We start from the raw sequence: 72,089 nt of genomic DNA on the forward strand, positions 1-72,089 counted from the left end.
GGACTTGTACATAACTCCCATCAGGGCCTTTTTACCTTTACAATTCCTCAAGTCTACCCACAGAGATTCTATGCCTTCTGATGCTATATCGCTTCTTGCTATCAGTTTAACTTCATTCCTTTCTAACAATGCAACACTGCCCCCCTTCCCCATCTGCCTGACCTTTCGATAGGACACGTATCCTTTGATATTTAGATCCCAGCCCTGATCCCCTTGCAGTCACGTCTCTGTCATGCCCACAACTGGCCAATTTCAGTGTGCGCAACAAGCTCATTTACCGTGTTCCACATACTGTGCGTTTTTAGGTACAACACCCTCAGTCTTACATTGACCACCTCCCTTCTCATACTTGTCACCTTTTTTGTCTGCCTGAGGTTAGATTCCTGCCACCTTTATACTTTCAATTCTAATACGTGACCTTGAAACTTTACTAATTTCTCCTGAGACTTTGGCTCCTTTAACTAGTTGAAAGTCCTCATCATTAATTGCACTTCTACCCTCTCCTTAAATTTTGATTTTATAATTCCATACAGCTGAACCGCACCCCCCCCCCCAACCCACCACTGTTTAGTTTAAAGCCCTATCAATACCCCTAATTATACGATTCACCAGGACTCTGGTCCCAGCATGGTTCAGATGAAGACAGTCCCATCGGAACAGGTCCCCTCTTCCCCAATACTGGTGCCAATGTCCCATGAATTCAAAGCTATTCCTCCCATACCAATCTTTGAGCCATGCATTTACCTCCTTAAACTTATTGACCCTGTGCCAATTAGCTTATGGCTCAAGTAGTAATCCAGAGATTATTCTCTTTTTGGTTCTGCTTTTTAATTTAGCCCCTAGCTGTTCAAATTCCTTTAGCAGAACCTTTGTTCCTGTTTTATCTATGTCTTTGGTACCTGCGTGGACCATGACAGCTAGATCTTTATCCTCCCGCTCTAAGTTCAGCTGCAGCCCAGATGAGATATCCTGAACCCGAGCACCAGGCAGGCAGCACAACCTTCGGGATTCTCAATCCTGGTCACAGGAAGCAATGTCAATGCCCCTATCTATATTATCCCCCAATTACAACTACATTTCTTTTTTCTCTCCCCACCTGAACGGCTCCCTGTACCACAGTGCCATGGTCAATTTGCTCATCTTCCTTGCAGTATCCGAAACCGCCCATACGGGGAGCAAGAATCCCAAACCTGTTGGACAAGTTCAGGGACTGAGGCTCATGCACCTCTATTTCCTGGATCCCTCCATCTGCCTCACTCATAGCCACACCCTCCTGTCCATGACCACTGGCTGAATTCAAGATACTTAATCTAAGGGATGTGACTGCCTCTTGGAACACAGTGTCCAAGTATCTCTATCCCTCCCTGATATGTTGCAAATTTGAAGCTCAGAATTCAGCTCATCCACTCTGAGCTTGAGTTCCTCAAGCAACCAACACTTATTACAGACGTGCTCACTGAGAACCACAATGGGGTCCACCAGCTCCCACATCACGCATGAACAACACATCACCTCATCCAGAATCACATTGACTATTATACGTGAATAATACATTTGACAGCAAAAAGGGCTCCCCACCTGCTTGATTTAAAGGATTCTCAACTACTTTCAAGTCCAATACTTCTTAATTTTACTGACTCTTATTGCAATTGTAAAAGAGTTTGATGATTTCCATAATGGTGTAAAGTTGCTGTCATCAATAGGGACTGGTGTGGCATATGCTGAAAGAATTTGTCCTCATCTCAAGGATTCTGAACAAACTATTTCCATCTAGATACGACTGCTTCTGTATGCAATATCTTAGCCAACAGCAGAAGAACATAAAAACCTAAGAAATAGGAAGGGAAGGAGATCACACAGCCATCGCGCCTGCTCTGCCACTCAGTATGATCATGGCTGATCCTGAGCTACAACTCCATTTTCCTATCGGCTCTCCAGATCCCTTAATTCCCAGAGAGGCCAAAATCCATCTATGCCAGCCTGAATGGAAACAATTTCACAGCATCCACCCTATCAAACCTCTTAAGAGGGAATTGCGTGGTGAAGGAGTAAGAAGGAAAATTAAATATGAACATACCTTCATCTTGCATGATTTCAACACCATTGTTCGTCTCCAATACTGACAAGCAGTGCCTCCTCCTTGGCTTAGGGACGTGCCTCAGAACTTTTCCCCGCTGGTTTATTCCTGCTGCCTTCAGTTATTCACTATTTTGGTCTGCATGAAATAGGGAAATTTGTCAGTATGGGTAATGTTATTGTCGTGATTGAATAAATAGCAAGCTGTGGGACGTGGGTGTAAGATTTGCGGCAATGTTAAGTGCGCAAGAGTTAGGTGAAGCTATGAATGTCAGGTATAAGTCATGGTTGATTGATAGGTGAGTGCTAGGGCTGTGTGCAGTCTGCAGTGTGTGAGTTTGGGGATGCAGTTAGTGCAATATGGCATTTGAAGACTCATATACAGGCAGGGATTGCCACAGAGAGCTGCGGGGCAGAGTCCTCGTGGACATTCAAGACTTTAAATATTTCAGTCCCAGCCTACAATCCTCATGCCAGTAAACCGATGTCAGTTCAATTTAGCACCAATACTTTTAATATATTTAAGGAGGTATGCAAAATAACATGTATAATAGAAAAAATATGATTAAAAATGTGTAAAAAACATTGTTTGCACAATGTGACCGTGGTTCTTCTCTTTACTGGCTGAAATATTTTATGGCTAAGATGAAGGTCAGCTGAACATACAGACAGATCCAGATAAAACACTTAGAAGTTTCAAAGTGCATGTAAAGGTCTTGAAGCTAACATAAATTCTTCACACTTGTAAACATCACATGTAAGATGTGTGTCAACCTTGCCAGTGAATAACTCGAGTTATTATCACAACTAAGTAGCTGGGGAACCTGTAAGAATAAATATCAAAGATCAGCTGACCACTCTGACCAGTTAATGTCATGGCCACCAGCAATATTAGGAAGCCATCAGCAATTTCAACAACTGGGCCTCGTTTAAATGCCACTATTCCACTTCCCAACAGAGCAAACAAAGTGACTCCTCAAAGATCAGGTCAGTGGCAGGAAAGGTTCTGGCAGGAGGGAAGGAGAGGGTGGAATCTGCTTCCAAGGAAGCTGCAATTTTCCTTCTGGAGCTTGAAGCAGCTCTCTGAACCCTCCAAGCCATGAAAGGGAAAGTTTCTGACTCACATTTTTAGCCCCTTCACAGATCCTGACAGCTGTTAACCTACTCCCATGTAGCACAGGTATGATTGATGGAATAGGACCCCAATTTTCAAAACTTCATGAAATCCGGAACTGATTATTTATTGCAAGCGACTGAGCTGATTGCAGAACCCTGCAGGCTAAGATCACAGATGTTGAAAGAAATTGGCAGCACCAAGCAAATAACTAACCTTCTCAGTTTTATCTGCAACCACTTCAGGCCAAACCTCCTATCCATAGAACTAGTATGGGTTCATATCAATCCCTATCAATATCCAGTCAGTCAAGAGCTGTGAATTGAAAGTGCAGTAAGGAGAAGGCAAACTCATCAAACTGTTAAACTAGCAAATTCTCTGCAGATCTTTTCTGCTGCCATCTTTGTTTGTGAACAACTTGAACAATAATATTAAAATAAGGCTTGGAACATAATGAACATGTACATTATAAAAAACCACAATTAAGTCATTAAACTTAGCCATACAGCTGCCCTTCAATATTGTTTTTTTCTCATGGCCTGTCTGGCTTTTCACCAAACTGGAACTTGAGTTCATGAAGCTTCCCACAGCTATTGTATCCAAGGATATTTTGGCCCTGGAGGGAGTGCAGAGGAGGTTTACTAGGCTGATACCGGAGTTGAGGGGATTGAGCTATGAGGAGAGGCTGAATAAACTAGGCTTGTACTCGTTAGAGTTTAGAAGAATGAGGGGAGATCTCATTGAGACGTATAAGATGATGAATGGGATGGATAGGATAGAGGTGGAGAGACTCTTCCCGCTCAAAAAAGACAGTAGGACTAGGGGGCACAGCCTCAAGATAAAGGGGGGGCGGTTTAGAACGGAGTTGAGGAGGAACTTCTTCACTCAAAGGGTGGTGAATCTCTGGAATTCTCTGCCCGTTGAAGTGGTGGAGGCTGCCTCGCTAAATATTTTTAAGAAGCAGGTTGATGGGTTCTTGATAAGAGAGGGGATTAAGGGTTATGGGGAGAGGGCGGGAAAGTGGAACTGAGCCACAACAGGTCAGCCATGATCTTATTGAATGGCGGGGCAGGCTCGAAGGGCTAGATGGCCTACTCCTGCTCCTATTTCTTATGTTCTTATGTTCTTATGTTCTATCCTAAATGAAGATTCTCATCTTGAGTAGCGGGTTAAAGCTCCCTGGTATACATGTGTCAGGCTGTGTAAGCATCCCAGATTTCCTTTCAGATTCATCTTGAGTATTGTTTTTAAATGATTGAAAGCAAGTCTATCTATTGCAGGAGCATGCATCGACTTACCTGCTGCAGACTCCTCCCCCAAGTCAAATAATGAAAAGCAGAACAAAGAAAGCATAGGCAAATCATTATTAACTGCAATAAGTAATTCACAAGCAGTTAATTTTTGTATTAAAAGGGGCTATTTTTGTGCCCTAAGTTTTCTCACAGTAAGATTCAATGTGAGATAAGCAATTTATCTCTAGAGCTCTTTTGTGGATCAGTTCATTTGAATGGTATTTGGAGGGATCATTGGCATCAATTTTGTGTAAAATGTCATTAATGCTTTGGGTTCCTTGGAAGTAGAGTGTAGCTTTTACAATTAGGGCTCTGGCTGAAGACGGCAGTGCCAGCAAGAAGAAAAACCACAGGAGTTGCCAAATGTTTGGCTTTATTATTTCATTCTCAAGGACCTTGATTTCATGCTTTCTAAGTGTTTTGCACTAATTTACAAGAACATTTACCACTGGAACATCTGACAGAGGTAGTAAAGGAAAGGACAAAGATATGACATGGTGGCAGAAAAAATGTGTCTGAAAGTTCAAATAACAAAGTTCCCTTGGTGAAATAAAGCAGAGGAGGTAAAGATAGCTGATCTCCACACAAGACCACCTGCAAAAATTGGCTTTTTGTATCATGCGGCGAGAGGTGACACTGACCCAGACAACCTTTCACCACCAGAACTGCAACCCAGTGCTATAAATAGTTCTATGATCTGACCAGGGCAGGAAAGCTAAACAAACCATCAACTCTAAGCATGCTCCATACTTGAAAATTAAGAGCTGTATAACTAATTTTTCACACACCACAGTAGTTAAGGGGTTACTTACCAGGATCGTACGGAATATTAATTGCTTCCATGCACATTATTAAAACATCAATCACTATTTTAACAGAGTTTTACATGGGATGGATTCACTTCAGTCTATAGGGCCCATACTCAATGTAGGTCACCAGAGGGGAAATACACAAGAGGCCCCTCCTATAAAGACTAGGGCATGAAGCTCATGCTGAGACAGTGTGCTCTTGCTGTAAGAACATAGTGAATTCTAAAACACAGTACCTAATGCCAAGCTAATGATGGCACATCTAAATAGTCATCACAACATCCCCGTGAAGCCAGCCACACGTATCAACTAGCTTTTCTATCTCCTAAATCTCAAGGGAGTAAAACTAAACTGTTCTTAGTCTCCGCCTCCTTCCTTATATATCCATACAGCACTGAGGGCAGGTTTTGGGGTGGGGGGGTGGGGGTTGGGGGCTGGGGGGTGGGGGTGGGCAGTTGCAGGGGGGTCTGGTGTTTGGGGAGGGTGAAATACTGGAAGAGGAAGAAATGATAATGGATCAAACTTGTGGATGAGAAAGGCAACGAAGATGATGAAAAAGAGAAGAGGAAGGGGATGTTAATCTCTTGCACACCCATGAATTCCTGGACCACAGTAGGGACGATTTTCCCAAAACAAATCTCAAAGTGACCAATGGGCGGGAAAAGAGGAGGTTTACCCACCCATTTTTTGGGTGAGCCGAGGCTCATGACTTTATGGCACTCTGTGCAATACAGAGGCTGTCAGATGATTCACACCGGTGGGGGGGGGGGGGAGGTGGGGAGAACCTAAACTCATTGGCGTGGATGGCAGCAAACTGCTCAGGGACCACTTGGCATGCGCCAGTCTCCCAGTATACTGCTGACATCCCCCCCAACTCTCCCCGATCGCCAGTCTCCCTATCGTCAACCCTAACCACCTCCACCCCCCACCAGACATCACCAACCCTGACCTTCCCAACCGCCTGTCAGGCTCTGACCCCCAATGGCCAGCTGCAACCCACAATGGCCAGCTGCAACCCCCAGTGACTGGCCCTGACCCCCAATGGCAGGCCCCAACCCATGATCCAGGCCCCACAACTGGCCCCCACCCACCTGATGCTGAGTCTCCTCTTCCCTCCTCTCCTACCTTCCTCCATCTGTCTCTGTGCCATATAACCCCATGAAGCACCACCTCTTAACACCACTCTCTTGGCACTGCTTTATGCCCAATGAGCACTACCAGTGTGCCAGTCTGGTAGTGCTAGATTGCCCAGAGGACAGTGCCAGGTGCCAGGCTGGCACTACCAGGGTCCGGAGCTTGCTGAAAGGATTTAAATGAATGTATGATTATTTAAATCAGCCTTGCACCATTCCCTGGCACAAGACTGATTACATGATAAAAGGCCCAGGAAAATTGAAACCTGCTGGCTGACGGCCAGGCAAGAATTAGATTTTTAGCCTCCCAATTACATTTCCCACCCTGCTACACTACCTGACCAGGGTAGCAGGGAAAGTTACAACCTACATTTTTGACCATACCTGCTGCACCACTTGGTTTTAACTCCCATACACTAAGTCAGATATTTTTAACCTGGGGGAATTAGCTAATGCTAATGAGAATGTGACGTCAGGTTATTCGCAGAGCATAAGGGAGCAGAAGAGTGAGGAATAGCTGAGACAAACAAGGGTTTCCAGAATTTTATGGCCTCTCCCATTGACAGGGCATTCCAGTGCTGCCTAAGTCAATGGATGCTTAAAAGGCTCGTTGTATCCGCCAATGCAGGATCTCCCATGGTGAGGCCGGAAAATTCCAGCCTGAGGATCAGGATGGAGCCAAAATAATTATTGGTGCTATGTTTGTGATTAACTGAATTTGTGAAGCATGCAATCCCAATCACTTCATTCCTGCTATACAAATCCAATAATGTCAACATTGAAGTGATAAGATGATGGATTCCATTTTTCTCATGAATGCAAAATTGTTTATTAATGTATTTATTGCTTAGCCTATTCTACAATTTTGCAATTATATCACTGACTCCTTTGATTATTTTGCTGAAATGTATTTTGATAAAACAAATAAAACATGCTTGAATTTAATATAAACATAATTTTACTCTGATGCAACTCCATTTCGGGAGCAATGAGGTGAGGTCAGGTGTCAAGTGTAGTGATGCTACAGTGCATCTTTGTTTTACAGATAACATTCAATTAGCTCATCCATAGTACTATATAAAAATGATCCATATGCAACTAGTGATTTTATTGTTTTGCCTTTTATACAGATCACATAACACTAACTTGAGAGTGTTGTTGATTTACAATTGATCACAAAGCATTATGAGCAGTACCATGCAAAATTATTGAAATCTGCTAGTTTCCACTAGAGGACAGTGTGCAATGAATAAGAATCAAAGAATTTTCAGGAGTCAAAGTGTCCTCCCTTTGTTTTATTCATTACAGTTGTCCAATGGTGCCTAGTGATTTTTTACAATGATTTCACAGAATCAAAGTATATACAAAGCTCATGAAACTCCACATCGCTGTCAAGATCAAGTAAATAAATGTAACAAAATGTCTAATTTTCGCAACAAAAATAATCAAAGGATTACTTTAAAGTGTTATAAAGTTGAATTTTCCACTTTATTGAGTATAGGAAAGATAAAATCTTTAAAATGGCTGCAGGATTGTTTGCTGCTGCTTTTGGGATTGTAACTCTATATAACTCAAACAATAAAATAAGATTTACTGCCCCAAGCACGAGCTTAAAAGGCAGCAAGACCTGATTTACTGTAGCTGGCTGCCCCCTAGTGTTGCAGCTAATGTAATTCTGGTGAAAACTTACACCTTGTGAACAAAAAAAATTTGCAAACGTGGACTGAAACAGGATAAAAATTCTGAGAAATTGAAAAGAGCCCAATTAGAATAATGGTTATTTTCTTGAAGAAAAAGTGAGAGAAGCTCCTTTTGATGAAGCTCCTCGCTATTGAAGCTGAGAGATAGTGGGAGTAAGATAAACCTGGCCAACATTAGGGATTAGCTGAAGAAAGCAATTCGTACTGAATGATGGCAGGGTGGGAGATGATGGGCCGCTGAGGGGGAGGGTAAGCAAGAAGCATGGTGTCCCTGGAATTCTGCACCTACTGCTATCTTATTGATTTGAGGGCAATCTTAACCTCATCTATTCAGAGGTAACCTAACTGAATGGCCATCTATTTCACCCCATTTCTAATTTTACTGCTCCTTCATATCACTGAAAAATAAACTTAAACAGAATATAAAATGAGCAGTCAGACAGTCTAGGTTAAAATTACTGATTCAGTCACCTAATTTACAAATGACACTAAATAGAGAAAGTAGTCAATGAACCTGACAGAAAAAAGAAAATATTACAAGTAAATAGTTAAAGGTGAAGTGGAAAGTGATTCAGGGTGATCTCAGATTTAATACTTAACAAGTTTGCTTTTTAACACTCTTTGTGTTTGCAGCACAGAGACTCATACACAGAGAACTGCATCTAATTTCCTGATACACATTCACAGCATGTAGAGCTCTGCACCAGGCACTGAAGAAAAGCAGTAAAGTTTGATCCCATCTAACCACTGTTAAGCTGCAATAAACAAGTAAATACTTAAATCAAATTTCTACCAAATTCATTCTGAAACGGTCCAGTTCCTGAGGCCGAACACACTTCAGGGATTCTGCTTTCAATCTGCAAGGAATAACAAAATATTTCATCTTTGAGGCGCATAATAGCGAAGAGACAAAGGCTGGTGCCCAGTGTTAAAGAATTAACTTACAAAGTCTGGAAAAACTAGGGCTCTTTTACCATCTTTAGAGTAATAAATTATATATGACATACAGGTACGATTCAAATCTAGCTATCCAAAAAACCGTGATGTCTGCAACCAGACATTTTTATAAGCTGCCATGGAAAAATTTTAGTCCCTATTAAATGAGTTAAACAATATACTGGCTTGTTTGCTGCATTGGCATGTTAGCATACTGGACTAAGTTACTAGCTTCACATGCAGATCTTTTTTCTGAATGGTCAAGCAACGCTTGGCCCTGTCCAACCTGACCTAGTCTGAACCACCTGACCCAACCCAGGCTACCTGAGCTGAAAACCGGCAAGCTATGAAATCTGGCATTGACTCCATCTCAACGTTGTCGGTTTTGAGACATTGTGCTGCACTAAATCTTATTTCAAGGTATGCCAGGATAGAAAAATAAGGGGACATAGGTTACAACAAATGGTAAGTCATTTTAGGACAGAAGCCAAAATAATTAGTCACCCACAAAATCATCAAAAATTGAAACAGTCTTTCACGTACAGTACTGTACTGTTGCCCATAAAATAATCCACTAGCCACATGTTCTAATGGAGAATCCAGACACAGTTGATTGTATTTTTGATTAGGAATTAATACTGAATGATAACCACTGTCATTGAGCATGTAATCACAACACTCACTTTCATTGTGTGTACTTTACTTCCTTCATTACTCCTTATTGATTAGCTGCTAAAATGATATGGAGCCTTGGTGAAAATGCTCCATTGACTTCAATGGAAATAAAAATCAGGATAGTAAAAAGTTAATTTTCGTGGACTCGAACATGGTTTTCATAAGGAACGGAAACAGGTATGATGTCTCTCTGCTCCTTTTCTCCTCGGAGTCTCTGTGAAAATCAAGCATAAAGATATTGGAAAATCTAAAATGATGGCTAGAGACTGATCATAAATCTCAATAAATATAAATGAAGCTATTTCTGGTGGAAAACTATTACTACTCAAGAATTATTGGGTCACCTCACCCATTATACAAATGGCACATCATGATTCCTCATGAAATACTTTCTATTTAATCAAGAATGACTTTTAAGAGAAGCACTATAAATGTTTGAAGTTTCCTCCTGCCTTTCACATAAGCACCCAATGGGACAGCTGGATTTATGTTCGTGGATTTGTCATAATTCCATTCACTTACAGCCATGCTGCACAAGAACTATTCTCCTGTTCCTCCTGTCTGAATCTATAGATTCACTCTTTAGTATTTCTTGCGCAAAACTAAATTTAAACAATTGCGTCATGTCAGATTCAAAAGTCTCAATTTTAAACTAACCTAACTGATGGAAATGGAGCAGGTTTGGAGACTCATTTTAAGCCCTCTCGTTAAACTGAACAGGCAAGTAAAGGTTGGCATTGAGGCTAAGTTGTTGCTCAGTTGCATCAGGAGTTTCTCATTATTTTCCAGTCAATAATTAGCAAATCTCATTCATGACATTAGTTAGGTCATTGATTGTTGGTGATGGTTTAGAGTGAGACAGTGAACATTAAAGCATACAATCTTGGAACAGACTAAATAGAACAATAAACAAGCTCATGAAGAAATTCAACATTATGATATTTGTATAACACATTGTTCATACAATGAACCTGAAAAACTATTATTATGCTGCTCCGTATTTGGTCTGGCCATATAAAAAAAATGAAGTCAGAAATGTTAAAATATCAACTAAAAACAAAACATTTATCTGAAACATCCCTTGCAACAAAAAAAATCAGGATGTCTATTTTCTGCAACAGTTACCAATCAACTAAGCCCCAGGCACTGACAACTTTGAAAAGGGTCCAGTTTATTTTTGGGGTGACGGGGAGGGTGTAGGACAGTGTGATGATGCAGAGGAAGCCCGACAACGCCTTGATGTAAAGGTGCTGCCCAAAGTTAACAGAGCCTGATGACAATTTTCTTTCATGGCCCAAATCTCACAGTTTCCCGATCATCGGACACTGGATGTACGACAAAAAATGTGGGTCAGGACCCTGCCGATGTCCTGACGGGCGGACATGCGTGGGAATTGCCCAGGAAGTTCAAGTTTCTAATCGGCAATTCCTCCATTTCCCGGCACCTAGCATGAACGTCTCCCACTTTGAGATAGATCCATGTGACTTAATCTTGTTAATTACCGGGAAATGTTGGATAGTTTAAACCTCAGTAATTCCAAAATAACCACCCCCAAACTGCCTGCTCCAACCTCCTGACTATCCACTAACCATCTAGACTGTACCACTGTCCAGACCCAACACTACCCCCAGATATGAATACCTGGCATAATGCAAATGGTATACCCTACCATTAGTTGGCAAGCTAGAATGGGCATTGGAGTGGGCAACCTTTGAAGTAGTAAAAGGTCAGAGGCAAGAGGGTTCAGTGACCCAGGTGCAGATAAAAAGCCAGCCTTCTGAAAGGCCTATTTGAGAGGTTGATGATTAATGGTGATGTCCCTGTGCCTTAGAGGGATATCATTGTCCAGTCAGGTGAGTGCCAAAGTTGTAGATGGTGCTTAACATGGAATGGATGGTCCATCATGAGCTTTCCTTAAGGGAATAATTGTCATTGTTGCTGCTTAATCAAAGTGTACTCTACTGAACCACTGAAAGCATGGAGCAGATTCTCAGGGCACAGCCATGGAAATGGCATTGTCTTATCACCAATACCTGCTGCAGAAATTATGCAGTCATGTATTTAGATGCCATGACTCAGGATATGGATGAATGATGAACTGTGGCATACTCATTATCCCACCCACTTAATGCAAAAGATGCTTTTTCTGCACTTATGCTATAACACATGATCCTACCAGCATGTATGGGGTTTGAATTCTGTTGTGTCACTATCAGCAGTGTGGACATGGTTTGATTAGGATGATTTGGCAGCATACAGTCACTGGTATTCAGGTAAGGGGACCAGGTTGTAAATGACACTACCATGTATATGTGCAATATGACGAGGTCTGTGGTTTTGACAGTATGGTTTCAGCCGTATGAATGTGAGTGAGTCAAACTCATTGATGTGTGTTCTTTCTCTTGTCAGATATGGGCAGATCCTTGAATAATTGTGGAATCAATGTTCACAGTTTCTTAGATGAAAGTATATCACCAGGGACTGATTAAAAACATAGTGTAACTGAAGAAGATAATGAGAATCGATTTTGTACAAGGGCCCAACTAGTGATGACCCCCTCCTGCACAGTCAGTCCGAGCTACATGATCATGCCTCCCAGCTCTGCTATTTGTGGCCTCTTCATCCCCATCCATTCCAGAATCTTCCAAAATGACAAGTACCTCCTCCGCCTCCTCAAGTTCCTCATTTTGCTCCTCCTCAGAGGTTGAAATCCTGGCCATGGCACCGTTGCCTTCTGCTGAACGATTTTGTACATCATGCAGAATACCACATTGCTGGGGCATCTTGCAGAGCACTACTTGAGCAATCAAGGCACCTGACGTGAATCTTTTAAATGCTAATTGCCTGTCTGATGGTACTCCTGGTAACAGCATGGCAGCTGTTGTGGTTGTGCTCTGCCTCTGTTAGTGGGTTCCTAAAGCGGATCATTGTCCAAGTTCTTAAGGTGTAGCTCTTTCCCATAGAAGCCAATCATGGATCTGCATTTATGGCGACGATAACTGAGGGAGTTGGAAACTGAAGGAGCCATGTCAGCTGTCAGGCATCCTTACACACAAATGAAGGGAGACTTTCAGCTGCTCACAATCCACTCGGACATTGGTAGAGTGGAAGGACTTGTGGAATTTGTGGAGTTGAAACTTTTATGGCAACATGGGTGTCATCAATAACATCCTGAGCATGAGGGAAGCTTGCTGATTGAGAAAAAGGTCATAGCTCTCAGTGTCTGAGATGCCAAATCAACAGGGACATTAATCTGATTCTCCCACATGAGGAAACAGGGCACCACTGCAGCTGTGTGTTTCTCACTGGGGCTAACCAGATAAGTCTCCTAATGAGCCCTGGAAGATTCATAGCATCACTACAGTACAGATGGACACCACTTAGCCCATCGTGTCTATACCGACCACTATCTCACCCAGGCCTTATTCCCATAACCCCACATATTTACCCTGCTAATCCCCATGACATTGGGGGAAATTTAGCATGGCCAATCAACCTAACCCGCACATCTTTGGACTGAGAGAGGAAACCAGAGCACCCAGAGAAGACCCACGCAGACACAGGGAGAAGGTGCAGACTCCACACAGACAGCCACCTGAAGCCGAATTGGCGCTGGGTCCCTGGCGCTCTGAGGCAGCAGTGCTAACCACAGTGCCTTTATCTGTAAAAGGGCCACACCCACTGTCTTTGTTCCCTCACACAAAGCACTAAACACCCTTCTCCTGCAAAATGTTCTTCTATGTCTTATGAGGAGAAATTGAGGAGGTTAGACCAACATTTATGAGAACGAGAGAAGATTTCATTGATGTATGCAAAATTCTTATAAGTTACGATAAGGAAGGTGTAGGAAGGATGTTTCCCCTGGTTGAGGGAGTCTCGAATCAGAGGACACAGACTCAGAATGAATGGTAGGTCATTTAGAACTGAGATAAGGGCTGGAATTCTGCGGTCTTGCACGCCCCACTGCCAGTGAGAATGGCAAATTTGGCACTCAGCCAAATCTTCATTCACTGCAGTGGGATTGGAGAAGCACAACTCTGGGCAAGGCTGGAGAATTGCACTTGAGTTGGAGTTTATTCACTCAGAGGGTGGTGAATTGTTGGATATTAAGGATACTAAGAGGTGTGGGAATCATGCAAGAAATGGTATTTATGATGGTATTTATCCCAGGCTGCTTAGGGAGGTGAAAGATGAAATTGCTGGGCCTCTGGCACAAATCTTTGTCTCTTCTTTGGACACAGGTGAGGTCCCAGAAGACTGGAGGGTAGCAAATGTGGTACTGCTGTTCAAAAAAGGTAGCAGGGATAACCCTGGAAATTATAGGCCGGTGAGTTTGACAACGGTGGTAGGGAAATTAATGGAAAAAGTACTTAGGGGTAGGATGTATGAGCATTTGGAGCGTTGCGGTCTGATTGGGGATACGCAACATGGCTTTGTTAGAGGGAGGTCTTGCCTTACGAATCTGGTGGAATTCTTTGAGGAGGTGACAAAACGGTTGACGATGGGAGAGCCATTGATGTCATCTATATGGATTTCAGTAAGGCGTTTGACAAAGTCCCTCAACGTAGGCTGGTAGAAAAGGTTAAGGCGCATTGGATACGAGGTCAGGTAGCTAGGTGGATTGAGAACTGGCTGGGTAATAGGAGACAGAGGGTAGTTGTGGAGGGGACTTTGTCCGGCTGGAGGCCAGTGACCAGTGGTGTGCCGCAGGGCTCAGTACTGGGACCTCTCCTCTTTGTAGTCTACATAAATGACTTGGAAGAGAGCGTAGGTGGTGTGATCAGCAAGTTTGCTGATGACACCAAGATGGCAGGGTTGGCGGGTACCGAAGTGGATTGTGAGGTGATACAACAGGATATAGATAGGTTGGTGCATTGGGCAGATAGGTGGCAGATGGAATTTAATCCTGACAAATGCAAGGTGATGCATTTTGGAAGGAATAATGTAGAGAGGAGCTATGTGATTAAAGGTAGACAAATTAGGAGTATAGAAACACAGAGGGACCTGGGAGTGCAGGTTCACAAATCCATGAAGGTTGCGACACAAGTGGAGAATGTTGTCAGGAAGGCTTATGGAATGCTAGCCTTTATAGGAAGGGGTATAGAGTTTAAAAGCTGCCGTCTAATGCTTCAGTTGTATAGAACGTTGGTTAGACCGCATTTGGAGTACTGCGTCCAGTTCTGGTCACCTTACTACCAGAAGGACGTGGAGGCTCTGGAAAGGGTGCAGAGGAGGTTTACCAGGATGTTGCCTGGCATGGAGGGGCTGGGTTACGAGGAAAGGTTGGAGAAACTGGGACTGTTCTCCTTGGAAAGACGGAGATTGAGGGGGGACATGATAGAGGTATATAAGATACTGAAGGGAATAGACAGAGTCAATAGTGAGAGACTGCTCCGTAGATTGGTTACAAATACAAGAGGACATGATTTAAGGGTGAGGGGGGAGAGGTATAATTTGGATATGAGAGGAAGGTTCTTTACGCAGAGAGTTGTGGGGGTATGGAACGCGCTACCGAGTAGGGTGGTGGAGGCGGGAACGTTGGACTCGTTTAAGGTTCAGTTAGATAGGCACATGAGTGAAACGAGGATGGAGGGTTATGGTAGGGGTTATTAAATAAGGGTTAGAACCTCGGGAGACACCGCAAAGGCAGGCTTGTGATTAACGTTTTTGTCTTTTATTCCGCAGGTGGAGGTCCACCTCGTTGTCAAACGAGGGGCATGCACACGGTGGGTCGTGCGTGGGCTACTCTTGGAGGTTCCGGGAGTGGCCTAGTACTTCGTGTCGGTGTGTGTGCTTGATCCTGGACCGGTAGACGGGCGCCGCAACAGCTCAGTGACTAGCACTGCTAGCTGTGCAGATACATGGATTTGGGCCTGTGTCTGTGGGAGTTTGTGCATTCTCCCTGTGGATGCGTGGGTTTCCTCCGGGCGCTCCGGTTTCCTCCCACACCTCAAAGATGTGCTCTTAGGCTGATTGGTTTTACCAAATTGACACTATTCTCCCCTGAATCTGGCTAAGTCAGGGGTTCTATTCGTAGACACGCAGGGTAGAATAGGTGTAGGGTGATGCGGCGGCGCGGGTTTGTTGGGCCGAAGGGCCTGTTTCCCGTGCTGGGTTGTTCTTTGTTCTTTGTTCTTTGTTTAAAATGGCTTTGGGGTAGAAGGTCAGTCATGATCTAAGTGGTTGGTGAAACATGCTCAAGAGGCTGAATGGCCTCCTCCTTAATCCTATTTCCTATGATCCTGGCACCTTGGTGAATGAGTCAGTAGGGGTAAAAGCAATTACCCAGGGGTTCACAAAGTAAGTTCACTGGAGTCCCAGCGAAAATGGCATGGATTTATGAGGAGAAAAAGTATTTGAGGACTTTGGAGAGGAAAGGTTGGAGATGAGGGGACAGTTTTCAGGGAATCCATATTATTATTTCTCTCATGTATCAGCCAAGCTGGAGTTAGGATCTCTACAGCATGCTCACAAGCTCACAATCTGCCCTCCATTCACCTTAATGAACAGGGAAATCATGGGTGCATGAACAGAAAGCTCAGATAATAACTCCTGAAAATTATCACCAATCTTTCTTAGATATGGTGCCTTCATTCGTGGTAACTGTAAAGCAATGATTGATTCTTCAATCTCACTATCACTGAAGCATTCAAGGCTGCGGACAGCAGGAAAAGGGGTCATGTGTCCAATTGTAATTGACCATGTCATTAATGGCAATTTAGTATATATGTAATGGACCATTTGCAGTGCACTGAAAAAGGAGAGAGGTCAGAGATTTATCTTTAGGGAACAGTTCAGCAAACAATGCTTCCAGGACTGATAACTTGGTGATGTGTAAAAAGGCAATCTTAGGCTTCATTTTGGAGAAAAAGATTTTACAACACCTTTCAGAATCTCTACCCTAGCGAGCAATTTTAGGCCACAAATTATTGTTGGTGCTTAACATGTCTGTACAACAGTTCACACTTCCATTACTTTAATGACTGCCTTAACCTACTTAAAATATAAGCAGCAATCATTTCTAAACATATGAACATTTAACAGACCTATATTAAAGCATTCATTCTGCTATTTTAATGGCACTGTTGTTTATTGTCTTCATTCTTCATAATTGACATCAAGGTTGATTATTTGTCAAGTCTAATAGATCTTCACTAAGCACATCTTCTTCTCCAATTCCCTGTCAGAATTCTGAATGGAGTATTCCCTCCTCAACACCCTAATCCAGTCTTCAATCAACAACCTCCCCCACACCACCCCCCCAACACCTCGTCCATTCCATGTAATCACAGGTTTAACCCTACGCTTTTACCTCCTCTCTCCTCACTGTTCAAAGCCCCAAATATTCCTTACAGGTGAAGCAGTGATTGAGTTATACATTTTTCAATTTATTATTCTGTGTTTGCTTCTCACAATGCAGTATCCAATACACTGAGGAGACCAAACGCAGATTGTGGAATACCTCTGTTCAGTCTGCAAGCATAACCCCAAGCTTCCGGTTACTTCCCATTTTAACTCACCAGCTTGCTCTCATGCTCATATTTCCAACCTCCGCCTGCTCCCATGTTCCAGTGAAGCTCAACCCAAACTTGAGGACAGAACGTTATTTTCCAACTAGGCAATTCACAGCCTTCCGGACTCGGCATTGGATTTAATGATTTTAGGCCATGAATTCTGTACCCCTGAGCTTTCCAAACTTTTCAGACCACAGAACCCCTGCTGTACCCAATTTTGATTCTTTTCTTGCCATGTGCTGGTATGAACCTTTCTTACAAAGCTGTTCATTATTCTGTAATTTACACTCAGTCTGGACAAAGTAATTGTTTCTTTGCTACAAACATTACTATTCCCTTGTGTTTTGTTCCATGATAGCTTTGTCATTTAACTTCACCCGCCCTCTAGCCCATCCCAGACCTTCCTCTTTAATTTTCCCTCCTCGTCCCCTCTTTCAACAGCATAAAGCTTATCACATCTCTACCTTCTATCAGTTCTGAAGAAGAGTCATTTTGACTCAAAATGTCAATTCTGTTTCTCTCTCCACAGATGTCGGCATACCTGTTGATTTTTCCCAAGACTTATTGTTTTTATTTGTCAGATCTTTCGGCATTTACATGGCATTTGTTATCCTCAAAAGATATGGTCCTTTTTTCATTGCCTTAATATTTCTACCTCTATGGTAATCGTATATGTTCAGCCTACAATGAAAGGTAATTCTCTCATACTTTTGTACTACTATCCTTTTGTTTTCTAAATTTTGAAAGAGCTGTTAATTCTTATCTTATCCATGCTCCTGATCCATCTTCAATTATCAATGTTACACATCTATGGAACTTGGCTCTTAAACATCATGTTAATCATCCTATGTGCCTTAAGTGTCTTCCTATCCTTTGACAGGAATTTCTAATCAAATCACAGTTTTGAGGCTTCCCTCTTAATTTCTGTAACTACTTGGGTTCCTCTTCATTTGTCCCATTTATGCTGCGGTTGGTGGATCCACTAACTCAAATGATCCATAGATGTCTGTCTGCCCTCCTGTTATGTTCTATCTTCATCAGTAGCCTCCTATTCAAAACTATCCATTTTGTGTTTTGCCAATTATTTCTCCTTATATTCATTTATTTTCTTCAGCTCACACACCCATGCTTACAAGTTCCATTCTGCATGAGTACAATAGTTTAATCTCTACATCTTGATGATTTTCATGACTTTAAATTAAGCAATGAACATCCTACTTCTTTCTAATTCTCATCAGTTATATCCAGATTTCCTGTCATAGCTTTAGCCATTTCTCCAGGGCTTTCCCAAATCTCATCCAAGCTGCAGTCAGAAAATGAGGAACCCTGCAGAAACTTTACCTGAATTTGTTGATGTTTCTTAGAAGTCTAACTATTGCCCTCAATTATCTTTGAGCTAAGCCAACACATTTTTACCAGCCAATTCTGGAAAAGGGCAGAGCCATTTTTGATTCCTCATCTTCAATGATGCACTAATGATTCCATTGCTTCCTGCTCACAGTACAATGAGGTTTAGCAAGGATCCTCAGTGAAGATGGTGAACTAAATGGCTCAACTTGAAACCACTTTGTCACTTAACCAAGACCTGCGATGTTTACATTAAATGTATTTTCATTATACAGCTCTGGATTATGTTTTCAGTTGCAGTTTAAGCTCAGGAGAAAAAAAATGACTCCAGGCCTGCCTCTGACTCCATCTCTCTCAAAGTCAGATCTCCAGAAGGAAATTTGTATTTCACTTTCAGAGCGAAATAATTCCCAGAATAAAATACATTGCTGCATCTTCAACCTGCAACTGAGTTTCTTGGATCAAGACCAGGAACTCTGCTGGACAAAGCCGCCTGAAAGAACTTTCAATGGACATTGACTTACTGCGCACTACTCATGTTAATTAATGCCAATAACTTCTAATTAATCTTTAAGTAACTCAATTTTTAACCTCTTTCCTTTTTTTTCTCTGCCTTTCTACCTTGTGCTAGTGAAAGGGAATGTATGTCGTGATTCATCCCTTGGGTTCTGAATGCGTTAATAAATCCTGGCTTTGTTTCACCTCAAAGAATTTGCTTTGGGGCTATTTTTAACACTGAACCTCATAAATTGCGGTTTGGGAAACACACATGGCCCATTTCAACGAGGGAAAAGATACGAAGGGAAACACATTAAGCTAGGAATTACAACTGCTGCCACCATGGGCAGAAGAACGGAATAATGGGCCCAATTCTCCCATCGTGACCAACAACTTTTCTGGCAGGTCCAGTTGGGAGAATCGCACTGTCGGACTTTTTCCGGGATTTGCGCATATGCCAGGAATGCATGCACATCTCTCAGAACCGGAGACCAGTCAGAGTCCTGACCCCAGGGGGCGTCGGAAAGACAGGTAAGTGATTTAAATCCTTTTTTAATATGTTTTGCATGTGATTATCGGGAACTTGCCAATTGAATCTCCCACCCCGCCAGAAATACTTCATTCTGGCAGGATTGAGAATAGCTCCCCACATTCGGGCAACTAGCGGGAGACCTCGCTAGAATGAAGGGGAGGGCAATCAGGGCCCCCCAGAGGGTCGGGCAGCAGGTGGGTGCGCCCTGGGCACAGGCACCTTGACAGTGCCAGCCTGAGCCCCTGGCAATGCCCAAGGGGCAAAGTTTCCATGCCCAGAGGGCACCTTGGCACTGCGGGCAGTGCCATGTGGTGGGGCCTATTGTGGGCAGGGCCTAGGGGCAACTGGTGGGATGGGGGTGTTCCCATATTGGGATCGGTCTGGGCTGAAGGGAAGCCAGCGATTGGGGAGCTGGGGGGCAGTGGTGGTGTGTTGGGGGGGCTGCCTCCTGTTGGGGGGATCTGATCCCAGGGGGCGGCAGTGGGGGGGAGAATCTGCCGGCGCTGGGGGTATTGCCACTACTTGGGGGAGGGGCTGGACATTGGGGTGCACCAGGGTGGGAGGTGTCGTGGCTATCCCAGAAATTGTCATGGGAGCCGTGATCGGGCCATGGCAGTGGGGGGGGGGGGGGGGGGGGGGGGGGTGGCAGCATTGCAGGGGGTTCCCAGGCTGACCAGTGATCAAGCTGGCCAGCAAACAGGGTGCCTGACAGATCAGGACCACTGCACATGTGCAGAATGCCAGAACTGTCAGACTCTGGTGCAAATAGGCCCCACCTTCCCGGGTTTTTAATGATATTCACAACTGGGGCCTTTGCAGTGCACAGAGTGGGGCGATTCGAGTGTGAAGTTGAACTGAGAAAACAGTCATGATCTAGAACAATCTTCCCACTAATTAGGCACTTTTGGGAGAATCGCCCCCAATAATTCCATTCACCTGACCCTGGTGAGCATGACATCTGCCTTACCTGTGCAACAGAGCAGCATGGATGTCCAAAGAAATTGGAACAGACTGACTCCCTCAGAATGTAAATAATGTTGCAGGTACAATCGCAGGGGTTGTGGCAGCAGCGAAGCAGATGCAGCTGGAAAATTTTTGAAGTGGTGCAGCAAGTCTGCTGCATGAGTTAAAGGGCCAAAAAGCCTCTTGAAAGAGGGAGTTAATCGCTAAGTGTTAATGAAGGAAAAACACAAGCTATTAACTTTTCATTGGCTGCTGTAGTCAGGCTCCTGGCTAAAATGGGAAACTGTATGAGGGAAGAACCAAAACATGCAACGATGGAGTTGGCTGTGATGATCTGTGGGACTTGCATAACCCCAAAGACACTATTATACTGGAGTTTAATGAGTTCACTTGGTCAATAAATGTAAGAGTGTTTTCAGATGAATACCTGGGAAGATAAGCTAATTATATGGAGGAAAATGGGCATTCTGGAGCACAATAAACAAGCAGTACATTTAGGGTGTCCCTTATCCTTGAAGTAAAGTCATTTGGCAGCACTTACGTTCAACATTTCACATAGTGTAGTTAATGCTGTCACACCAAAATCTCACAACCGAGGTGCTTACTCTCTTACACCTACTCTTACTGCCATCTGTTTGATAAATCTAGGTTGATGATCACTGCAGGATCTGGACACTGCATCAAGCAATTAACACCATGCATTTCTCCTGCAGGAGAACATAGGGCATAATTCCAGGGAAGATCAGGCCATTAGAGGATGATGTTTGACACAGGAATTTGATATAGGAAGCAAAGATTGTCATTACCATTACCATTTCCATTGTCATTACCATTAATTTTAGCCTGTGAGGGTAGATATAGGTATCTATGTGTCTTCAATGAACTCAGGAGAACACATACCCTTTGGTTCTATGTATTGCTCAATCTTTTCATCTATTACAACTTCCCATTATAAGAACTAACTGTCCAAGCATTAAAATATATACACCCAGTGTCTTCAAGACAGGATATGGTAGAGAAGGTTTCTGAAGAGCAAGGCCTTGCACCCCTTTCTACCTTTGCAAACACTGGTTACCATGCATTCATCATCATTAACGATCTCCTTTGCATTCATCAGTCGATAGACCGCCACTGCTGGAAGTACAGATTGCGTAAGTAAAGATTGAACATGGTTAAATACAAAACACAAGGAAGGGGCAGCCCAGTATGTCAGTGCAAAAGACAAAAGCTGTAATATTTACAACCATTTTCAGCCAGAAGTACCAAGTGGATGATCTGTCTTAGCCTCCTGAGGTCCATGTCATCACAGATGTCAGTCTTTAGTCACTTAAGTTCACTCCATGTAATATCAAGAAATGACTGAAGGAATGGGCCCTGAGACAACATACCAGTTGTTGCAATGAGCAGACATCTCTAGAACTAGACACATCCCTAATCAAAATGTTCTAGTACAACTACAACATCTATATTTACTCAGCCTGGTGAAAAATTGCTCAGAGTGTGCTGTCCACAAAAACCAAATGCAATCCAGCTAATTAGTTCTCCATCAATCTACTCCCAATCATCAGAAAAGTGTTGTAAGAATTGGACTAAGACTGTGATGAGGTCTAGACTCAAACTGAACATCAGTAAGCAAGTTATTGCTGAGCAAGTGCTGCTTGTTGGAACTGTCAATGACACCTTCCATCACTTTGTTGAAGCTACAACATGCTACAAAGTGAGCTGCAGCTAACACTATAAACCTCTTTCTTCACAGCATGCCAACATCTGAGAGGTGTTCAATCACTGAAGGGCAGCCTGGGGAAAAAGACATTTGCAGGATAACTTATAAGCCTTCTCCCACTTCATAAGATATCCAGGAAAGTCAATCAATGAGAGTCTTGGGAAACAATCTGGAATGAACATAGTACTGTTACGGATCAATTTTAGGTGTTTCCTTTTATTTGCCCGTGGTTAATATATCTGCGTGCAGATGTGTGTATTTTCTTATTTTCAAAGTGGTGGACTCAATTTTTAATAAACCAGCAGCAAGCTTTTGTGCGTTAAAAAATTGACAGATTGTTTCATTTCACACAAATCTGTATCAGAGGTTAATGAAAAGTTCACATCTCATTCACTTAATTCACCCACACTTTCACGTGCACACAAAATTAGATACAGATGAAGGTAAAACAGTAAATTATGAAAATGGAATTTGACTCAGGCTCAATTTTGGTGCAGGCCTGATGTTTCTTCATTGAGTTGATACTTTGGCTGGATTGATGATGTGGTAAAAGCAGAGGTCACACAGTAGGTGCAAATGTTCTTGCAGTTGATCTGCCAGGAGTTTGATTATCAGGTGAAATTGAAATTGGAACAGGAAACAGGAGAGTCATTCTTTCCCATTCATAATCACTAGGTTCCTGATATGGTATCCATTTAACATTATTGTTTTGGACTTTGATGGTGTTTTGCACTGCGGTCTTGTCTTCTCAACCTGAACCACTCAACTTTTCTTGCTTCTTTGAATAAAGAAGTTCTTCTTGGTAATTTGCTTTGAGTTAATCTTCATCTTTGTCATTGATTCTCCTTTGCTGTTTTACCTGTAGGAACAATTTGAGTTTACTATACTTGTACCAGTAGGTAATGGACTTCTGGTAGATCACCCTCAATCACCTTAACAATTAATAACCTCCGAAAAATTGCCTTCTCAGAAATTGGACATTTCAAAATATTGGATGCTCGCAATTTAGATAGTGGGTTGCTGTTCACAAAGGAGAAAACACTAACAGAATCATTACAGCATGGAAGAAGACCATTCGGCTCATTGTGTCCCTGCTTCTCTGAAAGAGCAATCAGCTAGTCCATGTACTCACCAGCCCTTTCACCATAGCCCTGCATTATGCTGGAGGTTTTTTTGTTGATAGTTAATTTTCAAAGCTTACCAAAAGGGCTTAATTTCACCCATTTCTTCAAAAGTCACACTGATAATCTGCACCATGTCCCCTTCAGAAATGTATATTAGAAAACTTGTATTTGTTGTTAATTCAGTTTTGACAGCTGAGATCCTGACAGTAAGCTTTCTTTCTGGACTGCAAAGTTTAAACTCAATCTTTCCTCATAACCCACTGCAATTATATTTCAAGTCAGCTTTATTGCCCTTCTCTGCACCCTTTCCAACTTCTGTATTTTTTGTGGCACGGTGACCAAAGCTGAACATAGTATTCTAGTGGGTGAAACAGTTAGGAATAAATACACGAATGCATTGTGTTTTATTACACCACTGTGATATTTGTGCCTTGAGGTTTTTTTATCATGTTAAAGGTGTTTTATAAATCCAAATTGTGTGGTGTAAAATTCCTGTCTGTCATTAAAATTGTGTCAGTAACCCAGTTGAAATAAAATATTACTGAGTATGGTGCTAACCCATTGGAGTTATTTGGCCAGTGTGTTGGGATAAATCTGGAACAAAGGAACTGGTCATTTTTATTCGTGAATGACCTGCCATGGGACAAAAATTCTCCAGCTAATTTCAACCTATCAGCTAGCAGTTTTCCTCAAGCAAAGACTTTGCCAGTGCAAAGTACATTGCTTCCAGATAGAAGAGATATGATTTGAGTTGCAGACATCTGGTACACATCCAGGATCATTGGCATTTTGTTTAGTTGATCGAATCATGTTTATCAGTTGTAATCATCTGGCAACCCAACAGTGAAAGTCTTAAGGTATAGCATTCTCATCCGGAACCATCTGTGAACTCCATTCCAAAAACAAAATCGCCCTTTCCTTGAACTTTATACTCCCAGTAAAAGTCATATTTAAATGCATTACTTTCTGTAAAATATTCTTATTTATATTCAAAGTGCAACCTAAGCTACAGCATTGTAATCTTAAAATCGCTATTTGCTTTCTGAAGGAGATTTCAAAGGAGTGAAACCAAAATAAAGAACACATACCCATTGTATTGAAAAAAACAGACCTTTGCTAGAGAATGACCTGAGACAAATAGTGTTAAAACCCAAGCAGTCACAAAATTGATCAAGCGGCTTTTTCTTAAACTGTTTGTTCAGGTGTCATATTCCCATACAACATATGGTTGCAAATGACTACTGTGAAGGTCATCTCAACAGCAAAAGACCAGGCACATTCCTGCAAAAGCAAGCAGCATGGAAATTATATTCAGGGCATTCATTCACAGTTTTTTAAATCACATGATTCACTAAAAGGGCTTAATTTCACCCATTTCTTCAAAAGTCACACTGGTAATCTGCACCATGTCCCCTTCTGAAATGTATATTAGAAAACTTGTATTTGTTGTTAATTCGGTTTTGACAGCTGAGATCCTGACAGTAAATGTGTGTTTGTACTGGCAAAGGATGTATTCCCAAATGACACATTTTTGTTTTCTCACATGAACTTTCAAGGTGACACACTTTGCAATAAAATCATTTTAAAATAGGTATTTACTTCCCCTGATAGTGACATTAGTTGTTCAAATATTTTCAATCCATCACCTATTTGGAAGGAGGTGTGTTTCTATTTGAATAGTTGCATTGTAACAGAGGCTACAACGTATAAGACAACAGATAAATATCTACATTCCCCAAGAATCATAATAAAAGAAAAAAAATGTTTAATAATTGAAGATGCCAACCAACACTTTGCGATGTTAACTCTGTATGGTATGTGCAAACCTAAATTTCTGATCTCCTGTCCCTCAGGCAAATCCCTAACAATCCCCAATTTACAAATTATCGAATTGCTTTACATCATTAACAATTTTCACTTACTTTGCAATTTATCAAAAATCATTGTTACCGTGTTATTTCCACCATTCCCGGAATAATCTGTTAGCCTGGTGTATCACATGCTCAGTAGAACAACCATATAGACCTTCAAGACACAGAACAGCTCAACATAAAATGGTACTGAGCAAATTGTTGGGTCTGTGGGTTGACAAGTCCCTTGGATTTCATGCTGAGGTTCTGAAACAAGTGGCCCAGGGGATAGTTGATGCAGAGTTATGCTTCGGATCTAAATGACCCATCTACAGAACAGAAGAAATGTAGAAATGTACAGAATTATATAGTTGGGAAGGGAGTGAGACAGAATAGAAGACTAGAGGTAGGTCAGAGCAAAAGAGATATTTACAAATTTGTCATGGAAATAAGATAAAAGGGAGCATTGATGGTGCCATTAAGTGATGAAGAGTGCAAATGGTGGCAAAAGGTGAGATAGCAGAATGCATTAATGGGAGCAACTGCACAGCCAGGGATAAGTGGCCAAGTGAGGGAGAAGTAAGGTTGTGTTGGTGTAGGCCAAGGAACTGAAAAACAACAGACAACAACTACAAAAGTGGGATGGGGGGGGCGGGATGGTGGTGAGGTTTAAAACGGAGGAGGAAGTCACTGTCTAAAGTTGTTGAACTCAATGTTGAGTCCAGAAGGCTATAATGTACCTCATCAGCAGATGACAGCTGGAATTTTGCACCCATTCACACCGGCAGGATCTTCCAGCCCTGCTGACAGCTCACTCCCACCTTGGGTTTGCTGGCAGTTAGGGGTACATTCAATGGGAAACCTTGTTGACCATGGCAGGACTAGAATATCCTGCCACCAGCCAATGGCGAGCCATCTCATTACATAGAAAATTCCAATGGAGCAGAAGGCGCAAGAAACAAGGAATAATTCAATGTCTGAGAGGGCAAGATGAATGTCAGGACATATGAAATATCCTGCCCAATCATCTCAACCTCAGGACATCGCAGCAGATGTATCACAAGGCAATGCTGACATCCAACCTTCTTCAGCTATTTCATCAGTGATCTTCCCTACTCCTCACCCTTATCAGAAGGTCAGAAGTGAAGCCCCCATCCAACTCACATACTTTTCCTTCAACCCACATACTGTTCCCTCATCGTGCCTGAGTCCAAACCTTGGAACAAACTCCCAAATATCACAGTAGGTGTACCTTCACCACATATATTACAATGGATTTAAGGTGACTCACCGCTGCCTTTCCACGGGCAATTAAGGATGGGTAATAAAAGCTGGTCTTGCCAATGATGCCCAAATCCCATGAATGCATACAAAAAAATGGGTGCAAGATTGTTCCAACAAAATAGGCTTTAAAGTAGGTGATGAAAAGATTTGAAAATAAATGAAATTCTTGCAGTTAATCATCCAATAACAGAGTTATGCATGGAGTTTCCCTGGGATTGAGATAGAGTCTTGACCCTCCACAAATTGTGTAACAGAATGAGGGATGACATTTGAGACATCTCCTCTTGATGTCTCTGTATTTGAAAAAGGGGTACAAATTTCAGAAACATAGGATGGTAAATTGACATTAAGATGTTGTTAACACAGGTTTCTGGATGATTTAATTGATAGGTAGCTTATACTTGTTTAATATAAGGACACCAAGAATTGTGTCCTATGTGGCTGTATAGAGACTGATGGAGACATAGTCTGTGACATCTCTAAGTTCAATCAGGGAAGAAGTGGACTGAAGGAGAAATGCTGTGGCAGACGAGATCCTCACTGGTATCAACGACTGCAAAGAGATCTCAGAGGGTAGACAATGATGTCAAGATCATTGTCCTAATTGCACAGTCTTTATGAATAACCACTGTATTCTCAGTACAGCTTGGGGAACTGAAACCGGATTTAGAGTCCAGAGGATAGCTGAGAGGAAGGCAATGGAAGCATATTTCAATTATGAACCACTCCAGAATTTATCAAAGAAGAGTACTAATTAAAAAAAATAAATTGAGAAAGTCACAAACATTGTCATATTGTGAAAACGTGGCTGCTTTTAATGGAAGGATGAAGTAGAAGCTGTTTTGTAGCATTCAAAAAAAAACGCCATCAGTTTGGGCTTGTGGGGTTTATAATAGTAAGAAGTCTCACAACACCAGGTTAAAGTCCAACAGGTTTATTTGGTAGCATGAGCTTTCGGAGCACTGTTCCTTCATCAGCTGAATAGGAGTTGGGTTTACAAACAGGGCATATATAGACACAAACTCAATTACAAGATAATGGTTGGAATGTAGTCTTAACAGGTAATCAAGTCTCAAAGGTACAGACAGCGTGGGTGGAGAAAGGTTAAAGAGGTGTGAATTGTCTCAAGCCAGGACAGTTAGTGAGATTTTGCAAGCCCAGGCAAGTTGTGGGCATTACAGATAGTGTGACATGAACCCAAGATCCCAGTTGAAGCCGTCCTCATGTGTGTGGGACCTGTGCTGAATGCCAACGTCGTCTACTGGCATGCTGCAGGATAGGATGTCTCGAGGCATGATACACTGGGGAGACCACACAGATGCTACGACAACAGATGAATGGACACCGCTCGACAATCATAAGAACATAAGAACATAAGAAATAGGAGCAGGAGTAGGCCATCCAGCCCTTCGAGCCTGCCCCGCCATTCAATAAGATCATGGCTGATCTGTCGCTGCTCAGTTCCACTTTCCCGCCCTCTCCCCATAACCATAATCATCAGGCAGGAGTGTTCCCTTCCTGTCGGGGAACAATTCAGCAGTCAAGGGCATTCAGCCTCTGATCTTCGGGTAAGCGTTCTCCAAGATACATGACAAAGCAGAATCGCTGAACAGAAACTAATAGCCAAGTTCTGCACATATGAGGACTTGACCAGAGCAGGAGCCATACCAAGCTGTGATACAACCAGAAAGAATACTTTCTATGGTGCATCTGTAAAAGTTGGTGAGAGTCGCAGCTGACCTACCAAATTTTCTTAGTCTTCTGAGAAAGTAGAGGCGTTGGTGGGCTTTCTTAACTATAGTGTCAGCATGGGGAGACCAGGACAGTTGTTGGTGATCTGGACACCTAATTACTTGAAGCTCTTGATCCTTTCTACTTCATCCTTATTGATGCAGACAGGGGCATGTTCTCCTTTACACTTCCTAAAGTCGATGACAATCTCCTTCATTTTGTTGACATTGAGGGAGAAATCATTGTCTGCCCCTTTTAGGATTTCAACACCTCTCTAGAACAGTTCCTCTGTGCAAAGCAGCCTTTAAGACATTCCTTTTCAACCCCGCACCCGTGGCAGAGTGTAATCAACTTGGGAGACGATAGCGGTCGGGAGCAGATTTCACATTCACTCCGATCGCTTCAACTGTGATCGCCCAGTGACCCTATAATTCAGGTCTTAACTATTGGTATCTTTAAATTCTGAAATCCTTTTCAGACTTGCACCTTCTGCTTAATAGTGACCTCCTATTTTTCCTACCAAAACATATTACCCTATGACTATGCCCTTTAAAAAGATCCATGGACAGTGAAATATGTTTTATCCTTATGAAAACATGCATTTAACCTTTTTTGTGTTTCTTTTCAGCTTTCACGATTACTTCAAATTTTCCTTCACTCCAACTAAAAGCAGCATTGTCCTTACTTGCCCCCTATACCCCCGGACTAGTTGCAGTGCAGTCAGGCATGACAGATTTGTAAAGAATACTGCCTTTAGACAGTAAGTCAAGTAGTCAATATTGACACTTTAGTCAATCCATCTAAGCACAGCGAGTTAGCTGTGGGCCTCAGGCCATTAAAGAGTGACATTGTTATTTTAGAGTAATCGCATTAGAAACTGGGGGAAAGAACAAAAAGAAGTGTGAAAAGTTGCACCAAATGCATCTGATTTATCCTAATCCTTGCCAATACTTCCTTTGCCTCAGACAGTTGGAGTTCTGATCCCTACAGATCACCACTGTTTAGTCCAGACTTTCTTATATAGAGAGAAATGCCTGGCATTGACCTGTGCTGAGCTAGCTGCCATTAATGGGGGCCATAAAATGAACATGCTTCGATGTTCTGTTAACCTATAAGATAATTGATTTTTCAGCAAACTGTGAACTGCCCATCAGTGACTCCAGTGATTCAACACCTCCACAGCGATTCAGAAAAGACTGTGGTTTCACAACGAGCCCTGATGGGCTAAAAATCCAGTGAAAGGGATAAAGCAATACTCAGCTGTCAGCAGCTTCACCCTATTCCCATCATTATTCCACTCGTCGCCTTGTGATTGAATCCAACATCGGACTCCATTTCCACTGAACAAATCACTTCAGCAGCACACAAAACCACTTCAAAGTGATGCAGAGTCTACTACTGGTTTGACAGCAGAAGACAGTCTGGAATAATGCTACCTCCAATTGCATTCCTGTAACTTGTTCCCTTTGAGAATGAAAGCAGGATGCAGGCAAATTGGACATCCCATGGGGACAAAAAAAAAGACAGCCTGTCAAGAAACCATTTTGAGGGAAAAGTCATAGTACTGTGTTTCATTGGGGAAAGCAGTATTCACTAAGTTCTTGCAGGTAAATTAGACAAGGAAATCCTGTCAACAGCATCTGAATCTCATCAAAATCTGCACCTAAAGCAAGAGCTCAACTATCTCCATTCAGCAATAACAGATGGAGACCAATATAAAGTGTTGGGGGAAGGACAATGTGGGGCGGCACAGTGGCACAATGGTTAGCACTACTGCCTCACAATGCCAGGGACCCAGGTTTGATTCCTGGCTTGGGTCACTGTCTGTGTGGAGTCTGTATGTTCTTCCTGTGTCTGCATAGGTTTCCTTCGGGTGCTCTGGTTTCCTCCCACAGTCCAAAAGACATGCTGGTTAGATGCATTAACCATTCTAACTTTTCCCTTACTCAAACAGGTGCCAGTGTGTGGCAACCAGGGGATTTTCACAGTAACTTCAAGCCTACTTGTGACACTGATAAAGAAATAAATAATCCACCACTTTTCCTTGACACTTGCACTGAAGGAAATGGCTGGACAGCTCAGGAAATCAGCTCAATAGTAGAAGGGGGCCCCGCAGCAGTCAGTTGAATGCTACCCTCTCAATGAGGCAGCTCATCAGTGCCACCAATAGAGGTGGTCACTGCTAAGATTAAAAGGAATAGGAAATGGCCTGTCCATGTTGAAGGTGCCCTCAAGGGGCCGATGGGGTTTTTTCCCCCTTGTGCCAGAGCCAAGTAGGCAGAACCCAGCTCAGAGGGGGTGAACCCCTCCAGCGGTGGTGATAGAGCAGCAAGGGAGGCTGCTGCCAACTATCCCCCACCACAGGACATGGAGCTCTCAAAAGGCCACCGCAATGTACTTGGTGGTCTCCCCATAAATCTAGCAAGAGGACATTCTGATGCCAACAATATGCTATCAGAGGCATAAAATGGCTATTCATAATTCAGCTAATTGGCTTCCTGCCGCCAGTTAATGGGAGGCCGACACATTGCTGTTACCACATTTTGAATATTCTGTTGCTGGCATCCATGCCTCCCAACACATCCTGCTGCCATTTTGCCAGTCCTCCCATGTTCCAGGCTATCTCCAGAGGTTAATTCCTGGCCATTAACTCTGTGTCCCTCTCCACGGATGTTGCCCCTGACCTGCCCAGTGTTTCCAGCAATTTCTATATTTACTAGATGTTTTCAATCCTAATTCAGTCCAGGAGCTTTTTTTAAAAAATGTATTTTTAATGGGACATAGGCATCACTGGCATTTATTGACCATCCCTAATTGCCCTTGAGGGGCAGTTATGAGTCAATCACATTGCTGTGGATCTGAAGTCACAGGTAGGTCAGACCAGGTAAGGATGACAATTTTCTTTACCTAAAGGACATTAATATATTGGCAGCTTCTCATGCTGACTTCCAGCTCTAATCAATCCTTCCAAAGCAGAAAAGGTGTGATTCATTTCATTTGTTGCCCTGATGAGAACAAAATAACAGGGAATTAAAACAAAATGTAAAGGAATAAAAGCACCCAGTCCTGCAAAAAGTAATGAGAGTGGAATCAAAGACGTAACAAGATAGAATTTGGGAGAGTCAATGACCCATGGCATCACCAAATGGTGTAGAACAACATTGTACACTATGGACTAGATTATCATCACTCTGTACGTTTTAGACTAGATTATCCTGGGTGGCCAACTATCCCCTATGCCAAGGAATTGTCCCTTTTTTGACTGTCCCATGTCCCTGAAGATATCTTGTTGTCCAATATTTCAGGGTAGCCTGTGAGAAACTGGAAGTCTCTAGTATGAGTCTGAATGGTTCAGGTGAGGCTGCAAGCCAGTAGCTGATAATGTTGTGTGACTCAACTAGATTAAGTTCTAGTTGATTTTAAACCCATCCCCCTTGCTGTTATGGTCTCAACACCCATTCCTCTCACCCCATGCATGGAAGGATCATCCCTTATTTTGTATTTCATAAGAGCTTCCCTATCACTCTGTAGATGATGGACCAAATTGTCTTCAAACTCTCCAAGGGGCAATGCCGGGGAGGGGAACAGCCACTAATGTAAATACAGAGATGGGTGGCATGGTGGCACAGCGGTTAGTACTGCTACCTCACAGCGCCAGGGACCTGGGTTCAATTCCTGGCTTGAGTCATAGTCTGTATACATTCTGCATGTTCTCCCCGTGTCTGTATGGGTTTCCTCCAGATGCTCCAGTTTCCTCCCACAGTCCAAAAGACACGCTGGTTAGGTGCATTGGCCATGCTAAATTCTCCCTCAGTGTACCCAAATAGGCACACAAATGCGGCGACAAGGAGCTTTTCACAGTAACTTCACTGCAGACTGAATGTAAGCCAACTTGTAACACAAGTAAATAAACTTTAAGAGAGTTGTCGGTGATTGGTTCAATGGGAGTCTATTCAAATATGTAATCCGGAGGGAGCCCTCTGTGACTGGCAGCAATGTCACTGAGGAAGTTCAAAGTGGGAACTACAACTCCCGGAATGCAACGACTAGTGAAGCAGAGAGACTCGCGGTTGTAAATTATCAAATCTCAGATCTTCGCTTATTTTTGATTTAATGGCAAAGAATCTAGTTTTTTGGGCGTGGGGGGGGGGGTGGTGAACATGGTTTGCACATTTCAGAGCCCGCTGTATTTGTGAAATGTACAAAGTCCTCCCCGCTCTGTCGGTGTGATTTCCACACTGGGAGATTAGTCGCAGCCAGCCTGGCATTTCCTGCTCGACTTTCGGTGTAAGTTTGCGCTCCTGTCCTGTTCGCAGCCCTGAGCTTTTTGTAAAGGGCTCAGGCATGGGGAAAACGTCCCATTCGTCCAGTGCCCGAACAACAAATAAACAACAGACAGTAATTCCAAAGGGAAATGAAACGCCTTCAATTTTAGGCAGTCGTTTATTTGTTGTTCAGCAGGGCAGGGGAATGGCATCATCTCTCGGGCTGAGAACAGCCCTTATCACTGATTTGATTTACACTGCAAGAAGTTTGTCCGTTTTCTCGGGCGGGGAAAGAGGGTAAAGTTTTGGGGATTTGCAGAGGTGTTTCTGGAAGGCGGAAGCTCGGTTTCTCCAGCCACCGATAGAGACAGTGCAGAGAGGATAGAGACATCCGCAGTGTTTTGCCTTTATATGAATATGGAGACAAGCTGGGCACGCAAAATGCACCTAACCTCACTCCCACAATACAGGATACGGGCAGTGTTTCAATAAAGAGACACGTTTTATTCTGAACAAGGTGTAGATATATATATGTGTGTGTGTGCCCGCATTACAAGGCATTTTTTTCATGATGAATCGGTTACTCAGTTTTTCATCTCACTCCATTTCACACATTGATTTCGTTTAGCTTACCAGCAGACAGCTGCAAAAGGGCAATAAACCCTCTCCTCTGATCCCCCACCCCACACATGGGAGTGAACAGAGCAGACTTCCAAGACAACGAGTGATTTACCGAACGCAATATAATCCAAATGTTGGGGTCTGCAATAAAAGCAGAAAAATCTGAGCAAGGCAGACAGCATCTGTGAAGGAATTAAAGCAGGATTAGGATTTCAGATAAAACCTTTCATCAGAACTGGGAGATGTTACAGATGAACAGCTTATAAAGAGGATCAGACTGAATGAACTGGAAGTGAGGCAAATAAACACATCTATTAAAAAACAAAGCTGTGAAATAATCAGAACAGGGAATGATTAAATTGCAATCACGATAAGATAAAAGAATGAGAGAATTTACAGATATATATATAGCAGATCCAAAGGGGGTGAGAAGCTTATGAAATTCAGAAGGTTCTAGTGGCCCAGGGACATAGAGAAAAAAAGGCATATTTTTGCCTTTATCGCAAAAAAAGCATATATACATAGCAAAAATAATACCAAAGGGGCACACCATCCTGTTAGCTGAGATGCATAAGTTAAAGGGATTAATGGGTAAAATATGTAGGGATATGGGGGTAGGGCCTGGGTGGGATTGTGTTTGGTGCAAACTCAATGGGCCGAAGGGCCTCTTTTTGCACTGTAAGGTTCTATGATACTGCAAGGTCATCCCCGTACACCAATCAACATCCTCCTCCATACACACATCCTACATTACCAGGCCCTACTGCACAAAAAAATATGGAAGTTGGGGTTAAAGTCATAATTTGTTAATTTTAAGGCCCAAAGATATCAAAAAGAATGAAGATCTCTCTCAAACTTCATTGCAACAGTGTTGAAAGTAATAGTGTCAGACAATTAAAGTGGCAAGTCACCAATGGCTCTACTCTTGCTGAAGGAAAAGATATTTCCTATACCTGTTTCCTATAGATAAAAGATATTTCTGTGGGTGGCACGGTAGCACAGTGGTTAGCTGCTTCACAGCTCCAGGCTCCAGGGTCCTGGGTTCAATTCCTGGCACAGGTCACTGTCTGTTGGAGTTTGCACATTCTCCTCATGTCTGTGCGCGTTTCCTCCGGGTGCTCCGGTTTCTTCCCACAGTCCAAAGATGTGCGGGTTAGGTTGATTGGCCATGCTAAGAAATCGCTCCTTAGTGTTCAGGGATGCGTAGGTTAGAGGGATTAGTGGGTATAATATGTAGGGATATGGGGGTAGGGCCTGGGTAGGATTGTGTTCGGTGCAGACTTGATGGGCTGAAGGGCCTCTTTCTGCACTGTACAGTTCTATGATGCTATGATTTAGCAAAGTTGCTTTGGTTTGTTTCCCCATCTGTGCGTGGGTTTCTTCTGGTTGCTCCAGTTTCCTCCCACAGTCCAAAGATGTGCAGCTTAGTTGGTGGATTGGCCCTTTAGTGTCCCGAGGCGTGTAGGCTCGATGGATTAGCCATAGGAGATGTGTCCGGTTACAAGAATAGGGTGCAGGTTAGGGCTTGGGTAAGATACTCTGTTAGAGAGTCAGTGAAGATTTCATGAACTGAATGGCCCCTTCTGCACTGTACACACTCCATGATTCTATGTATATGGATGAGTCTACATTATGAGCAGTGAAAATAGTGTACTAGGTTGAAAAAAATGCAAGTAAATATCTGTCTCACTCAGAAGAATAATTGAAGTCACTTACTATAATGACATGAATGGTAAATAGTAGTTGATAAAGTATTCAGAAAATTGCTCAAAGCTATAACACCAGTAAGTTAGGAAATCTCTGTTCTCCCAAACTTTCTCCCTCACAGCACCTGGCTCCTAGGCTCGATTCCCAGCTTAGGTCACTGTGTGGAGTCTGCACATTTGTGGGTTTCCTCTGGGTCTTCTGGTTTCCTCCCACAATCCAAAAGATATGCTGGTTAGGTGCATTGGCCATGCTAAATTCTCCCTTAGTGACCGGAGTGTGGTGACATGGGGATTTTCACAGTAACTTCACTGCAATGTTAATGTAAGCCTACTTGTGACACTAATAAATAAACTTTAAACTTTCTGTTGGTAAAGTAGACTTTTAAAATTATACAAGGCCAAATCTGATAATTATCATTCCATTGTCATCCCACTCGTTTTTTTGCGCAAAGGTGAAACTCCGCATTTCTGGCTCACAACACCGAACCTGGTCTCTTAGAAATGCGAAGCGTGCCTGTTCTCAGAATCCTTCTTTAAAGTGCAGGATCATCCCTGTTTCTGTGGGTTTTGCTGCCATATTAGTGAGTGGGTGTGAGTGAGTAGGGTGGTGAGGTAGAGTCAGAGGATAGTTGGAAGGTCAGCAGGATTGTCACGTTAGACACTTTTTTTCTGTTTAATATTTCCTGGATAACTACTCAGATAAGTAAGTCAGAACCCTCAAGTCGTTGACTCTAACTTGGGAATTTCCCATTGGAAGTTGAAATTCCAAAGCAATTCCCATATAGTCCTTGTGCTGGAACATCAGAGAGGTTCCTTAGTGCATTCTCTGGGCATGTATCTGACCACACCAGGTTTGGACTAAAACCTGGTGTTGTCAGACTTTTTACTGTGTTTACGCCAGTCCAACGCCGGCATACCCACATCATGTATCTGACCATCCAGAGAGCAGAAGATCAGGGTCCATATGTTAACTATAAAGAGAACATTCATTTGCAAATTGTTTCTTACTTCCTTTATTGTATAGCTCTGATAAAAGATCTCACTTGAAATGTCCTATATTTCTGTTTCTCATATTTTCAACTTTTAATTCATATTTCTAATGTTTGTGTTTTGCTTTTTATAAATAATTAAAATAGCAGCCTTTGCTTTTTCACAAAGCCCACATGCTTCACAGTAATTCCTTAAGTGTTGCTGTCTACACTTTCCGTATTGAATGTAACTTACTCAATATCTATGCTTTGCCAGTTTAGGCAAAACAAGGATGGCAGAGGCTGAAAACAATCCTGAGAAAGAAATGGTCAAAAAATTCCATGAGAATGCAGCTAAAGGAGATGCAGCAAAAATGTCAACGATGCTAAATTATTCCAGTTTTCTCGTGGATGAAGTTGATGAGAAAGGCTGGACTGCTTTGATGTACGCCAGCAGAAATGGACATTTTGAGGTTTCCCAGCTACTGCTTGAAAAGGGGTAAAGGAGCAGTCTTTAATGAAAAGTTTCTGTAATCTGTAAGAACTGTAGCTGTAGTTAGTTGGTTCACATCAGATAATATGAATTAAGTTTTCAGGAACTCTAGAGTTCATGATACTCAAATTCATTTGCAGTATAAAAGCGAGCTGGCTGTGGAAGCAAAATCCTTGTTCTGAAAATTGCTAAGTTATATTTGTCATATTGCACAGTTCTATAGTTTGCAAACAATTGAGCTCCTTACAATCTTTCTGAGTTTAAACAGTTAAAAGAAATGTATTTTTAGAAAGTTGCGAAGATAATTGAATTATGGCAATCAGCATGTTGTCATTTGTTAGTTTATAATTCAGATCAGGAATTGATTATAAGGTTTTGCCTGGAACCTTGGCCTTCCAGCCTTTTTCTACAGCCTGGTGCTTTTTTTTACTTGCAATTTCCTCTATTTTCTTAGAAGCTTTGACATCATAATAGGTATGTTTCCAGCCATGTCAGGTACCATGCAGTAGCTTATCTAGGTTGCAGTAATTCACAAGTGAAGTTTGACAGTAAGACTTATTCAGCCTTGGGGACACTGCTGCACTGTCTTCAGTTGAATCCATGATGAAAACTTCTACATTATGGAGATTAGAATGTGGGAACGCTGTGCAATTATGCTGCTGCCATGTGCATTGATGCCTGTTTTAATACAATTGCTGCTCTAGCTTTAACCATGTAACTCAGCCCGGACAGTGGAGGGAAGCTGTGGGAATCATTCTTTATAAGACTGTGTTATTTACTGGGAAATTTGTTCAGTCATACTCATTATTGCTTATGCTGATTAGTTTATAGAATGTCCTTGTTGTTTTGACCAAATCAGCGTAACATAGTCCAGGTTAAAACATTTTGACAATGGCCAGCAAAGGTCTATCATATCTCTGATTTTAATCACCAAATAATGTGCTGGCAGCATCATTTTAGCTGAAAGTTAGTTTGTAACCTTTTGAAAAAAGATGGACGGAAAACTAAGGTCAGAGTCCTGAGTGAATGAAGTCTAATTCAGTACACTGTGTGCTTTTTGCTTTTCTCCAGGTGCAATAGATCTATTTCAAATAATTCCGGACAAACAGCACTGGATATTGCAAAATTCTGGGGGCATAAGCTTGTCGCTGATTTGTTGGCAAATCCCAAACCTGGTGCTAGATCAAGAATGTCGTATGATGGCCCAGAAGAAAATGAAAATTATTTTGGCAGAAGTTTGCTCAATAGAGTAAGTGAAAAAAGAAGCAACTCTAACTGGCTAAAAGACAAGCAGATTCAACCAACCACTATCTACATCTTGTTTTCCAATTTAAATCCATTGGTTACTTCAGCAAAATGTGAAAACTCTGGAAAAACTAACATCCATCTCTGCAGATTGCATTATGAGGACATAGAGCAGATCTCGGCTGAATCAGAAGTCACTTCTATTTTCCTCGGAGCAGAGCTGCAGGGAAATAATTCTGGATCTTGTGTTAAATCAGCAGTCGGCAGTGCTTTCACTCAGGATGATGTGAAAGATGATGGTCTTGTTGCTTGGTTTGCGATAAATGCAGATTTTGTTGCTGCAGAAAAATTGAGGGTTAAATACCCAAACTGTTCCTTTCTCCAACCACTCATCCCACATCTATTGAACTTGAATGAAGAGGAAGCCGGTGAGTATTAAAGCATGTCAGCCCAGATCTATGGATGTGAATAGGAAAAATATTCAGCCACTGCAGATTACTTTGCATTTTAACTTCCATTTGGCCTGTAAATTTATAGTAAAAACTTCAGTTAAAAATAGGTAATAAGGAAAGGGCATGAACTCAATCCTTTTCAATCTCCCAAAAATAGATTCTGCAAAGTTTCTTCCTGATCCCCTCCTCCCTCCCCTCCAAGGAAAATTTAAAACTTGAATTCTGTGTAATATATTCCTTGGAATGATATTTCACTGGGCCCAAAACACATGGCCCCAAATGTTCCATAACTCAGTTGATTATCTTTTCTCTTTTATTCTTATAGCCTTCAATTTCACTCCAAAACAGATCTTCCTTGAAGGCGCTTATGAAAACAACATTAACTTATGTAATTGGAAGTCTAATCCACCATTTATAGAATCATAAAATGGCTGCTGCACAGAAGGAGGTCATTTGACCTCTCCACGTCTATACTGCTTCTCTGCGCAAACAAGTCAGCTCACTCGCACCCCCTCTCCCCTGCTGACTTTTTCCCAGGAGCCCTAAAAACCTTTTACTGTTGGATAATTATCCAATTTCTTTTTGAAAGGTACAGTTGAATCTGCCTCCTTCACAATCCCAGGTAGTACATTCCAGATCCTAACCACTACTGTATCAAAACAATTTTCTCCTTGTTGCCTGTAGGTCTTTGCCAATTGCTTTAAATTGGTATCCTTTGGTTCGTGACCATTCTAGCAATGGGAACAGTTTCTCCCTATCAGCTCAGTTCAGATCTGACATGGTTTTGAACACTTCTCACTTATACAAAAACTCAGTAGGGGACTCGCCTCATCTGGAAACTTTTAAAGATATGTTCACTTTATTCCCATATCCTTCAGTTCTGCACTCACAGTCCATATGCAATGATTTTTCAATCTGTGTAACCCCTTTCAACATTTGAAAAACCTGGTCCATATTTCCTCTCCACTAATGAAAACCAATTCAGTTCCACTACACTTGATTGTTATGGGATAAAGATGACTTCAGTAAGAGGGATCATGAACATCATGGAAACATTTTACATTTATAGTTTGAAGATGTCCATTAACATTGCGGACTTTACAGCCTTATTCAATCCACTGTCCTTGTAAATTATTAATGATATTATACTTAGAACATATAAATTTTGAAGGCCCTCTTTTGAAGATTAGTTTTATGGCTTAAGTTCAGTCTTATCCAATTTTTGATTCGTAACAGCCTCCTTTATTAGGAATCTGCTCAACGTTCAGTGTTTCAGTCCATTACGTGTTCTTTATTTGCCAAACTCTCTCTGCTTAAATGTATTTTGGCACCCTTAGTTTTTAAATGTGTAGCGCATTGAGGTTGTTAGTGGTAGAATCAATAATTGAGGAGTATTTTAGAAATAAAAACAAGTAGAATTGTTACCACAGGGATTACTGCATGCTCTCACAACTTCCCAGCTCCCCCATAGTACTGTGGCAATTATAATTAGCCCCCAAAAATGAATAGCATGGAAAAGAATATCAGGCATAGTGCATGGTAGCACAGTGGTTAGCACTGCTGCTTCACAGCTCCCAGGGTCCTGGGTTCGATTCCCGGCTTGGGTCACTGTCTGTGTGGAGTCTGCACGTTCTCCTCGTGTCTGCGTGGGTTTCCTCTGGTGCTCCGGTTTCCTCCCACTGTCCAAAGATGTGCGGGTTAGGTTGATTGGCCATGCTAAAAAATTGCCCCTTAGTGTCCAGAGATGTGTAGATTAGAGGGATTAGTAGGTATAATATGTAGGGATACGGTGGTAGGGCCTGGGTGGGATTGTGTTCGGTGCAGACTCAATGGGCCGAAGGGCATCTTTCTGCACTGTAGGGTTCTGTGAATCATATCAGCCATGATTGAATGGCAGAGCAGACTGGGTGAGCCAAATGGCCTAATTCTGAAGATAGATTTTTGATTTTAATAATTAACTCCCTGCTTTTCTTACCGCGAATGCTGCCTCATATGCTGTGAACAAAGAAAATTACAGCACAGAAAAGGACCTTTGACCCTTCAAGCCTGCACCGATCATGTTGCCCATCTGAGCTAAAACCGCCTACCCTTACGAGGGCCATATCCCTCTATTCCCATCCTATTCATGTATTTGTCAAGACGCCCCTTAAAAATCACTATTGTGTCTGCTTCGACTACCTCCCTGGCAGCGAGTTCCAGGCATCCACCACCCTCTGTGTAAAAAACATGCCTTGTACATCTCCTTTAAACCTTGCCCCTCACACCTTAAACCTATGACCCCTAGTAATTGACTCTTCCACCTGGGAAAAAAACTTCTATCCACCCTGTCCATGCCCCTTGTAATCTTGCAGACTTCTGTCAGGTCACCCCCTCAACCTCTGTCATTCCAGTGAGAACAAACTAAATTTCTTCAACCTCTCCTCATAATTAATGCCCTCTTTACCAGGCAACATCCTGGTAAATCGTTTCTGTATCCTCTCTAAAGCCTCCACATCCTTCTAATAGTGTGGTGACCAGAATTCAACATTAAGTGTGGCCAACTAAGGTTCTATAAAGCTGCAACATGACTTGCCAATTTTTTAACTCAATGCCCTGGCAGATGAAGGCAAGCATGCCCCATGCCTTCTTGACTACCTTCTCCACCCGCATTGCCACTTTCAGTGACCTGTGTACCTACACACCCAGATCCCTCTACCTATCAATATTCTTAAGGGTCCTGCCACTTACTGTATATTTCCTATCTGTATTAGACCTTCCAAAATTCACTACTTCACATTTGTCTGGATTAAACTCCATCTGCCACTCTCCGCCCAAGTCTCCAACCGATGTACATCCTGCTGTATCCTCTGACGGTCCTTATCACTATCTGCAATTCCACCAACCTGCAGATAGTGGCTCTAACATTTTCAATGTTTACTTCAGATTTCCATCTGTAACATTTTGCATTTTATGCAAACTTTGTGTGTTTCAAACAGTCCATTTCTTGATATAAATTGTATGTAACTTTTTTTAATTTAGGTGTGGTGGCACAGGCCAGGTCTGTCCTTGCTTGGCACAGTAGGTACATGTTCTGTCCTACCTGTGGAAGCAGTACAGAAGTTCAAGATGGTGGTTACAAGAGAACTTGCTTGAAGAAAAACTGTCCAAGCCTCCAGGGTGTTCACAATACTTGCTATCCACGTGTAGGTACGGGAAATGTATGCAAAACAAAGTTCTCTTATAATTATTTAGTTTGCTCAAAAATTATACAATCTTGATTTGGTTTACTGTCAGTTTATAAAGTTAACTTTTCACTTTAATAAACAATGAAATTGGTCATTTCCACAGCAGCACATTGGGCAACAAATGCTAGACAGTGCAGAACACTGGAATAAAGGTTTTGTCCACTTCTTCTCACTCAACAAAGTTCCCAATCTCAGCAATGTGGTGGGAGGGTCAAAAACAAAAACATGTGGACCTCCTAAACCCAGGTCAGAGCAGCAGTGACAGAAACCTGCTAGCAGAACAGCCAGAGTTATTGCTAAGCTAAGAAATATTAGGGTTTGACAGGGGAATTAGTGAGGTGATTTCAGAGCAATAACATAAAATAGTAATCTTAGTTTTTATTCCCTTTCATGCTGATCATGAATAAAAAGAGTGAGGTACAATTTAATGATTAATGTTTCATTATGTCTTCAAACTGGCAGCAGTACTCAAAATCTTACAGACAGTGGGGCAATCAGTATACGATTTGCAAGTTATGCTTGTTTGTCCAAGAAGTCATCACAATGTTGGGAATGGGATAGATTGTCGGAATTCTGTGGGCTCCAGTTGTTAGATTGTTACCGACTCAGTTACTCCTTCCTGAATTCGTCTTGGAAGTCACAGCACAGCAGAACTGGAACATAATTCAGTGGCTTCACACTACACATGCTGATGCTGTATTTCCAATATTACAAGTACAAAGTCAGCACAATATTCCTATCACACTGAGAGCTTAACATGCATTCAGAATTACATTTTTTTCTAATGAAATTAAATTCATGTAAAGGAGAGACAGATGAGGTTACAATTTGAATGGTACACATACAATTGCTAGTTTTGTTCAATACATTTTTTGTGCCAAAGAGTTTCTCATTTAAAATGAGCTAGAGATCACCCAAATTGTTTTTCTTTTAAAAAATAAATAAATGTGATTGTACAATTTTACCTCGCCTGCTAAATGTGTAACTAGCTGCACAGTGTGCAGGATGTTACATTGTGAGGGCCAATTTACCTCTACATTCCTCTCCCATCAGCAAAAGGTGTTGCAAAGTCACAAATGCACTGTCCATAAACTTCTGTCCATTAAAATGCACAGTTGGAAATTGTGGGCTGTTTGCTGCAATTTATTGACAAGTGCTAAGTCGCAGGTGATATATCTGCCACTATTGAAAGATTAGCAAAATAAGCTTCATAGGGGCACAATATGAATCTTCCTTTTAGTTACATTCTGGTGGATCCACTCAAGCAGTGAGATCACAGGAAGATATAGTTGGGTTCATGGAGTGGACAAATAAGCAGCAGATAAAGTTTAATGTAGGGGATTGTGAATCTTATTAAGGATAAATGAACAGTGAAAGAATGCAATAGTTTTATATAGTCAGGGCCTGAATAAAATTTACATATAGAGATACCGGGATGATGCTACATAATTTTTTAAAGATTACAGTGCAAGTAGAAAAGATCGTTTGCAAGAAGAAAGCTACTGGAATTGTTGATTTAATATGCAGGAGTGACTTTGAATTTTCTCTAGACATCAGTTATGTTATAGGTCAAATATTTCATATAATTCTGCACATCCTATTTTACATGGGCATACTTTGTAAGCCACTGGGACAGAATTTAACAGTAATATAATAACAGTATTCTCGCCTGACAGCATCACCTATTTTCAGGAAGACACACCAAATTAAGTGCCAATCAGGCACTTAACTGGGCAGTGATAGGCCTTTCCTGGGGTGGAAATCCTGCCCTTGACATCTGATGATCAATAAGATGTCAACAACTGTGCATTGTTTGGTAGCACCAAGGGGAAGCATTGGATGCTGCCAGTAATGCACCCACCCGAGGCCCAGGATTGCAGAGGGAGTCATAGGGAAGTTTGGGAGGGTGGATCAGAAAGAAGAACAAAAGAGTGGCTTTAGGAGCCTCCCACCTTTTCCAATGCAAAATTCCTCAATCAGATATGAGTAACTGATAAAAAGGGACCAACCCCTACCAGCTGCAGTAGGATGAGGCCTTATGTGGACATCAGTTGCTCAGTTAAGGACCTCAATTGGCGGGGCAGGAAAACCATCCCCGAGCCTTCCCACACCCCAGATTTAATCAGGCAGGATGGGAAGATGAATTCCCTCACCTGGTTAAATGCTTCCCCTTCGCCCAGAGAGAGCATTAAATTCTGGTCGCTCTTTTCCACTTATGTTTGTTGATTGTCACAAAATAAGTGTAAGAGACAATTTCTGGTCTGAGTCTTTATGTGCAAATCAAGGGAAACTAATACATATAGCACATCTTCACATCTGTCAGTTCTCACACTAACAAGTGGAATTACTCTTATTTGAGCAAGCGTTGGAGATATTTTGCACACAGCAAGATCCCCAAAATAGCAATGTGATGGGTGGCATTTGAGAGAGAAATGTTGCAACATCCCCACATTATTCCATGGTTGAAGGAGAGTGAGTCTAGAGAATAAAGGCTACATTGTTGCAGATTGGTCTCTGACTCAGCAGTGGTAGGGGGGCGGTCAATGCTGGAAAGATGGGATTTCTGAATTTACCTCAGGGACAACTCCCTGGCGTTCCTCAGATAATGAATCGACAGATTCTAGAAATCACGTGAACATCTGGAGGCTGATGGCTCTTCCATTTAACTCATCTAAAGGTCATAACCACTTTGTCCTTCAGTAGACTATCAATCTAACTTATCGACACAAATCTTGGAGTACAGCTTGAGTCCTATCTTCTCAAACTGAGGCGAGAGTCCTAACAAAGTACCAAGCTTTATGAAGTTTATCCATCTTATGCTTCACTTAATCCCTTCTATCACATTTTCAGTCACTTCCATTTATGGAATAAAGGATGGAGTGTACACCTGACTGTGCGGAGTATTCTAGTGTATCATCTGGGATGTACACATTTAGAAGGGGCATCTTTTAAAAGCATTTATCAGGTTAAGGCATATGTGGACTTTGTAAAACTATTCTGATATTTTTATGCCCTGCAGATCCAGTTGTAATAATGCTGGTCATTCATCCTGATGGCAATAGTTGCCTTCTGGGAAGACAGAAGCGATACCCTCCAGGAATGTTTTCCTGTCTGGCAGGATTTATTGAACCAGGTGAGAGAAGGTTTCATGTCGTACGAAAAAATCAATTTTACTGTTTTAGTTTGAGATGTCTTTATGAAAGCAGTATGGTTTAACAAGCTTGGAAAAAGTGATGCATTTGAGTGCTTGGTGCAGGTCTGCTGCTTTGTGACAGATTTCTCAGAAAGAGATCAAAGAAAATAATAGAAAATAGGCTCCTTGACTTAGCACAGACAGTTATAATTCACCCTTTCAATGGTCACGGGTTTTCAATAAATGTTACAATGACATTGGAAGGAATTATTTATTTTTAACAGGCATTAAAGTAATGCAGATCAGAAAATATACACAGATATACATCAATACTAGCCAGGCACAAGTTAATAAGGCCATAAAAATGCAAGCCAAGAATTAAGATATTGGACGAGACTTTCTGGCCTCCCAGCCGTGTGTTACTCGATAGTGGGAGGCAGCGCGCTGTTCGTCAGCGGAGGGGGATTCTCTGGTCCCACCATGGTCAATGGATTTCCCATTGATGTCACCCCATGCTGCTGCGAAACCCATGAGCGGGGATGCACTGCTGGTACAGCTGGAGAATTCCAATGATGAAAATAGCCCATGTGTAAGCTTGACAGACTTTGTTTGAGATCGGGGGGGAGGAATCACAGTTTAGAGAAACCATGGAGGAAGAGGTTTATACATGACAGATGCAGGATACCATGAATAAATGTGAGGTTACCCATTTGGTAGCAATAATAAGAAGACGGATTATTTGAGTGGGTGTAAATTGAGAGAGGTGGATACTCAGCGAGACCATGGTGTCTTCATGCATCAGTCGCTGAAACTAAGCATGCAGGTACAGCAGGCAAATGGTATGTTGGCCTTCATAGCAAGACAATTGCAATATAGGGATAGGGATGTTTTACTGCAATTGTGCAGAGCGTTGGTGAGGCCATGTCTGGAGTATTGTGTGCAGTTTTGGTGTTCTTATCTGAGGAAGGATGTCCTTGCTATGGGAGAGTGCACCGAGGGTTTACCAGACTGATTCCTGGGATGGCAAATCTGTCATATGAGCAAAATCTAAATCAGTTAGGATTATATTCACTGGAGTTTAGCAGAGAGAGATGGGATCTCATAGAAACTTATAAAATTCTAGCAGGGTTAGAAAAGGTACATTCTGAAAGAATGTTCCCAATTGTGGGGAGTCCAGAACTAGGGCTCGTACATTGAGGATAAGGGGTAAACCTTTTAGAACTGAGGTGAGGAAAAATTTCTTCACTCAGAAGAAGGTGAATGTGTGGAATTCACTACCACAGAAAGCGGTTGAGGCCAAAATGTTGTCTGATTTCAAGACAAAATTAGATATAGCTCTTGGGGCTAAAGGGATCAAAGGATATGGGAGGAAGGGAAGAATCAGACATTGAATTTGATGATCAGCCATGATCAAAATAAATGGCGGAGTAGGCTTGAAGGGCTGAATGGCCTACTCCTCCTTCTAGTTTCTATGTTTCAATGTTTCTCTACTCAATAATAGTTAGAATAGGATTCAGCTTGTTTTTGCCACTTGAAGTGAGGTAATTGAATAAAAGCTATAGCCTCTCTGTTCCTGGTAAATGTCCAAAAGCTGATGCCCATTGATTCCACTTTAATTTCCCCACCACTCTAACCTGATAGAAACAGAACATTTATTTTCCATGACAAGAGCCTATGTATGACACTAAACATTTAAAAATGCATCAATAACAAATCTGGTGTTCACATAAATTTATTTTTCAAAAGATTACATTTCTGCTCCTGCCCAAGACAGAACTCTGCCGTCTTTTCAATAGCATTCATTTTATAGTGGAAAATAGGTGATGAAATAATTCAGTCAATGAGGTCCAAAATTGGGATCCTGGTTAACTGAAAAGAACAGTTAAAAGCCTTTGGTAGAGCAGACCCAGCTAAATAGATTGGGCAGATAGATCTCAGGGGAAACTGAGGTAGAATAAGGAAGGGAAATACACACTTTCAAAAGAATAGAAGAGCAGGGGGATTTAGACACTGAGAGCCACTATGTCACTTTTGAAACAGGTAGATGTCCCAGCCTCAAACAGAGTACTGACCATTTTCCCGGGGATGGAAAAGGAGCAGGGCAGGATTTGCACGTAGGCGTTTGACATTTGCAACTGCTATATAAAACAGTCACATCTGATTTTTAGTAGCCAGCAAAGGAAATGAGGTGAATGCAGGTTAGAGCTGAGAGATATGGGTTTAAATTTTACAAATTCCTTTGGACGGATGAGGTCCTTTGGAGAAGGTCAGGTGCCCTTTGGGAGACATAAAATGCCCTATGAGATGGCAAAAGGTGCACGTGAATGTGTGTAAAAAGCAAATAAATCAATTGAAACTGTTGAAAGGAACCTTGAAGAGCAACTAGACTGTCAAGGCATTTAAAACACCTGTGCTTTAAATCTTTAGGGAAAAAAGATGTTAGATGCCAAAAAAAAAATTGTTTGCTATTTCACTCTGTAAGTTGATAGAAGCCTGAGAGTTATCAAGACTGAATTTTACTTCTTGTCTGATTTCACAGCTTTACATTGAACTATTAATTTAAATGTTTTTTACAAGGATTAAATATTTGCACAAAATGTCTCTTCTTCTAAGGGATTTTGTAATTATACAAATATAAATGTGGTGAATTTCTTTTATAAGTGTGAGTGTTTAATTTAAAATAAAGTCTGCAATAGATTCTTAGAACTTGGGCATTGCCACCTTGTCCCTTGGGCAGTGCCAGGGAGCCAGGTTGGCAATGCCCAGGGGGCACCCCCCTTACCCTCAGTCTATTGGGAATGCTCCATGGCCTGCCTTCACTCCAGCAAGGTCAAGCTGTCAGCTCCCATTACTGGGGAGCTCTTGCAAACCCCACTGGAGTGAAACAGTCCTGGCAGGAGGGGGAGAAACTAGCGGGCCCGCTTATGGAAAGCTAATCGCCATTTTAACAGAGACACGCAGAGGCTGTTGGGCCCTGCAGGGAGCCTGCTAAACAGCCTCCGCTGATGTCTCCCGGCCTGCTGTACACAGCGGGCTGGGAGAATCGCCCCCAATATCATTGTAACGATCACTGAAGGTGGCAGGACAGGTGGAGAGAGTTCCAATATCCTGGGCTTTATTAATAGCTGCTTTGGTACAAGAGCAAGGAGGTTCTGCTGAAATTATACAAGACACTAGTTAGATCTGGAGTAAGGATTTGATTTGATTTGATTTATTATTAGCATATACTGAAAAGTATTGTTCCTTGCATACTATACAGACAAAGCATACTGTTCATAGAGAAGGAGACGAGAGAGTGTTATAGTCATAGCTAGGGTGTAGAGAAAGATCAACTTAATGAAAGGTAGATCCATTCAAAAGTCTGACAGCAGCAGAGAAAAAGCTGTTCTGAAGTCGGTTGGTACTTGACCTCAGACTTCTGTATCTTCTTCCTGACAGAAGGTGGAAGAGAGAACGTCCGAGGTGCATGGGGTCCTTAATTATGCTGGCTGCTTTGCTGAGGTAGTGGCAAGTGTAGACAAGAATCAATAGATGGGAGGCTAGTTCATGTGATGGATTGGGCTACATTCACAACCTTTTGTGGTTCTTAGCGGTTTTGAGCAGGGCAGGAGCCATACTAAGCTGTGATACAACCAGAAAGAATTTTTTCTATGGTGGATCCATAAAAGTTGGTGAGAATCGTAGCTGACGTGCCAAATTTCTGAGAAATTTCTGAGAAAGTAGAGGCATTGGTGGGCTTTCTTAACTATGGTATCAGCATGGGGGATCAGGACAGGTTGTTAGGTGATCTGGACACCTAAAAACCTAAAGCTCTCAACCCTTTCTACATCATCCCCATTGATGTAGACAGGGGCATGTTCTGCTTTATGCTTCCTGAAGTTGATGACAATTTCCTTCGTTTTGTTGGCATTGAGGGTGAGATTATTGTTGCTACACCAGTTCACCAGATTCTCTATCTCATTCCTGTACTCTTGTCTCATCATTGTTTGAGATCTGACCCACTACGGTGGTATCGTCAGCAAACTTGAAAATTGAATTGAAAGGGAATTTGGCCATGCAGTCATTGGTGTATAAGGAGTATAGTAGGGGACTGAGAACACAGCCTTACTGGGCTCCAGTGTTGAGAATGATCATGGAGGAGATGTTGTTGTTTATCCTTACTGATTGTGGTGTGTGAATTAGGAAATTCAGCATCCAGTTGCAGAGGAAGGTGCCAAGGCCCAGGCCACGGAGTTTATAGATGTTCATCTACGGTTTCCAGTTGAGGAACATATGGATTTGCTTCTTTGGCACATAGTCTTCTACACACTTACTAATGAAGTCAGTTACTGCAGTGCATACTTGTTCAGGCTGGTAGCAGAGTTTTCAAATACTGACCAGTCCACTGACTCCAAGCAGCCTTGTAGGAGATCATCTGATTCTTCAGACCAACATTTCACAACTTTCTCTAATGGATTCCCCTACTTTAGGTTTTACTTGTAAGCTGGGAGCAGGAGCACAGCCTTATGGTTTGGTTTGCCAAAGTGTGGCCGGGTGATAGAGTGGCAGGAATGTTTGATATTTGTGCAGCAGTGGTCTAGGATGTTTGGGCCTCTGGTGGAACAGAAGACATGTTGGTGGTATCTTGGTAGCATACTCTTGAGCTCGGCCTGATTGAAGTCCCCGGCCACAATGAGCAAGGCCTGGGGATGTTTTGTCTCAAGGCTATTCGTCGTGGTGTATATGTCATCCAGCCTGATCTTCACGTCCGCATGGGTTGGGATGTAAACTGCCATCAGGATAACGGAGGTGAACTCCTGCAGAAGTTAGTAGGGGCAGCATTTTAGCATCAGTTATCTCGGTCTGGGGAGCAGAAACTGGCCAGTGTTGCTACATCTAGGCACCATGAGGTGTTGATTAGGAAGCAGAACCCAGCTCCCCTAGCCTTGCCTGAGGCCACTGTATGGTCCATTCGATGGATTGGGAAGTGGTTTGCAGTGTATGTTGTGTCCAATGAGGTTCTTTGCTCTGGTCGGTGTGTGGATGGAGGATTTGTTGCCTTGCTTGCAGTTCCTGCGTTGGTCAATGGGTCTGCGCGGTCCGGCATTCCGGGTCGCTATCATGTTGCATTTTGGCTTTCCAACTCACTGGATAGCCAGACCACGCTCCAGTATGGATGGGTCGAAGGCCTGTAAGTGGATGATGTCCCTGGGGTCGTGGTGGATCCGTGTATTGGGGCCCAGTGGGTCTCTGCCAGGTCGGGGTCTTCCTTCAGAGATCAGAGGATCTCTAAATCTGCGAGTACATTTAAAAAAACAGTGCTAGTGACTGTTAGGAGTGTGGGGAAATTGTAGAGGGGGGAGTGGAGGGAGTGCTTGGAGTCTGCAGGATGTCACAGCTGTCTGGGTCAGAAGGCTTGGGGGTTGGGTGGGGGATCTGGTTGTTGGGGACCAGCAGAGCGAAGCCCCGTTTTCCTGGGTTCTAGGAGTCTTCTGAATATAGGCCAAGGCTTCTAGGGCATTTTCCTGGCCTCTGAAAGACAGTGCCGTGAAATCCCCGACTCTGGGGCTGCAGCGCCGGCTGCTGCTCGCACATGGGTGGTTGGTCTGGGTCAATTTCAAGTGAGTCAGGTATTCAGGGTCTCAGGATTGCCAAATCTGCAAGAACTTGAATTAAAACATTGTTAGAGAGTTTAAAAGAGTTAGAATGAATTTTTAGAAGCATAGAACGGGAGTAAAAGATAGAATTAGAAGGTATGCTGGGCACAGCTTGCAAGAAGTCACCTCGCTCCAGCGCCATCTTGTTTCTAACTGTTTCTAACTATTGTGTACACTTCTCGGTACCACACCGGAGATAAGATGTGAATGCATTTTAGAGAGTGCAGAAGAGATTTACAAGAATGGTTGCAGGGATGCAAAACTTCACTTGAGGATAAATTGGAGAGATTGGGAATGTTCTCTTGGATGGAAGAAGATTAAGAGGAGATTTGATAGAGATGTTCAAAATTATGAATGAGTTGGACAGAGTAGTTTGAGAGAAACTGTTCCCCCTCAGAAAAGGATGAAGAAAGACAGGACATGGATTTGAAGTGATTTGCAAAAGAAGAAAATGTGATATGAGAGAAAACTTCACACAGCGTGTGGTTCAGGACTGGAATGCCCTGCCTGGAAGTGTGGTGGAGGCCGATTGAGTCAAGGCATTCAAGATGATTATTTGAATAGAAACCATTTTAAAGGACACTGGGAAAAAGCATGAGAACAGTACTAACATCATAATGCTCATTTGGAGAGCTGGTGCAGACATGATGGGCTGAATGGCCTCCTTCTGCGCTGTAACAATTCTGTGATTCTGTGATCTCCTTTTGATTTGTCATCCTGAATATTAATAGGGGAATAACTGGGAAAATGGCAAGCTTTGTGATATCTTTATGACGAACTTCACTTTCGTTAACAGGGGAGACAATAGAGGATGCTGTTCGCAGAGAGGTCGCAGAAGAAACTGCAGTCAAGGTTGGGCATGTTCAATATGTCTCCAGTCAGCCCTGGCCAATGCCGTCCTCTCTCATGATTGGTTGCCAAGCTGTTGCAGTAACAACAGAAATTACTGTGGACAAAGAAGAAATTATAGAGGCCCGCTGGTTTAGTCGGCAGCAGGTAGGGCAAACTACGAAGACTCTTAGACTACAGCCAGTTTTTCTGATGCTGCTTTTTGTTCCTAGCTGTTTGAAATAATGATCTGAGAAAGTATAAATTAGTCGATCAAACCAACCTTTTCCACAACCTGTGCACACTGACCCTTTCACCCTTAAATGTCACGAGGTAAGTGGATAATCTGGAGTGGAACTTCAGTAGAGATAAAGATATCTAACATTTCTTCTCAAGCTCAAGGCAAACCAATTAAATTATAGGTCAATTGGTGTAACTTGACAGAGTCTTGAATGTGCTGGATTCAGCCCACTCATAGCCGCAAATGACTTGTGTTAACTCAAAAGTGCCCCTGACCAGTTTACCTGTTGAAAGGTGGGTTGGGTTTCAAGCTTGAGGACACCTTTTCCTCTTTCAACATTGCAAATTGGATCAGGTTAATTTTCCATTCCTGGGCTTATCAGCTAAACGAAAATGAGCAGTTGAATTTTACTAACTCTGTCAGCAGTATAAGGGCTAATTGTTAAACAGAAGATGCTGGAAATACGTAGCAGGTTGGGCACCATTGATGGAAAAGAAAATTAATGACCAGTATTCCACAGCCGCACCTGCCCAGTGGAACATTATGGTCTGACCAAAGTAAACAGCAATGTAAATGATTTGCCAAATCTGCCCAGAAGAGAGACACTTCAGTGAGGCTGTAAGTTCCTTGCCAATGTTTCAGTTCTGTGACCTTTCTTCAACACTGGAAAGCATTAGAAATATAGAGCAAGTGAAAGGTTGGGGTGGGATGCGGGGGAGGGGTGGTAAGTACACCACTAGAGAGACACTGGGACAAGTAAAGAAACAAGTTGTGTTCGGAGGAGGTGTGAACGGCAGTCTGAAACAGCTGCTCCAAAAGCAGACATGAGAGATATACTAAGCTAAAATCAAAAAGAAATAAGAAACAAATGAAGGAAGAGGTTATGATCTGAAATTGTTCAACTCACTGTTGAGCCCTGAAGATGGTAAAGTATTGAATTAAAAGGTGATGTGTTGTTCCTCAAGCTTACATTGAATCAAAGAATCACAGAATGGTTACAGCACAAAAGGAGACCATTCTGCCTGTCATGACGGTGCTGGCTCTCTGAAGGAGCCATTCACCTTGTGTCGCTCCCCTGCCTTTTCCTCATAGCCTTGCACATTCTTCCTTTTTAGATAACCTTGATTGAGCTTCATTGGAACACTGCAGGAGGCCATGGACAGACAGATCAGTATCAGAGCAAAGCAGAGAATTATCATAATAGGTGGCTGGAAGCTTAGTTGACCAAATGAAGGTGTTCCTGGAATACTGTGAACGGTTTGGTATCCTTATCTAAGGAAAGATATGTTAACATTGGAGGCAGTCCAGAGAAGATTTACTTGGTTAATCCCTGATATGGGGGGGAATTTTCTTAGGAGGAGAGGTTGAGTAGGTTCGATGTGTATTTATTAGAGTTTAGAAGAATGAGAGGTGACCTTATTGAGACAAATAGGATTGTCGGGGGGATGCTGAGTGAATGTTTCCTCTTGTGAGACAGTCCAGGACCGAGGGGCATAATCTCAGTTTAAGGAGTCACCCGGGGATGAGAAATTTCTTCTCTCAGAGGGTAGTGAATCTGTGGAATCGTGTACCACAGAGGGCTGCAGAGGCTAGGTTATTAAGTATATTCAAGGCTGAGATAGACAGATTTGTAATCAGTGAGAGAATCAAGGATTATGGGGATAAAATGGGAAAATGGAGTTGAGGATTATCATTAGTCATGATTTTATTGAATGGGGAGTCTGTGTGGGGAGACCAAGTGCAGACTGAATGACTGCTTTGCAGAACATAAGACATAGGAACATAGAACATTACAGTGCAGTACAGTTATGATGCGAACAGTGAATAAGTATGCCAGATTGAACTTGTTGCACTTGTTGCACAGGATCCTGAGATCCTGCTCTCAGGATCAACCGTAGCATTATCATCAAACCTGTTAAACCTGGTAAACTGACAGAAGCTGAATGCCAACTATCCATTACTTCCTCTTACACTTTCTGAACTGTGACCCAATTACTGAATATTAAGCCATTGTTTCTTGGGCTGTTACTAACCTCATCTCTGCTGAAAATCTCCCTCCCCACCACCCCCACGCCCCTCAGCCTTCAATCTCATATACCACCCCACCGCCCATACTCCAAACAGCTCATGTCTATCTCCTTTCCAAGGTGCACAAACAGGACTGCCCTGGTAGACCTGTCGTTTCAATCTATTCATGCCCCATTGAACTGATTTCTCCCCCTGTCCAGTGTCTTCCTCCCTACATCCATGACTCTTCTGATGCCCTTAAACAGTTTCCAATTTCCTGGCCCAAATCATCCTCTTCACCACGAATTTCCAATCTTTCTACACCTCCTACCAGAACAGACCGCTGCATCTCCACTTCTTCATTTGAATGGAGGCCCAATCATTTTCTATCCACTATCAGTGTCCTCTGTCTGGCTGAACTTGTTCTCGCATTAACAACTTCTCCTTCACCTCTACTCACCCTCCAAGCAAAAGATGTTGCTATGAATAGCCACCTAGGTCTTATCTATGCTTGTCTTATGGTGGGATATGCAAAGCATTTCTTATTCTAGTCCTGATAGGGCTCCCTTCCTCACAGTCAGCAAGTACCAGAAAGTATCCTGCAAAATTTCATCAACTTTGCTTCCAGCTTCCACCCTCCTCTCACCTTCCCATGGTCCATCTCCAACTCTTTCCTTCCCTTCCTTGACTTCCCTGGGAAGAATCCTCTGTTCTCACTGATAGTGAGCTTGGAGGTGGGAAGGGCATTTACTTTAGCAGGTTGGTGGCATAGCCGAACCCCACTCCCACCAGAATTACGTTCTGGGATGAAAGGCCCAGATCGACCTTCCTGCCCTGCTGCCAATTGAAGTGACCACTTAAAGGCATCATCCTGCTGCCACTGGGTTCATCCCAGCTGCAAATGGGCCTGTTGTCAAATGGCAAGGAGGACAGGTAAACCTGTGAGTGCCACTTGTCACGAGTTGGGGGGAGGAGGGGGGAGTCCATTGATCAAAGGCACTCTGTGGTTGGTTGAGGAACTGAGCATCAGGAAGGGGTGTCCCATTGAGAGCCACCCCCCTGCTCTTGCTGTGGCACACTCCTCTCCTCCCATTCCCTTTCTATGCAAACCCCGCTATCTGCACCCACATTATTGGATTGTAGCCTAGGTCCTCTGCATCCCTGGCACTTGGGCTGCATGTTCTTCTGACTGCAGGTAGGGCTTACTCTCTGAGTGTTGATTCCTGTGAAAGGCCCGCCACTGGCCTCACCATTGTTGAGTGGTGTGTGGTTTGGTGAAACTTCCCAGAAAGAAGCAGCACAGGTCTTTCATTGGCTCTAGATCTGGAAAGGGAGACTTTCCCACACCAATAACATTCCACCCTCTGTCTCCATTTATGGGGATAGGGTATCAATAAGTATTCACCATATGTCCACTGACTTGCACAGCTATCTTGATTACACCCTGCTACTTATAAGGACACTATTTCATTCTGCTCGCTTCTCTGCAATGATCATCCAGACAAACAGAAAATTCCAATACCTTGTCCTTTTTCCTCAACTGAGGATTTCACTCCACTGTGGTTAACAGGAACCACAACTACAGCCATACAACCTGCTCTCATCTTTTCCCCTCCCTCCCGAAACCATGATAGGGTTGCCCTTATTCTCAAATTCCATTCCACCAGCCTCCAAATTCAACGGATCACCTTCTACCATTTCCGTTATCTATAGTGTGCTGCCGCTACCCAAAACATTTTCCTCTCTCAGCATTCCGAGGGACTTTTCCCTCCATGACACCTGGCCCAATCCTCAATTAGCTCCAGCAGCCCATCCCCTTCTCATGGCATCTCCCCATGCAAGCTCAAGAGATGAAACACTTCCCCTCCTCTCTCTTCACCATCCAAGGCCCCAAAAAATTCCTTCAGTAATTTACATTTACCTCTTTCAATTTAGTGTACTATATTCACTGTACACAATGCTGTCTGCTGTCAGGGAGACCAAATGTAAACTGTGTGACTGCTTTCCAGAACACGTCAATTCAGCCTGTGTCCAGCCACCTGCCATTTTAACTCTCTACCTTGTTCTCATGCTGACCTTTCTGTCCTTGGCCTACTCCATTGTGCCACTGCAGCTCAACTTAAAATTGAGGACCAGCATCTCATATTTCAATAGGCAGTTTACAGCCTCCTGGATTCAACACTGAGTTCAACAATTTCAGACCATAATTTCTGCTCCTATTTTGTTTCCTACTTTTAGTTTGCTGTTTTCTTGACTTAGTTGCAGAGCAGAGCTTAAACTCTAATTGTGACACAGCCTTACTAATTGACAAGATGAGAGGTCACATGACACCTACTTATAGTCCAACAGGTTTTTCTGAAATCACAAGCTTTCGGAGCGCTGCTCCTTTGTCAGATGATCATAACAAAACACTTCACCTGATGAAGGAGCAGCGCTCTGAAAGTTCGATGATTTCAAATAAACCTGTTGGACTCTAACCTGGTATCGTGTGACCTCTCATCTTGTCCATCCCAGTCCAACACTCGCATCTCCACATCATTACTAATTGACTGTTTTCCTTTGAAGTTGACAGAAATCCTTATCTCAAGTAAACTGTGTGATTAAACTGTTGAGATCAGCCTTGCTTGTTGCAAAAATGGACGAAACCACAGCAGATACAAAATGATGCGGAGGTGCTGGTGTTGGACTGGATGGGCACAGTAAGAAGCCTCACAACACCAGGTTAAAGTCCAACAGGTTTATTTGGAATCGCGAGTTTTCGGAACGCTGACTCATCTGAGGAAGAAGCAGTGCTTCTTACGGTACTTCTTACAGTACAGAATGAAGTTGCAAAGCAGCTTCAGTTGTTAAAAGTTAAATTGATGCAGTTAGAGCTATTAAATATTCAAGTTGTTATCTGAAAATCAAGTGAATTTTTTAGGAGGAAATTAATTCATTTTAAAAACTAAAGTGTTTTCTTTTGTTTGTTGATATTACAGATCACTGGAATCCTGACACAAGATGGTGATCATCCAGTCAGCATCCCACCACCACAAACTATTGCACATAGACTAATTAAAAGGTGGCTTAAAAAGAATGCAAATCTCTGAATTCACCACTGTGATGACATTATCTTGTTGACCTATCATTACAAATCAACCGATCTGTCAATCCTGGCGAGAAGATCACAGCAAACTTACCGATAAAAGATCATGATTGAAATGCTAGTCTGAAGAGTAATTCTGAAATGAGCACTCACTAACCTTTCAAAATAATTCTCTTGAACACTTGCTCATTTGTACATTTAAAATTAGTGTAGGATTTGCTGACAAACTTGCAACATTAATTCAAAGTGACTTTGATTTGGAAATTTATGATTTGCTACTCCTAATGATGTGAGGGTGATTTGCACGTTCTCAACTCAGAGCAGCTTTCCAAAGCCCGCCAGAAATTTTTGACACCTTTCCCAGACATCTGGATGTGTTTCTTTACAGTTGTCAGAGCTTTGCACCTCTTCTATTTTCAAAACTGTTTTGCTTCAAGTACGAGATCATAACAAAACAGCTTAAAGGTGTTGATCTCTTACAAGTTAGAAATAAGTCTTAATTCAGCCCTGCAGAGAAATATGCAATAAAAATTTCTACTTGCACCCATGAAAGATATAGGGGATCATTTTCGCTTTTATCACCAGGCCAATAACAGTCAATAACATCATAGAAAAGAAAATCAGGAGAAGTGTGAAAAGAACTGCCAGGTTGTTGTTACTCATTATTCGCCTAGCAACAATAGGTGAACATTGCATCATATTCTTTATAGGGGATGCTATGATGATGTTGAAATAAGCAGGCCTGTTGCAAGAACAAATAGCCTCATCATGACACATGGCCAGAAGTGTCACTTGGATGACCATCCTGGCAAGGGAGAAAAATCATAGGCTCTGGTACTTCTCCTGTTTCCAGATCCCTTATTCCACCCCCACCTCCATTTTAACCCTCCCCGTTCGATCATGCATAATATTTTTCCCCCTTTCAGATTCACCAATCAATTCAGCAATCACAGAAAGTACCCAGTAAAATGCTAACGCCTGTTGTTGCCAGCTGGTTACAAATATTGTCCGGTATAAACGCAGAGTGGGTCACTAATATTCAGAGCAGCAGCAACAGTCTGTACATGTGAACCCACTATAACTATTAAACAAAACTGTGAGTACAAATTTTACTTTAACAGCATGTTGCAATATTGCTAATTTGACAGGAAAATACCCCTTTAATTATTTATAACACTGTCCAGATGATAATATTGATCCATGATTGTCTCAGCCCTCATTGACACGTTCTGCCGATTGCATCATATAGACATAGCGACAATAAATTCATACTTGGGTAAAAATTCAGTACTTGCAACCCAAATAAACTGCACAAGATCTTTTCCATTCTGTAGAAGGAGAAGACTTTCTTCTGTCAGGGCACATGACACTCCCATCCTCAACCTGCCCATTCTCAACGCCACCTCCCCTCCCCCACAACCTCTCTTCAACACAACCTTCCCTTCCTCCCCCAACTCATGCGCAGCATCCAATTGGTTGTAAAATTACAGAGATTTCACTCACTATTTTTAAACTGAGAGCACTCTTGTGACTGTTGCTGCAGTGCTGCTGCTGACCTTCAGACAGCTTCTGGATTTTCTAGTAGGTTTTTCAGAAAAATAACTCAGAACCACAAAGCTATCTGAAGGTCAGAAGTAGCAGCACAACAACTCAATGGCACTGACATTTCTGACTGACTTTTTAAAAATTGCAACTGTTTAAAGTTTATTAATTTATTAATCACAAGTAAGGCTTACATTAACACTGCAATGAAGTTACTGTGACATTTCCTTAGTCATCACACTTCAGCGTCTGTTGGGGTCAATGCACCTAACCAGCACGTCTTTCAGACAGGGGGAGGAAACCAGAGCACCCGGAGGAAACCCACACAGACATGGGGAGAACGTACAAACTCCACACAGACAGTGATCCAAATCGGGAATCAAACCTGGGTCCCTGGCACTGTGAGGCAGCAGTGCTAACCACTGTGCCACCGTGCTGCCCGTGTCAGCCTGACTGTTTTGTTTTTTTTGAAAGCCGGTCCTTTAAGTCTACAGTTCTGGTTGTCCAGATCATCCAGTGTGGATGATTTGAGAAATCCATTTAAAACACCATTTAAACCCCCTCTAATTCTCAGGTCCCAGTGTTTGGCACCGCCCACAACCCCTTCTTTTGGGCCCTAATCCAACCTCCTCTTGAGGTCTTCTGAGCACTGAAATCTCCAGGACCAGCAGTACTCCTCGCCAAGCTGTTCCACTACAGCAACAATACAGACATCCACCCGCTGAAGTATAATATTGCCCAGGTAAGTCATAGAATCATAGAGGTTTACAGCATGGAAACAGGACCTTCAGCCCAACTTGTCCATTCCGCCCTTTTTTTAAAACCCTTAAACTAATCCCAATTGCCCACATTTGGCCCATATCCCTCTATACCCATCTTACCCATGTAACTATCTAAATGCTTTTTAAAAGATAAAATTGTATCCACCTCCACTACTACCTCTGACAGCTTGTTCCAGACACTCAACACCCTCTATGTAAAAAAATTGCCCCTCTGGACACTTTTGTATCTCTCCCCTCTCACCTTAAACCTATGCCCTCTAGTTTTAGACTCCACTACCTTTGGGGAGTCTGAGATTGCCCAGAAAGAGCAGGAAAATCCAATCCAGCCAATTACCACCCTCTGTCTACTTGTAATCAGCAACCGCGCATTGAAGATGTCATTGGCATTGGTATCAAACACAATCTGTTTACCAATAACTTGCTCAATGATACTCAGTAATAAAACTGCATTTCCAAAAAGGTTTTGCAAACACAGTCCTGTAATTCTTAAATTGAAACTTATTTAAATAATAATTCTTAAATTGAAACTTATTTAAATAAGGTATTTTTCATTGTTGATCTATACTCTGTGTACAATACTATATTGACCATAAATATGTGAATGTGTCTATGATCAATTCTTCAATGTTATTTGCCATGCCATACTTCATAAAAATTTCCAAATTTATAATTCTGTCTCAAGTTTCCACGACTACTTTCAAAAATCCTTTTCAGTGACTTAAAATGAAGTATGAAAATCTTTGGCACAACCTCGGTATGTCAATTATAATTGATCAAAATTAATTTCTACTTAAAATGCTCCTTCCATATCTCCTTCCCACATCACTCCCTGGTGAAGAGACTGAAACTGTACCAATTAACAGAATCTTTTATCTGGATCTCAAAGAAATAGAATTGCTGGTTAAACATCTGGTGACAACATTTCCAATGCTTAGACAAAGGATTGCATTGTGTCTATAGTAGAAAAGCATTTCAAATATGCTCTGTGTCTACACTTAGTCTACACGTTTCTGGGGTAAAGTCTCATTCAAGATTTTAGAGATTTATCTCGCCATCCAGTTCTTTGCATTTGCTTTTGTTTTGGAAAGGAACGAGATTGCTTGGCACATTTAAAATCCTTTGAATGATGGGACCGGATTTCACTAACTATTTATAAGTCTTGAGTTTTTCTTTACAAGATCACCCTTCAAGCAGGCACTGAAGATTGAAATACTGTAGTGCCTGTTCTTGTGAGATAACTTGTAATTGTAGAATGCGCAGTCTGGTTTTCATCCCTCACTCAAGCTGTCAATTCCAGAAAAGCAATATCTTCAACTTCTGAAAGATAGCTTCAAAGAATATAAAAGCAAAAAAGAACTGTTGGACTTTAAATTCTATCAGTAGTCCATCCTCTCAATGCACCCTATCATTTCAGAATCATAGTCTAAGATTAAAGTGAACTCATTGCAAACAGCTGGATATAGGAATGTTCTTTTGTGAGGTATTGCTGGTTTCAACTCTGAAAGATCCACTGGTGCCAACTCTTAATTTTTTGCAATGATATGTTTTCCATATTTATTTAGCAGCCATTTAGCATTTGAACATTTGATATTTAATATAATTTAGAAATGTAAATGATGCTGCTGATGTACCTATGATCTGTGGATGCAAATTGCATGCACATTTACCTGTGTTCGTTGGGGGAATTGATGGAAATCTTGAATGGGATTTTATGTCGTCGCTCATCCCAAAAGCGTAAAATCCTGCCCAAGGTTTCCATTGTCTGCCCTCGCCTACTCCGAATCCTGGGGCGGGCAGGGCGTTAAAATTCTGGTCCTTGTTTTTAGGAATTGCTCAGTATCCAAAATCAAACAGAGAATATTGTGCATCTGTGCTTCATATTTGGCATCATGGACACTCGAGGGGAATGTGATAATGCCTGAATTACATATTTACTATTCCTATCTATCCTGTTAAGGGTAGGAAAGAGATTGGCAAACTCTACCTATTTTACTCTTGCCCCTTGTCTGTGACCAGAAGGTGTTTTGAAGTTTTTTAAAATATGCAGTGGCGTGTTTTTTCCAATTCCTCGGATTTATAATCCAATTGAGTTGTAATCTGCAGCAAACTCAAGTTAACATTAACTCAGAAGGTTAAGTTTACAGTCAATTCTTATTGCTCATAGAGCTTCCGTTCCCTCAAAATTATGCAATGGGTAAAATCACGAACGGTAAACTCACACTTGCAAGACTGCATGTAACTTTTTATGTGAGAAAGGTGAGAGTGTAGCTGTTTAATATGAGAGTCTAAATCACAGTGTCCTGCAATTTGGCTTACATACTCGTGTGGATAAACAAATTCACAAGCGAGTGGTCACAAATGAGGTCTTAACTGTATTCCACATTCAAGGCCCCAGGGTGCAATGTTTGCAAATTTCCACTCCACGCACACACATAGTAAATTAGGGGGATAGCGGAAAGGAGTTTTACAATGCAAGAACCATAGAAATAAATATTAGGTCTGTGATTTCCAGACTCCAAAGTCAGAATCCATTGGGGAATTCTTTCATATAGGCATTCAAGTTAAACTGGAGTTGTAATATTTACTTTTGAGTTGGCCCTGATACTGCAAGATGAAATAGATACTCAGAGACCAGGACAGTTTTTAAACGATGGTACAAAAGCTTCCAGCAGAGACAGCATTGATGAGCAAGATGTTGTTTTGCCTGCAGGGATCTACTTAGTGGCTCACCAGTTGTGTGTTTAAAAAAGAAGACTGACTGTTTCTCAGTTCCCAATGGCATATAGAAATTTCAAAATAGTCATCTGAATCATGTAAGCCTCCTTTCCACAACGAGGTGCGAGATGGGTGGCATGGTAGCACAGTGGTTAGCACTGCTGCTTCATAGCTCCAGGGATCTGGGTTCAATTCCCAGCTTGGGTCATTGTTGATGTGGAGTTTGCACATTCTGCTCGTGTCTGCATGGGTTTCCTCAAGTACTCTGGTTTCCTCCCACTGTCCAAAGATGTGCGGGTTAGGTTGATTGGCCATGCTAAAATTGCCTCTTAGTGTCCTGAGATGTGTGGGTTAGAGGGATTAGCGGAAAATATGTAGGGATGTGGGGGTAGGGCCTGGGTGGGATTGTGGTTGGTGCAGACTCAATGGGCCAAATGGCCTCTTTCTGCACTTTAGAGATTCTGTGATTCCAGAAGCTGAAAAAAGGATGCTTTTGTTCTTGAAATGCCTGGGGACAGTTCCCAAAGAGTTATGCGATTTGTAGCAGCCATCCTTTAGTTCAGCAGGAAATCCATTTTAAAAAATAGCAAAAAGGATAAAACTATAAGGGTAAAGGATAAAGTTTTGAACATACATGTTGAGATTTCTTCTCAGTCATAGGAACCCAGCACACTCTTTATGTAGTTGATTTGACAGAAACTTGGAAGTAGGTCACCAAATATGATCCCTTTGTGGGTAAAATATGTGCCATAAAGTCATAATGAGTGCAGAAAACTGACTCCCAACATAGAACAAAGAACACAACTTATTATATTAAAGAATAACAAGCAAGTTACAAATATTATTAAATTGAAAACAAATGAAAAATATACAACAGTTTAAACAATGGGAAGCAATATATAATTAATCTTTCTGTACCAACGGGTCTAAGTGAGCCCTAGAATAAAGTCAAATTATACCCATTAGCCAGAGAATGAACAAGATCATGAGGAATATTTTTCTAATTTAAAGGTGCTGGTTCAGAACTTCAGCCCACTGACAACACAAATTGAAAAAACAGATGTACAAGGCACTCAAAGAGCAGATGGGGAAGTTGTCAACTTAAAACTACTTTATGAAATAGTTCAAATTTTATGTATGTTGATGATGAACCTCACTGCTATCAGGTGCCCTGCCAACTATTTGAAATTATCTGCCTAAGCTTACGTATAGGTTTTCTGACTGTTGTTGAAAGTATAGAGCTAATTTCTGTATTACTAGTGGAAAAGCTGGCACAGTAGTGCCTAAAGAAAGCTTCACCCACCAGGACAACACAACAGAAATTTGGGCATAAGCTACACGATTCTCCAACCGTTTAAGTTGATGTTAAAAAAAAAATCATGTTACATCTTCTTAAATTTCTGCTATGTTCTCCATTGCAAACAATCCATGGATTCATTGCATTAAATATTTGATATAGAATTATATTACTTGAAAAATTGTTCCCTTTTCTGCATTTCTGCATTATGCTGACAGAGGAACTAATGAGGACTCTTAATAATGTATGTGTTCAATTGAATATTAAGTGCTATTCAGCTATTGACTTGTCTTAAATTTGATTTGTCCAGAATCTAATCACAGTTGATGAGTCCGTATTTTTAATAATGGATCCATCTGATTGACTTGTTCTGTCTTAATAGACTGTCATGGTGAAGTAGCTGTTACAGGAGGAAAGAAAACATTTAGCAACAAGTTCACTGAAATACTTGAATAGTTCTACATTCAACATAATTGCATTACTTAAAAACTAGGAATTTAATAAGAACAGTAAAGTTTCTGATATTAAGCTCCTCCTTTTTTCAAACTGGAAGCCTGTGACCAGCAGTTTGCCTCAGGGATCAGTGTTGGGTCCACAGTTATTTGTCATTTATATTAATGATTTGGATGAGAATTTAGGAGGCATGGTTAATAAGTTTGCAGATGACACCAAGATTGGTGGCATAGTGGACAGTGAAGAAAGTTATCTCCGATTGCAACGGGATCTTGATCAATTGGGCCAGTGGGCTGACGAAAGGCAGTTGGAGTTTAATTTAGATAAATGTGAGGTGATGCATTTTGGTCGATTGAGCCAGGGCAGGACTTACTCAGTTAATGGTAGGGCACTGGGGAGAGTTATAGAACAAAGAGATCTAGGGGTACATGTTCATAGCTCTTTCAATGTGGAGTCACAGGTGGACAGAGTGGTGAAGAAGGCATTTAGCATGCTTGGTTTCATTGGTCAGAACATTGAATACAAAAGTTGGGAAGTTGTACAAGACATTGGTAAGGCCAATGTTGGAATACTGTGTACAGTTCTGGTCAGCTTATTTTAGAAAGGATATTATTAAACCAGAAAGAGTGCAAGAAAGATTTACTACGATGCTACCGGGATTTGATGGTTTGAGTTATAAGAAGAGGCTGGATAGACTGGGACTTTTTTCTCTGGAGCATAAAGGGGGTGATCTTAAAGAGGTTTATAAAATAATGAGGGGCACAGATCAGCTAGATAGGCAATGTCTTTTTGCAAAGATAGGGGAATCTAAAACTAGAAGGCATAGGTTTAAGATGAGAGGGAAGAGATACAAAAGGGTGCAGAGGGGCAGTTTCTTTACACAGAGGATGGTGAGTGTCTGGAACTAGTTGCCAGAGGTAGTAGTAGAGGCAGGTACAATTTTGCCTTTTAAAAAGCATTTAGACAGTTACATGGGTAAGATGGGTATAGAGGGATATGGGCCAAATGCGGGCAATTGGGATTAGCTTAGGGGTTTAAAAAAAAGGGCGGCATGGACAAGTTGGGCCAAAGGGCCTATTTCCATGATGTAAACCTCTATGACTCTAATAGTGTAGCTCATATATTGGCTGATCGGGAAGACTCTATATAGCATCACTCATGACCTTAGGACATGTCAATGTGCTTTACAGCCAATGAAATATTTATGAAATGAAGTCACTGTTTTATTGCTGGACGAGATCATCTATGTTAGTGATATTTGTTCAGAAATAAATTTTGGTCAAGAAATTAGGGAGAACCACCCCGCCTCGCCCCCACCCCATCCACCACTCTTCTCCAACAGTGTCAGCCACAGCACCTAATTGTCAGAAGTATGTAACATAGAAACATAGAACAGTACAGGCCCTTCTGTTCTCAATGTTGTGCTGAGCTATGTCCAACCCAAAATCAAGCTATCCCACTCTCTATCATTCTAGGGGCTCCATGTGCCTATCCAATAACCACTTGGAAGTTCCTAAAGTGTCTGACTCCACTATCACAGCAGGCAGTGTATTCCACACCCCAACCACCACCACCACCACCACCACCACCCCCCCCCCCCCCCCCACTCTCTGAGTGAAGAATCTACCTTGGACATCCCTCCTATATCTCCCACCATGAACGTTATAGTTATGCTCCCTAGTAACAGTTACATCCACCCGAGGAAATAGTCTCTACACATCTACTCTACCTATCCCCCTCATCATCTTATAAACCTCTATTAAGTCACCTCTCAGCCTCCTCTGCTCTAAAGAGAAAAGCCCCAGCTTTATATATCACTAAGGGCAAAGAAATTCACTGTTTGTTGTAGGGAGGAGAAATGTAAACCCATAAGTGCAGATTTCCTCAATTTAGTATTTCTGCTCAAATTTATATTGGGCAGGCTTACCATAAAACTGGAAAATCTCGCCCAAGGACAATGGACCTTTGAATGGTCCATACCCTCCGCCCCTATGATTCCCATAGCAGGCAGGATGGGAGAACTGCCCCCCAAGGTTCAAAAAGAAGAGATTTATATTTTAGTTAAAATATCATTCAGACATAATCTTCAGAAATGTATTTTCACCCTTACAAAATGCAAGCAGCAGATCTTTATTTCTACATGTAACACCAATGGGAGTTATCAATCATCAAAAATAACAGACAAGCTTCAGAAGTCTTTAGAAAAAGTTAGAGTCACTTTTTGTCTCATAGACTGTCATCCACCTTGTCATGAGTGACAAAAAAATGACAAAAGCATGTTGCCTTACATTGCACTCAGCTTTCTATCAGTCCTGTATTATTAGGACGGTACAATTAATCAGGCAGTAGACTAGAGAACAGAAGATTAAGAAATATTGTGCAAAAAAGTTATAGCATTACCTTGCAAAGTCAGGCATTTTTGATGCAATATGGTGGAATTCTGAAAGATTGATATGCTCATCACCATCCAAATCTACATCCTCCATGATCTGGAAAGGGATAACGTATGGGCATGAATGTCATTCATAGGACATGCAGCTCTTTCAAGTTTATTTATTGAAAATTATTATTATTCCAAAATTTGTTCTGATGTGGTTAAGGTTCAATGCCACATTTATATTCATTCTTGGGTTAGGGAAATGGTTAGGTTTAAGGCTGTCTGAAGCAAATTACAGCTTCTATCTTGTTGCAGATGCTTGAATTGCAATTCCCAGACAAAGGATTCTGTTCACATCAGTAATCTAAATTTGCTCCAGCAATGAAAAAGGATTAAATAAGGCCGCATCACTTCAAAATGACACAAATGTAAATTTAATTTCAGTTCACATCAAAAAGCAATTGGGACATTTGATGAAGACTGAAAATGTGATGTGCTTTTTTTTGTTGTATGTTTTCCATTAGTTGTTTGAGCACAGGCCTGAATAACCGTTAAGTTGTATATGTCAAACACAAATTCATCAATTCCTCAGCAAAGTAACCCAACAAAACAAACCATGTCTACAATGATCTTCATCTCCACTTCATTAAGAATTTTGTGAATCTCATTTCCAGTGATTAAGGTTAAGAACTGGGCCAGATCTGAACGATCTATTGCGCCTTTGTCATTAAAATCTGTTCAAAACAGAAAAAAAAGCCTTTAATATTCTTTTTCTCTGCTTTTAATTAAAAACATATGCATTCGTTGGGGTTTCCTTTAATCCTACAGGATAGAGAACACTTTATGGATTGAATCTAATCTTTGCTTGCGTGCATTCCAGGAATGTTCTGCACACTTCTACTGTAAATCAAACTGGCATTCTGCAGGATGATTATAAACTAAATCCAAAGATGTGCCGGTTAGGTTGGTTGGCCATGATAAACTGCCCTTTCGTGTCTGGGAGATTAAGAGGGTAAATATGTGGGGTTATGGGGATAGGAACTGGGTGAGATTGCTGCCTGTGCAGGCTCAATGGGCCAAATGGCCTCCTTCTGCACTGTAGCTTTTAAAAAACTATACCAGGATTCAAATAAAAGCTGAATTCCAGCTTTCTGCAGCAGCTTGCATGATCCTATGTTTGGGCCTAGCCTCAACCCACCTTCAAGCATGATCATTGGGGTGTACCCCTTCCATTCGGAGTTGCAATTCCCTTCTCTATTAATGGTGAGCTGAAATGGATACCTTACCAAATTTTGTCACTGATCTACTTGTTATACCTTCTGCTCCTCTGGGCTCACAAGAAAACTATGACTAGGATTTTATGTGGCCTCAGGGAATCGGCAAGGATGGAGGAGGGCATAAAAATTGGATGGGATGGCAGGGGGTGGCATGCCTTTCACTTTCCAGCTGCTGCTCACATTTGGCAAGCAGCAAGGGAGATGGTGGATGACCCTCCTTCAGATCAACCGAAGCCCTTACCAGCCAATTAAGGTATTTTAGCAGCGGCGGACATTTTGCCATATGGGGAGACCAAATATACCTGGTGACTTTCTCATGGCTCATGACATCTTGATTAGGCACCCAGTGACAAAATGAAGGGCCCCCACTCGTGGCAAGGGGCCCTTCACAAATAAATCACCCTGACTGTCACCAGGACCTGCCTGAATGGCCCCAGCAAGCACAACCCATTTATCAGAGTTCAAGGGCCTCCTCCATTGGTACTGTGGTCCTCCCCAGTTGCAATTCCAGCTGTGGCCAGCATTTCTGAGGGCACTGCTGAGACTGAAGTTATGCTGACAGGCCAATTGGTTGACAGCTCCTGGCGGCAGAACCTTGTCCCCTGAAAGGACAGTAATTCTGACTGCAGGCAGTTAATTCCCTGATGCTCATAAACAATAGTTATGGCAACCAGAACCAAAAAAGGTGGGGTCATCCTGGACTTTCCAACTGATGGACAACTACCACCCCATGAAATCTTGCCTTCTATTTTTTTAAAAAATAAATTCACCTTACTAGGCCTCTTCTGAACTTGAATGTTCTTCCCAGCAGATTGAGCATAAGAACATAAGAAGTAGGAGCAGGAGTAGGCCATCTAGCCCTTCGAGCCTGCCCCGCCATTCAACAAGATCATGGCTGATCTGAAGTGGATCAGTTCCACTTTCCCGCTTTCTCCCCATAACCCTTAATTCCCTTGTCTATCAGAAACCTATCTACCCGTGACTTAAATATATTTAGCGCGGTAGCCTCCACCATTTCAATGGGCAGAGAATTCCAGAGACTCACCACCCTTTGAGTGAAGAAGTTCCTCCTCAACTCCAATCTAAACTGCCCCCCCACCTATTTTGAGGCTGTGCCCTCTAGTTCTGCTATCCATTAAGCGGGAAGAATCTCTCTACCTCTACCCTATCTATCCCCTTCATTATCTTATATGTCTCTGTACGATCCCCTCTTAGTCTTCTAAACTCCAACAAGTACAGACCCAGTCCATTCAATCTCTCCTCATAGGCTAACCCCCTCATCTCCGGTATCAGCCTAGCGAACCTTCTCTGCACTCCCTCCAAGGCCAATATATCCTTCCGCAAGTGCGGTGACCAAAATTGCACACAGTACTCCAGCTGCGGCCTCACCAGTACCCTGTACAGTTGCAGCAAGACCTCCCTGCTTTTATATTCTATCCCCCTCGCTAGAAAGGCCAGCATTCCATTCGCCTTCTTGATCACCTGCTGCACCTGCAGACTGGGTTTTTGCGACTCATGCACAAGGACCCCCAGGTCCCTCTGCACTGTAGCACGCTGCAGCTTTTCGCCTTTTAAATAATAATCCCTCCTGCTATTGTTTCTACCAAAGTGGATAACCTCACATTTGCTATCACTATACTCCATCTGCCAGGTCCTCGCCCACTCACTCAGCCTATCCAGATCTCTCTGCAGACTTTCCACACCCTCCACGCAATTTGCTTTTCCACTCATCTTCGTGTCATCAGCAAATTTCATTACCCTACACTCAGCCCCCTCTTCCAGATCGTCTATGTATATGGTAAACAGTTGAGGCACCACACCGATCCCTGCGGCACTCCACTCGTCACCAACTGCCAACCAGAATAGCACCCATTGATTCCAACTCTCTGCTTCCTGTTAGATAACCAATCGTCTATCCATGCTATCACCTTACCCCAACTCTGTGTACCCTAACCTTTTGCAGCAACCTTTTGTGAGGCACCTTACCAAACGCCTTTTGGAAATCTAAAAACACCACATCCACCGGTTCCCCTCTGTCTACTGCACTAGTCACATCCTCATAGAAAGCCAATAAATTTGTTAAACACGACTTCCCCTTAACGAATCCGTGCTGTGTCTGCTTGATTAAACCGTTAGTCTGGAGAGAAGCCATCATTGGATCAAATCATCAAGTCATAGAATCCCTACAGTGCAGAAGGAGGCCATTCAGCCCATCGAGTCTGCACCAACTCTCCGACAGAATGTCTTATCCAAGCCCTCTTCACACAATATGCCCCATTTCCCCACACATTCACCATGGCTAATCTGCCTAACCTACACGTCTTGAGACAGTAAGGGGCAATTTAACAAGGCCAATCCATCTAAACTATACATTTTTGGATTGTGGAAGGCAACCAGAGGAAACCCATGCAGACACAGGGAGAACATGCAGACTCCACACAGACAGTTACCCAAGCCTAGAATTGAATTTGGTTCCCTGGCACTGTGAGGCAGCAGTGCCACTGTGCCACCAAACCTTAAATTAAAATAATAGGTTTAACCCCAGTTATATCATTGGAACCCAGTATGCACATTCAGAGTGCACCCGTCCAGCTTGAAGTGTGTGTTCATGGCAACAGCATTTTAAAATTGCAGTTGGCCAGATAGAGGTCAGGGGAGATTCCCCTTTCCATTCTTGATGCTATTCTTGCCCAGTTTTCACCTGGTGAGAAATATTCAAATTAGCCCCAAAGTACCTGGTTTCAAATTAACTTTGCTTCATTTTCAAAATTAAAACACCAGTTAACTAATGAAACCAAGTGATTATCTCAGCTATGTTTTGTTTAAAAAAAGGCAGCTGTTAATGGTTTGGACAGAGAGGAAAAGGAACAGGAAAAGAGTGTATTCCTTTTCATAGAATCCCTACAGTACAGAAGGAGGCTATTCTGCCCATTGAGTGTGTACTGACCACAATCCCACCCAGGGCCTATTCCCATAACCCTCATTTAATCCCTAACACTAGGGTCAATTTAGCATGGCCAATCAACCTAACACCATATCTTTGGACTGTGGAAGGAAACCGGAGGACTCAGAATAAATCCATGCAGACATGGGGAGTAAGTGCCAACTCCGCCACATTTTTCCCAAATTCTCATCCAAAATACAGCCATAGTTTGCTTCTTCCCTTCCACACAATGCTACTCATTTAGGCTTTGAGCCTCAAAAGAAAAGAGAGAGAGAGAAGCAACAGAAAACAGAAAATCGCAGTGATGGGGGGGGAGAGAAAAGAGATGTGGCATTGTAAGGAAGGGGAGACAATCAAGGTGACAAAGGCAGGCAAAAGCGAGAAATAATCAGAAGAGAAAATCAAGACAATAAAACAGCTACATGAAGACAGCGTAGAATAATACAATCTCTACAGTGGAGGATTTGGCCCATTGAGTCTGTTTCGATACTCTGACAGAGTATCTTCTACAGTCACTCTCCCCTGTTCAATCCCCATAACCCCACATAGTTATTATGGCTAATCCATCTAACCTACTCATTGTGGGACAGACACAAAGAGGCAATTTAGCATGACCAATCCATCTAACCTATGCAGCTTTGGAGTGTGGGAGGAGACTGGAGCACCCGGGGGAAACCCATGCAGGCACAGGAGAACATGCAACCTCCACACAGGCAATCACCCAAAGCTGGAATTGAAACAGGGTCCTTGGAGCTGTGTGGCAGCAGTGCTAACCACTGTGCCACCATGCCACCCACTAAGATGTGAGAATGACCATACTCTCTGATTTATCATGTGCAATGCTATGTATTGACACACACATGTATATACACGTTTCCCACCATTTAAGTGTCCATTATTAAAATGGGACTTGTATCAGCAGAGACACAATGGATCGAATGGCCTCCCCTTCCTCTTGTGCTGTAATTATTCTTTGGGTCGTATCTTCTATTCTGGAGTATATGTTGGATAATAGGAGCAGAAATGGGACTGACTTCTGCTGGCCATGTATGACGTTGTGCTGTTCAGCTTATTGCATAAGCATGCGTGAGGAACACAGTGAACACAGCGATGGGATGCACAGGAGGTTGCCAACTCTTTGTTACCTCGTGGCGTTAAAGGTCCTGGCGCAAATTTGTTGGGCAGCCGGAGAGCTATTCACTCACAAGACAAGAGCATCAGCCAGCAGTCATTACAAGACCTATTGCAGAAACGGTATGTCACAGAGCAAAAAACGTGTGGCCCCAGAGTTCAGCGAAGCCTCCCTGGCAGGTTCTCCTCCAGTCCAATTAGGAAAGGCACTGTCAAATCCACTAAATCTTTTGCTTTTCCATTCCAGGCACCAGCAAGAAGGTGGGAAGGCAAAGAAGGGTGACCACCCGCAGCTCCAGCTCCAAAGTCAGCTTTGAGGGGAATGCCTCAGAGGATGCACCTTCATGATGTTCAACTGCAGCCTCCACCAGGGCAGGTACACATTCTGGAGTAGACCTCCTGCAGGTCAGGCCAAGGAGGGTGCCCCTGAACCTGCACAAGAGACTTTTAGCAGGCTGTTCTTGATTTTTATTTTATTTTTTAATAACTCACTGGTCCCCAGTAAATTTGAGGCATCCAGCTTGCCCTTCCAGCTCCTTGAACTTCAGCTTCAAACTTACATTTTTCCAAACTTTCTTCTCTTTCCTTTCTCCGCCTGCAGAAATGTTTAGTCCTTGTCCTTCATGTCAGCTTAACTGTTCTTCAGGTGTGTCCCCAGTGTAGTTACATATGTTCCAGTTCTGTAATTGTGTGCCCATGGCTTCATTATCCACTTTCAGCTTGAAATGTTCTACAGGCTGCCTTTCAATCATAGTCAGCTAGCTTAGCACTGCCATCTGTTGTTGCAGTTCAGGAAATGTCAACATTTATGAAAATACTGATTTTGAAGATTTTGTTGGTACCCTGCCTGTCTGCCTCCATTGTGAACATTGCGCAGTTTGATCTGAATTGTCTTTTCCCTATCGTAGCTTTATTGGGGTTTCGGTCCCACTTTTTAAACTCTGTGTGCCCCACAGCTATAAGATTTAAATCCAAATCCAACAGCAAAGGCAGCTCACCATTGGTCACCAGAGGGATCTTCCAGTCCTGCCAATATCCATAGTGTTTTGTGCAGAACGCCTGTCCTGCTGCCAGGGATGGGTGGGGGTGGGGGGGGGGTGGCGGGCGGAGGGGGTGTAGTTTCAGTAGGGCCATAAGAACCCGCCTGTGGGGAAGGCCAGAAAATCCCATCCAAAGGCTTTGGATGTCTCATCAAAATAGGCTAAATGTTCATTGGTACCTTGCATTAAGATTAGATCATCGGCAAGTTCACCACATTAATATGAAAACATGGGCTTCCTCTCATTTTCTGTTTAATTCTGATGTAATCCAGAAACTTAAAAATGTTCTTCTTCAAGACATCCAATTTTGAATCAAGTTTGGTCCT

The 72,089-nt window shown here is 42.3% G+C and overlaps 1 protein-coding gene across 3 annotated transcripts; it reads left to right on the forward strand.

The window, feature by feature from the left end:
* Nucleotides 1-32,473: 32,473 nt before the first annotated feature.
* nudt12 (nudix (nucleoside diphosphate linked moiety X)-type motif 12) lies at nucleotides 32,474-59,001 on the forward strand. Of its 3 annotated transcripts, none has more exons than XM_080189052.1 (7): nucleotides 32,474-32,588; nucleotides 36,139-36,360; nucleotides 37,426-38,027; nucleotides 41,070-41,237; nucleotides 44,295-44,408; nucleotides 50,841-51,040; nucleotides 56,099-59,001. In XM_080189052.1, exons 2-7 carry the CDS (start codon nucleotides 36,155-36,157, stop codon nucleotides 56,207-56,209), a joined length of 1,401 nt encoding a protein of 466 aa, XP_080045178.1. In that variant the 5' UTR covers nucleotides 32,474-32,588; nucleotides 36,139-36,154; the 3' UTR covers nucleotides 56,210-59,001. The 3 variants fall into 3 exon arrangements, with proteins under 3 accessions (XP_080045178.1, XP_080045176.1, XP_080045177.1); XM_080189050.1 differs by having other exon boundaries at nucleotides 32,504-32,588; nucleotides 36,144-36,360; XM_080189051.1 differs by lacking the exon at nucleotides 41,070-41,237 and having other exon boundaries at nucleotides 32,522-32,588.
* Nucleotides 59,002-72,089: the final 13,088 nt, after the last annotated feature.

The sequence above is a fragment of the Carcharhinus amblyrhynchos genome, chromosome 5 (genome assembly GCF_965287045.1).
Source record: "Carcharhinus amblyrhynchos chromosome 5, sCarAmb.v2.hapA, whole genome shotgun sequence".
NCBI classification, from domain to species: domain Eukaryota; kingdom Metazoa; phylum Chordata; class Chondrichthyes; order Carcharhiniformes; family Carcharhinidae; genus Carcharhinus; species Carcharhinus amblyrhynchos.

Coding starts and splice junctions, on each gene's coding strand:
- nudt12 (XM_080189052.1), top strand. CDS start 36,155: ATGGCAGAGGCTGAAAACAATCCTGAGAAAGAAATGGTCAAAAAATTC. Junction 38,028..41,069: donor CTTGAATGAAGAGGAAGCCG/GTGAGTATTAAA, acceptor TTTTTAATTTAG/GTGTGGTGGCACAGGCCAGG. Junction 44,409..50,840: donor GGCAGGATTTATTGAACCAG/GTGAGAGAAGGT, acceptor TTTCGTTAACAG/GGGAGACAATAGAGGATGCT.